We start from the raw sequence: 71,906 nt of genomic DNA, 5'->3' as shown, positions 1-71,906 counted from the left end.
AACACTTCCAAGGACTCGGGGGAAGGAGACTTGATGGCTGTGCTGGGCCCTGCCCATGACAGTAAGGCTTTCACCATAAACAGACAACACAAAATGAGAAAGTTGCAAGATTTTAACTTGAATGCTGTAAGACCAAAGACTTCAGAGTCGTTTTCTCACCACTGCATTCTGCTCCACGCTCTTAATAAAGGTGGGGTTAATGCTAGCTAGGAGGTCTTCAGCCCCTGTGTGCAGCAGAACCCTCCTGCCTCTCTCCCTCCAAGTGCCCTGGCAACACCTGCTTCTTGTTAGCAAAACAAATAAACAGTTTGTTTCTAACCACAAGTATAACTCTCTACCGCTGACATTTCTTTGCACGTCTCAGACCGCAGCTTCCTTTTGAAACCCTAAACTTACATGCTCCCTCAGTTCTTTAGTAAGACTGTAGAAAGATGAGAAAAACAAGCAGCCGTGCAGAGACAGAAGCGACAGTATCTACAGCAACAGCTGAAACAAAAACTAACGCAGGGGTTGTGAAATTCGCCATGCAGGGACACTCAAACAGGCTGAGTGGTACACACTGATGGTGAAATAAATCTCACGAGTGAGGCATCAGCTCCCAGGCAGGGCTCGTGCTCCCAGCCACCAATTCCCATGGCACTTCCCAGGCAGAGGCAAACCCTGGCAGCGGTGCTCTGCTCCTGACACCTCTGTCTCAGGAGGCCGTGGGAACAGCTGATAAGAGTTTTGAAGATGCAATACTGGCATTCATGCCCTGCTGTACAAGATCTGCAGGGCAGCGGGTGATGGCATCAGGATGGAGGTGGGCGAGCAGCGAAAGAGCCCTGCAGCAGGGTGCCAACAGCACGGCTGCTGAAGGAGAAGAAAGAAAAGTTTGGCTATTGGCTTCTGGGACTGCCCAGACCTGAGAGCTTTCAGCGTGGCACACCGCAGCTCACACCTGCGAGCTGGGCACAGCACAGAGGACACCTATCTGAGCTCCCCAGGTGCCCATGGCACTGGTGCAGTCCAAAAACCCGCCCAGTTTCACAGCCTGCGTTAGGTAAACTCTTCTTCTCTACATCTCCTCATCTTCCTCCGCTCCTTTCCGCTCACAGCCCCGCTGCACGCCGCGCTCCCCCCCCCCCCCCGCCGGCGTGCAGCTCGGAGCCGGGGCCGGGCGGCGCTGCGCAGCCCGCTGGCGCCCCCTGCTGGCCGCCTCCGCGGGGCTCCCGGATGGCAAAGCGGAGCCCGGCGTTGGGGGGAAGCCGGCACTCCAGCTGAGCTCTCAGCGATGCTTTCAGCTCTTCATACGGTATTTTTGAGGCTGAAGACACTGTGGGGTTGCTGCTGCCCTTACCCGCACACCCCGTCACCATGCAAATCTGATTGTTTGAGCGTGACGTGCCTAGCAAAGTCTGACGCTCGATAGCTTTATCGGGGAAGGGCCAAAGAGCGTAATTAGGACTGGCACAGTTCACTTACCAGGGAGCCCTGCTGTGATCAGCGGGCCAACCCACGCTCTGAACGTGGCACAGGTCACTGAAACTATCAGACTTACAGCTCATCTCTCACATGTCAGGAAGTTCTTAGCATGTAAAAAACACGCTGCTGTTTGTTAGGGACTCCCCTCTTGGTTTTATTTGCATATGACACTCAGCAGAAGAAAGGGGGTCTGAGCAGCACGGTTCCACCCAGAATTTAGCACCCGGCATTCCAGTTAAAATCGTTAGCACCACAGCAGAATCAGTGCCACTCGTGTGCCCTCCTTCTGAGAAGATTAGATAGCAATGAAGTGGAAATACATCCATCTTCTATCGCGTAGTCATAAAACAAACTAAAAAGCAGTAACCCTGCTCACCTTCCACCACTCTTCCACAGCAAACAGAATGTGATGATTTTGTATGATTAGCGCAGAACAGAACAAAACAATTCCATTGGAAGGGACCTCAAAGACCATCACGTTCAACTGAAGCTGACTGTTTCTGTTTTGAAAGTCATCTGAGTTTTCAAGGCACACAAAGTCATTGCTGTAAGACAACACAGTACCTTCTGTCACGGGAGTCTGTCCAAAGGAAATTCCAAGACTCAGCAGGATGGAGGTGTAGCACAGCTATCCTCACAAAAAGCATCTCCTGGTTTTTGTCCCCTGAGATAAACAAACGAATAAAGAACCATTGATGACAAGGCTATTTTCAGGAAACGAGTGGAAATACAGAGAAAAGGTGTGAACATGCAGGGTCATTTTTACTAAGGAAATGTTCAGTGTTGAGCAGGACAGCCTGGGCCTCCAGGCAAATTAGCCTAGGTGGTTTGGGTTGTTTTGTTTTCTTTTTTTTTTGGTTCACAGAAAGGACAGCAAGAAATGTAGATGCTTGAATCTGCTGCTGATTGCTGGGGGCAAAGTCGTCTTGGCCCTATGGATATTAGAATAGGCTCAGCAAAATACCTAATGAACTGCACCACAAGAAAAACACCAATATGGGCAAATAGCAAATTTTATTACTGTACTTGCCCTAATTGTTTTCTCAACTTACACTTGACAAGAACATAAATCCCACATTATTATGCTCAACAAAAGGCAAAACACCTCTCTGTCCACTGCAGTTATTGAGGGAGTTTATTTCTCATGCACAGTGGCTGACAGTATAGCCTTCACAGAGTAATTCCACCAGCTCCCGAAGCACCAGGCTGCTGCTCTCAGATCACCCTGCCATCTGCAATGGGACTGCTTCAATGAATAAAAGCTACAGAATCAGCTACAGGAGCTGGCATTTGGGCTTGCAAGATACTGACCTTTAAAGTGTCTTCACACCTGTTCTCTCCAGCACTAAGCACTGGGAACAGGCTTTTAACAGACATCTCCACCTTGATTACTGGCCAACAAAGAATCTCAAGTTCCCTCTGTTTATCACCTAACAGCATTAAGTACCTGAGTAAGTCTGCAGGCTCACAGTGTGCCCATTTACTTGAGAAGCACACGTTGTATCTGCAACTGGAATAGGCTCTGGGATCTGTACGGTCAGACCACAGCAAAAGGCTTCACGGTACTCCTTCAGCTATCTCCTATCATCCTCCAAACTGAGTTCTTGAACAGACCTGTACAAGGAATTCAAAATGGCACGAAGTTATTAAAATAACATCAAATTATTAATTACCTTGCGGCAGAATAAGCCAATCAACTCGCTTAACAGCTTTTCTCAGAGCTGCAATATTCCCACTTATTGTGATTTTTAATGAATTTCAGTCCGTTTCATGGCACAAAAATACACAGACCAGCTGCTGTGCAGCACTGTAACATGTAACACAACATAGAGGCTTCAAAGATCTTGTTGTGTTGATATCTCCCATCTTTACCAACCCTGCAGCAGCACTCTGCCCATCACAGAAGTATAAATGTTCACCAACGACGGCTGCAACGCTGCACACCGAGGCCACACAACAAGGGCTTGGCTATCTGCCATCACACCCAACTGGGCCACCAGCAGCATCACTCCCCTCAGCATGGGACAGAACCCCAACAGGACTACGCACATCTCAACATGACCATCCCATCCCACATCCCAACACATCCCACCCCACATCCCAACACAACCATCCCACATCCCAACACATCCCATCTCACATCCCAACACATCCCATCCCATATCCCAACACATCCCATCCCACATCCCAACAAATCCCACCCCACATCCCAACACAACATGACCATCCCACACCCCAACACATCCCATCTCACATCCCAACACATCCCACCCCACATCCCAACACATCCCACCCCACATCCCAACACATCCCACCCCACATCCCAACACATCCCACCCCACATCCCAACACATCCCATCCCATATCCCAACACGTCCCATCCCACATCCCAACACATCCCATTCCACATCCCAACACAACCATCCCATATCCCACTACATCCCACCCCACATCCCAACACGACCATCCCCCCCTCCCCCCCAGAGCTGTGCAGTAGCTGCCCTTACTGCACTTGGGATTTGTTTTCTAGCACTCACTGACGGCAGGAGCGCAATTACTCGCTTTACATGTCCGCGTGAGAGAGAGGAGCGTATTTTATTAACGCAATTCATTCCACAGCTAGGAAGACAACCAAGCAAACGCTAACGCGCATACACAGCAACTGATCGGCACCAGTGCAGGCGTCACACGGACCACTACTAAACGAAGAGCTGCGGATGGAGTACCCGAAACAGAATCGCTGTGTCCGTGCGGCGAGGAACGGACCTGCGGACGGGACCCACGCGGGACCCACACGGACACGGAGCCCCGCAGCCGGAAAAGGCCCCACCGCCCCGGAGCCGCCCCCGGCCCCGCCCGCCCCTCCGCCCCTTCCCCCGCACGGGCGGAGCCGGGCACGCCGACCTTCCGCCTCCGAGCCGGGCAGCGCGTTAAGGCTGCGGAGCTTAAGGCAGAAGGTGGTGATTCCTGCGCTGCCCTGGATAAGCGCGCCCATCGATGGGTTTCTTTCTCTACGCGGAGCAGCAGCTGCTTTGTGCGGAGCATCGCAGCTCCTGGATTCTGGGTTCTGTAGGTGTGTTGTCTGTGTTTCCCTGCCAGGAGCTGCACGGCCCCACAGCTTCTGTTTCTTTGGTGTTTGCATTAAAACAAGAAACAAAAGGCAGGTCTGAAGCCCCGTGATGTCTGTCTGCCTTTAGAGGCTTCTGCTAGCATCAGTAAGGCGTGCTGCACGATCAGGGAATCACGGACTGTCCCGAGGTGGAAGGGACCCATAAAAATCACTGAGAAAGAGGAAGAATTCAGCCCACAGATCCAAACTGTGTTCTGTTGTTTGTTTGTTTCTTGATGTTTTCATTCTCCCAGACATCTGAGAGACACAAACCAGAGAACAGACAGGATCCCAGCTCTCCCAGTGCCAAGATGGGGATTTAATTTCACACTTACAGCTCCGTCCCGGTGCGGGATGTTATCTGCTGTGCTGACTGAGCACAGCTGCTATATTTAGTGCTCAGATCTCCTGCACTTCAGTCCTGTGCTTGGACCACAGCACTGCTCCCTCTGCCCCTCTGACATGATTTTGTCTGAAGCAAACGGGTGGTTTGGATGCATGCAATGCCCCCAGCCCTCATCATTTCCAGGCACTCGGAGGCACGCTGCTGAGTGTACTTGCAAACATCAGCAGGCAGTTCTTTGGACAGGGTTGAGAGCAGAAAACAATCTCACCATTTACGTGTGCTATGGATCCGCTGTTTCTTGTGGTGATGATTTCAGCTCTGACCTGTTTGACAGACTTTGCATTTAGAGCTGGGTTTACCTGCGCCGAGTGAGACGTGGGAATGGGGAGACATCCAGGTCCGCAAGAAATGCAAGCAGAATGATGGAGAAAAAGTAGTCCACACTACAGAAATCCATGATCCAAAGAGCTGCAGCTAAGGAAATGGGAATTCAAATGAGGATTTTGTCAGTTTTTTGCTTGTAAGGAGCTGTAAAATGTGGGGTTATTTCCTACACCATTGCCAAGACCTGGAGCCATTCTGCAGTGGTCACTGCAAAAGTGAATGTGGAACAGGACTGATGAAACCCAGCCACAAAGAGCTGCTGGAGGACCTGCACAGAAAGCGATCCTTCACGAGAAGACAGAGCAGACCTTTTCTCCAGGAGTCTGAGTGCTCTGCAGAACTTATCTCAACGTGCTGCCCGTCCCTCAGTAAGGAAGGCGGCACGCAGACTGGAGGTGATTTCATTTCACTCCCAGGCAGTGACACAGCCTGGGAGAAAGCAGCCCGACCAAGGAGAGACTCACATGAGCAACCTGGGACACAGCTTCAGGCTGAGAACTGCTCTCTGCAGTGGTTTTTCTCTCCTTGATGATGGAAGCTGACCCTCGTTCAGTTAGCTGCTATAAACACTGCTTAAATTTGGGCAGTAGCTCTGATCCAAGGAAAGCTGCCCTGGGCTGCACAGGGCTGCTCCAACACCAAGGGCAGCCAAAGGTGTAAGCGAAGGTGTGATGCTGCACGTCCCCCTGTGCTTTGGTATAATCACAGACATTTGTCTTGCTGCAAGCAAATGATACAGGGCACAGAAAATAAAGCCTGGCTCCAGCTAAAGGCTCGGCTGTCAGCCAGATGCTTTCACATTCGATCCTTGCTTCTGTCAAGGGAAATATAAAACATTTTACCTTGCTAGTCTTAGTGAGGAGCTACTTTTGACAATTGATTTGCATATCACATGTATAAATACTCGCTGTGTGTTTATGCTACTCTTGCAGGAAAATGGGGTTTCCTTTCTGAAGGAGGAAATCTGTGTCAATCAGTGCTTTGTCTTGACAAAGAAACAGACAGGGTGACTTGCTGCTGACGTTCATCCATTGAAAAGATGTTCCCTGGCCTCGCTGGCATCCACAAATAAAAGATAGTAGGGATGATTATGCACCGATTTATTACACAATGAATGGCAACATTTCACTTGGAACAAAGGATCTGCTGCGTTCTGAAAAACGTGTTTCTCCCTCAGTACTGCAGTCACGTAGACAGAGCACCCTTTGCAGCAGAAGGCAGGTTTGTGGTGCCCAGGTGATAAAACTGGAAGCTCTGAGAGTTTTTTTTTAAAGGTGTAACTTAAATGCCAAGTTCACAGCTGCAGGTTGCAAGCGTGGATCCCCCCGTCAGCTCACAGCAGTGCTGTGCACACAGCTCCTGCGTCACACTGAAGACAGCAGCTCTGATGCCCATCGCTTTGCTGTGCCTGGTCTGAATCACCTCCCCTTTTCTCCTCAACGTTTTGTAAGAGGGGAAGGGAGAGAGGGTGAAAGGCAGTCTGCTTGGGTCATCTGCATGAAGAAGAGGAAGTTTTTCCCTTAATTCTAGACGGTTTTTTTAGCAAATGTCAGACATGAGCTAAAAAGGCTGCCACTGCTCAAGGCTTGCTCAGCTTGCTCAGCTTTCTCCCCTGCAAATCCTAACATTAACTCTTCGAAAATGCTGGTTGTTTTGGAGGTTTGCTGTTTGCCTGTTTTCTCTTTCTTCAGGAAAAAGAGAGGCTTCAATGGGAAATGGTCATCAATTGGTAGCTGCTTCTGTGACTAGACGTGGATTAATGTAGAAGAATCAAGCTCATACAGAAGACAGTGCAAAACATTACACCTAGGCAACCCCAGAAGGCCTGCATCATTTATAGATATTGCCTTTTCTTTCTATAGAAGCTTAAAAGCATTCTCAACCAAAGACTGCAGGTACACAGAGCACTCAAAGTCGAGCCTGCTGACATGCTGCTGAGCACACATACTAATTGTGGAAGTGCTGACTGACTTAACAGCCTGATGTGAGTTGCTGGCCATTAATGACACAGGGTTGGTGTCATCCCACAAATGTCATTTGCATGGTATATGATCAGTGTGGAAACAGTCATTCATCATCTCAAGTCTGCATGGGGCAGTTTCAGTGTTAAGATACATACCCTTTTTTTCCTCTACTGTTTCTCCTTTTGAATCTGAGAAAGAAGTAGCTTCCTTTAACAAAAGTTGACTGTCTTCCAGGCTTTGGCCAACAAGAACTAGAGAACACAGGGCAGAGCCTTTACCATGGCTCAGAGACATCACACCTCTGATCCTGGATAGGGGAAAGAAATGGAAACCTAGCAAGGCTGCAAGCATTTTGACTGTAAGTCTTGCTACCTGTCAATGGGGAGAGGCCTGGGAACACAGCACAGCATCTTCTACACTGGCAAGATACAGGATCCTTTACATTGAACACTGCATTCAAAGATAGCAGATACTGAGAGGCACAGAGTTTTATGCTTCCTCTGAAGTCCTAAATTAATCAATGCTAGCTTGCCTTGATCAGTGTCAATTCACTGATCCATATTACGTCATGTTTTAAACTCTCCAGACAGAGAAATTAGGTTTATGCACTTACTGTGTAAGCTGACAAACATGTCCCTACCTTATCCTCCCATGCCCTGCAGCCCTTGTTGCCTGCAGAACAAATGTACATCTTGCTAGTGACAGCCAGTAGCTTGGAAGACAAGCCCTTTGAATTTCACCCTTTGTATGAAGGCACAGGTTGGAAGTTGCTCTGAACCAGAGCCCTCCTCAAAGCAGCCTACATCAAATTCAGGCTTGTCAAATCGAGTGCTCAGCAATTAATCAAACTGTTCCACTTTCTCTGAGGAGCAAAGCAGACACAGCAATGTGGTCTCCAGTGCCCCTGAGTGCATGTGTGAGCGGTGACCATTTCTAACATCTCAAGTGTGCACTTCTGCTGGATGTTTTGATTCCTTATCTTCAAGTCATCACAGCTCGTTCACTGAATTCACATGCAAGGATTTTGACTGCCACAGCAGTTTTCACAAGCCAGACTGGGAAGCTCACAATAGAGCCTTCCAAGAGCTTTCCTTTTAGCAATAAGGAGCAAGAAGCACGGAGCCCAGACAGCTGCTAAAAATGGAAGTTGCACTCAACCAAGAAAAAACATTTTGTCCCTCAGTGAGCGTGCATAAAAGCACAAGGGAAGAACGCAGAATAATTTGCCACAATCCAATACTATCTAAATTAGACACAAAACGACCCACCCTACTGCAGGACCTTGTGGGACTCCTTGGACCGAGTTCATTGAGTAATTTCCATACAGTTGTAAAGAGCTTGTGTGCATTAGGCAAGACACTCAGAAGTAACTCGCAGCAGAGCAGACTCATCCCATTTCCACCCATATCCCCAAGATTGCTCCCACCTGGCAGCTGCTGCTCTAGCACTTTGCCATTCAGCCACTCCAGAGCAGACTGTCCATGTCAGCTCCTCACCAGGGCTTTGGATGTCAGCTCCAGGAGCAGCTCCTGCCTGCAGCCATGCTCGGCTCAAGCAGTGAGCAGGGCTGTTCCAGCACAGCTTCACTTGATTTTGGTTCCCTTGTCAGTTATTGTGTAATCACCAACTAACAGGAAGGAAGAGGCTCAAAAACCCAACCTACATGCAGTAGGCCGTGCAATTAGGTGTTCTGTTAAATAATTTATCAAATGCAACAAGACTTCTACTTGCTCACAGACCCAGTCACAGCCCTTCTCTGCCCACATGGCTCTCCCTGCTGCTGCCAGACACAGCACACAGCCACATTACCAGAGCCCACAGGTTACTGCTCAGTAGTCCATTACCAGCCCTGGCTCTGCTAACAGAGCTCACATCCCAGCAGCATGCATATTTCAGAAATAGTCACTCAGCGTTACCAGCACTTCTGTTACAACTCCAGTGTATCCTCAGGCAGGTCCTCCCAATAAGGAAAAGCTATTTCTATGACAGCTTTATTCAACAAGGCCATAACCAGAAGCCTGGGTGAACCTTGCTGCAGTTCCTCTGTGGCACTACCCTGCTCTCTGGATGTTGCTAGTTTTATTCCACACGCAACTGAGAGCATCTCAGAAAACAAGACGTACAAAAACAAGATCTCGACATCATTAAAAAGATTGAAAAGGGAAAACATCACTAAGGCTGTTCCAACTGTTCCAGTGCAAAAAAAGTGGTCAAGTGCTCAGTTTCTGAAGAAGCAGAAGCACCTGCTCTAGAAACATGGAAGACTCAGAAACAAAACTGCATTGCAAAGCAGAGCAACGCTTTGTGTTTCTCACTCCTGATTCCAGAGATCCATGAGATGCTCTTCACAATCAATGCAGAGGGCAGGGGAGAGGATGCAGGTCCCTATTAACCCGCAGCAGATTCATGGCAACCCAAGGATTTCTATGGCTTATTTATTAACGTTATTAAGACAAATACTCATGCTAAGAAGTGGCCATATATATCATTATTACTTGGTCTGAGTATTTTTCATGCTGTAGTGCCCACAGCATGCCAGCCATATCTGGGCTCTGAGGAGAAACTGAAGCTTCTCAGGCCTAAAAAGAAAAATTGCTAAGGAGAAATCAGTGTTTTGCTGCAGAACATTGTTTCACATTGCCAAACAGCCAGTGACCCATTTCTGGAGGAGGCAGAATTTGGCAGAAAACAGCCATAAATAATGAAAAAATCTAACTATACAGTACTGAGATACATAATTGATACAGAAGTTTGCCACTGACGCCAGCACACACAAGCATCATTAATACTTTAAATATCAAGTAACCAAACCGATTGCCAAATGCAACGACAGCAATTTCACTTACTGGAGAAAAAGGGAGCAGTGTGAACACAAGAATCAGGACGAGCCATTGAAGCAGAGTTTGCTTGAGCCTTGAGACTTCCAAATCACATTTGTGCAGTGCAGGCTGTGGCAGAGGCACAGCAGTTGGCCTGATAACCAAAAGACAAACGACCTGACTGCCATGTAAGTATGAAGCTGAAGAATGATTTCCTAACACCAATGTGAGGCTGTATATGTTTATTCATCGTCAGTAATTTTGTACACAAGGCAAATATTAATAGCTGAAAGGCAACGCTTTTGGAGAGTATGTACAGAGCGATGTACAAGCGAATGGAAGAGGTTTTAAACTATAAATTGATTTAACCATTTTATAAAAAGGAAGTGATGTTTTGTCTTCTAAGACCTCCCTTAGAAATAACTTATTGCCAATCTAAAGCAAGGAGAAAAAAAAAATTTACAATAAAAAGTAGTCCCTGGAAAGTTTATAAAAAGTTAAACATATAAAATCGTAAGCCACAAACATTTATACAAAGCTAATACAAATCTTGGTTCTGTTAAAGATCTATGAGATTGTTACAAAATATATTTTTACATAAAGGCTTCACTTAAGGTAAGCTCTCACTGCTACTGAAAGCGCAGGAAAGCGGTTTTAAATAGTCTGCAATTCAACTTATTTTCAAGTACAATGCAAAGAAATTGCAAAATGGCACTGTATTGCAATGCTGTATAATTAAAAAAAAACAACTACGTTAATGGTACCATCAAACAGACAAGACCTGTAAAGTTAATTTATGAGCATCTCAGTATGGCGTGAAAGTTCTGATCGTTTTGAAGCAGGAAATGCCGTTGGAAAAGGAACGGCCTGCAATTGACCTTGAAGAGAAATGAGCAGGGAAGTCTTCCGATGGCAACGGACCATTAAACATGCTTAGGTCTGCGGTTGAGCAGTGAGCTGCTCCTAAACATCACGAGATCAGTTGGATAAGCTGTCTGAAACCGACCGTAAATACGATTATTAGCCAAGTGTCACAAAGCTTGAAACACCTCATCTGAGCAGTTTGCTACTACAGTTCTGATGGGCAGAATATAAAGCCACTTACTAGACAAATGAGTCCAATATACAGCCGTCAAGATGAATGAACCCACCTGATTCTTTTTTTTTTTTTTATATTATTATTTTCTTTTCAGATGAGTGGGTATCCCAAAAGAAAGCTTTACATTTCACATAAGCTGATGGCTTACGCTCCCACATACAACACACAAAGAAAAAATTTTTAAAGCCTCGATGAACAGCCACAGTTTTAAGGTATCAATTGATGCAGTTGAACATACTGCAGCAGGGAACAGTCATTAAAACACTGATTTCACTTCCGAGTACAGTAAGCCTGTACAAGACAGTGGTATATCTCCTTATGGTCATTGAGCAGTCACCTTTTTTAGCAGGGCTTGCTAACTCTCTCACTAAGAGAGTTCTGGGAACCTTGCTTTGCCACCTGCTTTTCCACCTCTCCTGGAAATGCACCTTGACTGGAATGCAGGCTACCAGGCTGACCCTTCCTACCCAGCAGTGATTGCTTCAGGATAAGAACCAGTCTGTTCCACAACAGCAGACTTGTACCAAAATTAAATAATGCTGTACAGGAATTATATTCAGAAGAAAATCTAAAAAGCAATACAACAGTACATGATGTGCTCCTTTTCAGGTAGCTACTACGTTCAAAGATGGAAAAGCCCACTGTTGATTCAGTTTGTTTATCCAGTATGTTAACATAGGAACCATGTAAACAGTGACATCAAGGTTAGTTGCCTCCCTCCCTTTAAAGAAGCGGGAGTGGGAAATGCAAGTGATTTCACTTAGTAATTTCATTTAAATAATTCATTTTTGCCTGAGATTCATATAGTGCTCATCTCCCAGGGACTTCTACCTTGTCAGAAGTGCCCCAACACTTGGGTGCGCCTTGCTGCCTTATGGGCCCCCACATGCACAGAGAAAGTCTTCTGAAAGCACTGAAAACAGCGGCGCTTTGCTGTGTGTGTGTGTGCATTGGTTCATGGAGAAGCTTGCTGAATATTTTCCTACTTCAGCTCATGTCAGAAGTGCCTCGGTGAAACTGACTGCATCCTTAGGCTGACATCAGTTTGGAGGATTTTTTGTAAATTGACACCAACGTCCCTTGACACAGAAAATTATCAACACTTTACATTATTATTTTTTTAGACAAATTCCTGGTAATATTCTTCATCATCCAATATCCAGTCTTCAGTCTTCTCTGCAGCCACCCTGTCTGACATCCCACAGAACACTTACTACAGACCCTCTCCAAATTAATTATTTTAATCAGCACAGACACAGTCTCTTTTCAAAAGGAACTTGTTCAAACAACTGTCAGCAATGGAAAAAAGTCCCTTCTTCCTCCTGTCGGTTTGTTCCAATGGTTAATTGCCCTCCCTACAAGGGTGTGGATTTGTTCAAACTTCTGCTTGCAAACAATGGACTTTGTTATGCACTTAGAGGCCAAAAGGCAGAGGTTTGTCATCTGCTCACACAGCATTTATAGCCTGACCAAACCAACCTGCCATCCTCCCAAGAGGAAAGTGGAGAACTTCTGGACTGACACTAGAGGCATGTTGGCCAACCCTTTAAATACCCCCAACCAGCCTTTTTTGAGGTGTCCCGTTCACCATCCTTGAGTTGCTTACACATGAACTGAAGACAAAAGTAACCGTATCCATGCCTGCAACAGAGGCAAAGTCTAAATATCCCCATCTAACGATTGTATTAACCCTCTCGACAGCGTTGCACTGTGTTGATAACACACTGCGACTCCTTCCAACATCTTTTCAGAACTCCTTCCTCCAAAACAGTGCCTCATTGCAGCAAACAGACTAATCTATGACTATTCACTGGATGATATAAAAAACAGAGGTCTTTCAAAGCACTTAACTAAATAAAAATACACTATTCTCCATCTGTGAACAGGAGAATGAGGTACAGATGGTAACACAACTTACAATCACAGTAAGTAAGGTTTAAGTTCAGAAGACAGGCAATTTTCCTATGTTCCAGCAACATGATCCCACCTGCAGGGACGCTGCTCCAAGCAGTGAGAACGTGACATCACACCTCTTGCCACATATGTGCTATGCTGATAAAGATTCATTGTAAGAAAACATTGGCCAGCATCACGATCCACAGGGATGTGCAGGTTCCACGGGGCACAGTGGCAAGGTGGGCAGAGTTGTGGATCTACAGCCTGGGGAAAGACTTGGAGCAGCTCTACTTTTTAAAAACCCATGTTGGCAAGCTCACTCTTACTTAGTAGCACGCTGCACGGTGTATGAGGATTTCTAGGCAAGAAGCATTTTGTTTTTCTTATTTTGTAATCACACGGCAACAGTAATACCTCCCCCTACCCTTTTAAAAAAAAAACTGCAATGGAACTTTTGGTAAAATATTATTAGTCACAAGCAGCACTCTAAAGTACGCTATGCAACATGTTTGGCTCAAGTACACTTAGGATTGCTAGACCCAACTGGGAAGTCTCAGAAAGAACCTCATCAGCTGAAGCATATTCTGCTGTGACGCCCTTTTTTCAGAAAACACATTCATCTTCACGGTGTCAGCTACACAAGGCCTCTGCTGGGAACACACATTTGCATAAGGCCACTGAAAATACTGTAGGACAGAACACAAGGAGGCACTTAGGTCTGCGAGTACTTCTATCCATCCAAACCCTTACTGATCACGAGGAGGCACACTGCAGGAACTCATAAACCAGCCATATATCGAAGCGCTTCTAGAAAAGGCAAGGTACCTGCATGTCACATCTGGTTTGTGAAGATAAGTTCAGCTTGCTCCCCTTCCCACATCAGAACTTCAAGAGGACCGTATCATCGTGCTCTGTGTTTGCCATGGCTCCAAGGCAGGGCTTACAATGCAAGAGAGTGGAAGCCTGCTCTGTGCCGTTCACTGCGCCCCGCTGCACTTGGGCCTGCGCCGCTACCTCCTGCCACGCGACTGAAGCCCCCAATCCAAGGATTTTTAAAGCACATCCTGGTCAAAACCCACGCAAAGGTTTATGCTTAACAGGAAGAACGTTACACCCAGGAATCCTAGCTTCAGATGCACAATTCCAGTGAGAGATTTAAGGGTTTTCTATCCAACAATAGACCTGAGAAATTGTAAGTCAGCTACAGTATCACAGTCTTCATTACAAAGTCAGATGTGAAAGGTTTGCCCCCCTAAAATTACTGCCAAAGCTCAACAATTGCAACAATTTCAATGAAGTTTGGACTTGGAATTCTGAATATAGAATGATTTTCTAAGATAATATACGTGTTCTTAAAAGGTCAAATTTAATCACTTTACAGGTAACTTAGACATAGGTCTGCTATAAAATTACAACTTGAGTCAACTTGAAGCTACACTGGGAGAGATTAAGCCTGAAATTCTGCAGAAATTGGCAATAATGTTTTCAGCAGCAGCTTTTAGCCACATATCAAGAAGTCTGACAGGATCTGGATTTCTCTACTCCTGCTGTAAACTTCTAGTTAAAAAAAAAACAACACACAAGAGTTACTCAAATAAAAATGTCTTTTTGCACATCACTGTAGCATAAGCTGCTTGAGGTTGTCATGAAGGATGGTATCCTTGACATCACGGAAAACTAGCCGGATGTTTTCTGTGTTAATAGCAGTGGTGAAGTGGTGGTAGAGGGGCTTCTGCTGCTGGTCCCGGCGTTTGGTACGAAAACAATCCACCAGGAATTTTTGGACATCCGTTAAGCAGTGGGGATCCCCTTCAAATTCTGGAAAATAGTCTTTGATGCTCACTTTTTGTACTTTTTCCTCAAGCAAGTCCGTCTTATTCAAGAAGAGAATGATGGAGACGTTGCTGAAAACCCGGTTATTGACTATTGTTTCAAAAATGTTCAGGGACTCCGTCAGGCGATTCGTCTGCCGATCCTCCATGAGCACTTGGTCGAATTCACTTGAGGAAACAAGGAAGAGTATTGATGTGACACTGTCGAAGCATTCGAACCAACGTTTCCGTTCTGACCTTTGGCCACCTACATCAACCATTTTGAAAGGAACATTCTTTATTTCAAAGTTGTACTCATGAATCCCTTTTGTGGGTCTTCTTGCCAGCAGTATATCTTGCTGTGAGGGAAGATAATCCTAAAAAATAAAGCAGTTTGATGATTAGGACAAGTCACAGGCACGATGATGGCAGCTGACTTGCAATTGAGAGAAAGCTTGCAGAGGAACAGCACGAGGCTTTGAACAAACATGCACACGTATGTACATTCATATTCCAACACTGAAGCATTTTGCAAAGATCTGGAGTCAAATCAGGAAACACACCCAAGGTTAAATCAAAACATTTATTGCCCTGCAGAGAACTGAAGCTTTCCATTTGCCACATGACAAGCATTCACAAACAACCCTGAAAGGTGCACCATCAGCTCCTCATGCCAATTTCCCTTATTCTGAACTATTTTCCGTTTCATTCATCATCTTCCCACAAAGCTAGGAAACACATCTGACAGCTACACAGGAATGCAGCAGATGGGCTCTAAAATGGGTCTCTCAAACCAATATTCATGGTAGTATTCCATTCTACCTATGGGCAGTGAGCTTGCCCCATGTTCTCATGCATTCTGCACAGCTGCCTCTAGGGCAAAAAAAAAAGAGCTGCTTCAGTTAGTAATTAAAGGCAATCAATTAATTATGCCAGAAAAGTCAAACCTAAGCAACTTGCCGTATTTGTACCATGGATCTTTTGGATCCAGCTGAATCTGTCCAAAACAAACCCAAAAAGCACTCCTATTAATTAGCTGTGTCCCTCCTCTGAGCTCCCACAGCTTGGCTTTGTCCAAACATCCTGTGCAATTGCAATTAGCAGAACAGAAGGAGAAACAAGTAGTTGATGACAGCAGTGCTTTTGCAGTAGCGCAGCCTAGGGAAGCACCTGAGCCAGCTGTCCCTGTGGTTCTCCAGCCTGCCTTTCTTCCCAGAATTTCACAGGCAGCATTAAGTTTCTGCACTTCTTACATGATCGTTGCAGATGCTTATGGAAAGAGGAATTCTTATGAGTCAGCTTTCGATGGTACGAAATTCAAGATGCATCATATTGGGTATTTCTTCATTCTAAGAATTACGTTTAAGTCTTCTCCCGTTTAAAAACTGCACCTAAACCAGATGGCTGATGCTGATGTTTACAGCTTTTTTGTTCACTTCTTACTGAAACTCTTCCATACATTTTTCCAGCATTTCTCCTAACTTCAGAAAGAATGATTTAGGTTTCAGAGCTGGAACTTTAGCCTCTTCTAAGTGATCTACGTCTTCCTTTGACACTGCCAGTTACCAAACTGAAAGCTTTTATAAGGATGTCTAAGATCATAGTCCAGAAAGTCTGATTCAGCTAATAAGCTGTGAGTTAGGAGCGGGAGAGAAAATATATGGCAATTCAAATACTGGCATTTCCAAGTTTGAGAGAGCTAGAAAAATCTGAACCACAGCAAAAATTGCAAGGGAAGTGTAACGCTCCAGACATTTGATTTGCTTTACTTTGTAAGCTCAAAAGTGAAACTAGCTAGACTGTTTTGTTTGAACTCCTTGCTCTCTTCATTCGAGCCGCCCAGGACTAAGGCACTGATTTTTATCATGGCTTGCAATCTCAAAGCAGTTCTCTGAAGCAAAAGATCCCCACCCTGCACGGCTAATACAAATCCCAAGCCTGTACTACTTCAGTCTGCAGGACAGTTCAACAGCTCTAACAGTCCCATGTTCTCTTCCAGCCGTGCACCATCTGTGCTTCCAGGCCCTTCTGATGAAAGAGAAGGGAATATAAAAACTAATGGGATGTTTGTATTAGTCACATTTATCTTGGATTTTTTCTACCAAATGCTGTTAAGAGAAGGAGGACAACAGAAATACAGTGATATCAAATGGCAGTGGGTACACATGAAGGCATTTTGAGTAATGTTGACTGTTAGCTTTTTAGCAAGAGAGCTTAACACATATTCCATCTGACAAACAGCCACCTATAGGGTTTCTTATTTGGGAATTCAGTCACAAGTTCTCAGAGCAAAACCAGGAAGTCTTAGAGAAGCTCAGGAGTGACTGATATTCTTAAAAGTGCATAAATGAATAAGATCAAATAATAGGAAAGGCCTTATATGCTTTGCATATTGCTTTCCACATTGAAACAAGAGGACAAAGCAAACTCCTCTGGAAGCCAGCCCTGACTGTTTATTCAGTAAAGCTTTCAAGCAAAGGGCTTCATCCTAGAATTCCTGACAGATTCCCTGCACACTGCAACCACAGATAAAACACTTTCAAGTGCTTTCAAGTTCCACATACGTGGAGAAGACCTACCACATGTTGTCCCACGTCGTTGGCTACTCCTATGCAACAGTTGTGTGCACTGGAAGTCAAGTGCTTGCTACAGAGACATCATTTGCTTACCAGAGACTAAATACAACTCCAAAGTAATCTCCCAGTATTTTAATGCTCTTTTTGAAGGACAATTCAGTTCTCTTCATAGAGAGCTTTGGGATACCAGCAGCTTGCTACTGTAATAATTCTAAAGCAGCCCCCTCCTCACTACTGATCCCACTCCCTGCTGCACCACTGCACTTGTCCTGTACCCACTCTTCTTCACTTTGTCCACTCTTTCATGGGGATTGACTTCTTCGCTACCTTCCTTTTTTCCCCTTTTTCCTCCAGGCAGCTCTATTTGTCTGTAAGCACTGGCTCTTCCCAAGGACACACATCAGCAATGATTCCTAAAATCCAATTTAACTTTTTCCTACCTCCTGCTTTCTTCCTGAATTGTCATCCTCCTCAATTTCATACAGTCTACCTTTTTCAACAGCACAACTTTATGTTATCAGGTAGCTATTTTGCCTATCGCATCACTGTTTGCTTACTTACAATTGGAATTCAAGGTATGAATAAGAGCCAACCACACCATGGAAACCAACGTCTCTATGAGCTTTTCTGAATCCATACAGTCTGCACTGGCAGCAGAAGTAACAAGCAGTTGCAAGGAATGCAGCCGATCCCAGCCTCTCTTATTTTGCTGCGCTGATTAAATCTGAACAGCAAGTTCTTTTCCCTACATGCTGTTATCAGCAGCTCCCTTTTTGGCAACAGGCAAAAGAGCTCCCTTTTGGCAAGGGGCACACAAGCCAGAGGTCTATCTGTTTATACACAATTCAGTTGCAGGCCAGCCTCACTGTATCAGATTATCAGATAAAAGCAGTAAAATACTTACATTAATACAGTTTGTTGAAACAATCATTAGATAAATCTTCTATACAGATAAGAACAAACCAGAAGAACCTATCAAATCTTTCACTCTTAGTAACACAGCTAAGAAGTTTTTTCCACCAAGATTAAATATTTTCTGTGACTGCAGATCTTGAAGAATCCTTTGTATCTCATAGTATTTGGTCTGACCTTAAGCAGGAAATGCTGTCATTTGGAGTTCAGCACTCCCACAGCAACAGCAGAAATACAATTGGAGTGTGCATGCATACAGGTCTATATAGACACACAAATTTTTTTGCTTTTGGGTTTGTTTTTTTGTGTGAGTTTTGGTCTCACACAAATTTAACTGATTTAACACAGTTTTCCTAAGTGTGCATCTATACATATTCTGGAGTCATTTTTGGATAACAGTTGATCTTAACGTGCTACTTTAACAACCTTTGAGTGGGCAGCCATTTGTAATTTGCTTCTTGCTCAATTTCCACACAAGAGCTTTATTTCCCAAATCTCCTGGGAGTTTTTGTAGTGAGTTTTGGTCTCACGCTGTAATCAAAGGTTGGCAGAAGGTTTCTCATAAAGACCTTTGAAAGAGAAGCTGCAATAATTTGCACCCAAGTACACAAAAATAAGTGCAAAAAATCCCTTGAAATTCAAGTAGCATTGGATTTAGAGTATGAGAAATCCACCACTTGCAACAAGCTTAGTAGTTCATTGAAGAGAATTAAAGCAGTTTTGTATTCCCTCATAACGCAAGGCCAATAAAAATTGAGAGCGAGTGCTGGGCTTGCAGCAAGATACCTGGAAGCACACACGTTCCACAAGGCATCACTGGTGCTCTACTTAGAGAAAAGAGCACAAAAAGGCTGGCTCCACTTTTTTTCTTTTCTTTCCCAATCTGTTACAAAGTCAAATGAAATTAAGCACGATGTAACAGCATTCATCTGAAGCGGCTCAGATTCCTTCAGTATTTGTTACCCATCTGCTGGAAATGACCATGGAGCAACATGGAGCTGAAGCTAGCATTCTATTTTAAAAGCAATTTTCACATGCTGTTTCTGCAATACAAGGCTAACGAGCATAACTTCATCACTGAAATAGAAACCAGCATCGTATCAAAAATATTCTACAGAAATTTCAGCTTTTTCCCCAGAGAAAACACATTCTATTCTGTACCAAATTCGTCCACTTAAAAATAGATACTAAGTCAGTTACTTCTGGTTTATATATTGATTTAACTCAGTTTTCCTAAGTGTGCATCTATACATATTCTGGAGTCATTTTTGGATAACAGTTGATCTTAACGTGCTACTTTAACAACCTTTGCGTGGGCAGCCATTTGTAACTTGCTTCTTGCTCAATTTCCACACAAGAGTTTTATTTCCCAAATCTCTTGGCCCTCGCTTTGCCCTGTGCTGCTGACACACCAATGATGAACTGCTGAGGTAATGAAGTAGGCAAAGGTAACTAAAGTTATTTTGATAGACACTAATTACATTTGACCAGCTTAAAATCCAGTGATCAAAGAATCCTTTGAGGAGAGGAAAGACGAGAGGAAAAACAAAAAGCTTACCTGTTCTCCAAGTTTATCCAAGTTGTCCAAGAAATATTTTACGGATTCCCCCTAGAAATGAAAGCAAACAATTCCTTAGCAAGTGGCTCACTCCATCTCCATGGCTTATACTCTCAAGTCCAGTTAATCTAAATCTAAACTGAATTGCTGTAAGCTTTCTTTCCTTACTATCTTTTTCCCCCCTAAATCAGCAATCCTAAGAACACAATTGAAGTTTTATTTAGGCCAGTTAATATTTAAGCTTCAAAAGCACAGTCAGCCACGTTTAGGGGAAAATCCTTTCCAATTTTAGGATTGCTAGATAAATCCTACAGTGTTATCCACAGGAACAAGCAAGGAAACAACCACGCCTTCAGTATGAAAAGATGCATTCAATTCTCCCAGTCCTTTGAAGGTTCTGGGCACATGCATTCAGATGCAAGGGCTGAGCACTGGAGGCAGATGAATTTATAGCTGTACTGCCATAGGATCCACTCGTGTGCTGCCCCTGAGCACAACAAACAGTGAGCAGAGGAGGAGAAACAGAGGAAGCATTTTACTAGGCAGGCTTTCCTGTCAAAGATCAAGTTGGAGAAGAACTCCTTAGTCAGGGATTAATACACTGAGTCTGTGCTGCAATGACGTGCGATGCTGCATCTACTGTATGGGCAACCTTCCAATTCAAGCTATCACTATCACAGTAACAACAGTTCTTAACCGCTCCACTAACACAAAATTGAAGATCCTTTCTGTAACTACAGTCAGCATCCCAGGACTCTGGGGGGGCCCTAGAACCTAGGAAGGAACCCCTCTCACAAGGACACTGCTGGACCCAGAATTACTCAGTGTACCAATAGAGCTCACTGAAAAGGAAAGGACTTAGGACTCCCAGCATCACAACAAAAACATAACATGCTTCCCTCTGACAGCTCTTGATTAGCAAGCTGTAACATAACTTACTTTATTATAAATACACAAAGAAAAGCATCTGTGTTCCCACTCCGATGATGGGAGAACAGGAATTCTGACTGCATTTTCTTGAAGAGAAAACCACAAAGCATCCAAGACTGGAACAGCTACATCCAAGCCAGACAAGTGAGTCAGGACAGCAGTTACACAGCAGTAGTGATGACTTCTCACTTGAATTGGGCTCGATAAATTTTTCTAGGAATTACATCAAATCTCAGTGTGAACCTGTGTCCTCAAAGCAGCAGCACCACACTAGGGTAAAGAAACAGAGCAATAAAGGGTTCCAGCAGATACGTGTGCAAGGTTAGTAGATCCTATAAGTCACTTAATAGAAGTAGATGCTGCACCTTTAATTGGGCAATTTGAACATCAACTTCTAATTAGGCAAGAGTGAAACTTCAGTTGAAACATGCTTTGTGCTTGACACACCTGCAGAACAGAGTCCAGCACAGATCTACCACTCTACCTGTTCTGTCAGTGGGGACAAAGTACGGCAGTGACACCATTCTAAAGCCTGCTGGTGCACAGCACCAAGTGCCTGCAGTAACTGCAGGAAGTACTGTATTATATTTTTCAGCATTTCAGAGATCTGTTCTAAACACAGCCCTGCAAGGAACGTGTAGGTGGAAGAGCATTCTTATTTCGCAGGCAATAAAAACACAACTGCTGTACACAAACCTACCAGGAATACTTCAGCCTCAAGCTTCCCAAACAGGAGTAACAGGAACAGAACTCAGCCTTCCAAGAGCTAAACCCACTGCCTTTAGCTGAATGGTATGGCAAAATAAAGTCAGACTCAATTTCTCGTTTAGGTTCTAGCAGGAGCTGAGAACCTTCCTCCCCCACAGGGTTATTTAAAAAAATAAAAAAAAACTGGCTAGACATCAGATTCATTAAGAGGATATTTATTCTAGAATACCTGGGCCTCAGGAGCTGTAGGTATATGTGTGTGTGCATATATGTATTTTAATGCCAGCTCTTTTATATACTACTTATGGCAGCTCTTGTTCCCTGAAGCATTAACTCCACAGTTCAGGAATGCATGAGTTACTGCCTCTCCTTCAAATCCTGCGGCTTACTGCAGACCCGGCAGCTCACGCACACAAGCAAACCACAGCCTTCAGAGGTCATCAAACAGCACCAGAGGCAGCTTCCCAAGGAGGGGATTTCCAGAAAGCACAAATGCAAAACGCATTGTCCTGCAGCCGTGGTAATGCTCTACAGTCACATGTCCAGGAACAGCAAAGAAATGCAGAGAAAGCTGCTTAGGTTTTTAGGCTGCCATGCAACGAAAGTCAGTGGCAGATAAATATCAAGGTGGCCGTACTGAAATTCAAGTAATTAATCTATAGAAGTAATCAGATGTAAGAACAGTGAAAGTTAAAAAGCAGAGATGTACTGAGCTTCCCTCCTCATTGCCGTTGGATCAGTCACCAGGCTCCTTCCTCATGAAAATCTTTTCAGACAACCAATAAGACACCATTCTGAGCAACTGCCAATGGGACTCACCCCTGCAGTGTCTTTAAGCCATTCACTCATTGGCTTTTATTCATTTGGATGTCACCGAGAATTTCCAATGTCTCCAAATACAACCCGTTTTTTCCTTCATATTCCAGACACCCCCCCTAGATCATACAGCTACAAGCCAGAAAACTAACTCATACAAAGCCACTCCGACCTTGACTTTCTCCTAGTAGCAGGAAAAGCACCACTAATTTCAGATACCTTTGAACAGCAAACTATCATGATTACCAGATTGTTATCAGAGTGCAGTACTGCAGAACTGAGGAGTTTTAACACATTTAAAATAAGCTTCAAAAAGCAGCATCGCAAAGCACCCAAGCAAGACTGATGCCTTGGGAAGGTGCCAGTCTCTATTTTTTTTTTTACAATAATGGAGAGCAATCCATAGAAAGGAGAAAACAAAACAAACCGATGGAAAGACTTCATCCCAGTAATTGCTAAAACCGAGTAAGCAGATGATCTGTCTGCAATCTTGTCTCACAACAGGTCCAAAGACGCCTTTCACATCAGGCTATTTCCTGCTACCAGACACAGAACTGGATCTCACACTGTAAACTGATGGCAGTGGCTATATTTAAACAGTCGGACTCAACAAACATCCGTCACGTTCTGAAGTTTTCTCTCAGACAAACTGTAAACTACCTGCTTACCTGAGATGACTAGAAAAAAGAAGCTGGGTTTCCCTGTGCTGCCCTGGCTGGTCATGCCCCTCCTGTCCCACATGGCTGCTGCAGCCACTCATCTGCACTAACACTGCCAGCTGTGAAACAGAGGCCACCAATGACCAACCAACAGCAGCTTGGGAAACAGCAGGATTTCTGTTAAAAAAGGCAACTTTTCCATTACACTGCTGTTGCCTTCCAGCCCTCATTCTGTGAGCATGTATCACGGAAAGTCCAGCTGAAGATCTAGTTAAAGCACGGTGATGCAGTGAGCTCACGTCAGTTGCCTCATGCTCCAACAGAGATCCCTGAACAAGTCACAGAGCCAGGAATAACACATCTCTGATGCTATTTTAATGGTTAAGGAGATGTCACAATGCTCTCATCAGAGAGACTGGAGAGGAGGGGGAAAAAGAAAAAAAAATAAGAGTACACCACACATACTGTGTTTGATACCAATTACATAAAAATGAGGTTACAATCAATTGCTGTCAGGCAACATCAGCACGTTCACAAGTGAGCTTGTTACACAGTACAGCATGGTTCTGCTTGTACTCTGTGAAGGTCCCAGGTGTTGGTTTTTATGTTTGTTTGTTTTTAAATGCAAGTACAACTTTCAAAGCGATTTCTGCAGCTCAGCAGTTCTGCACAGCAAACTTGTGAAGTGTGTGAAAGGCCCCCAATGACCCCACCTGGTGCTGCTCAGTTCCTTCTGCTCAGCCTGCAGCATGGCCCTGAAGGCACCAACACGAGCACTGAAGTCAAACACAGGCCTCAGCACATTTCTTGCACTCACACTGACAAGCAGCAGCTTTACCCAACAGCCACTGCAGTCAGCGCAGCAAAAATGAACGGCCTACATCAGCTGTAAAGATCCTCCAGCGTTAGATGACTGTGCTCTTACACCTTCCATACAGGACTAAAACAACATATTCGAATCTCAGATTTGAAGCAATCTCTTTCACTGCTTGTAGAAGATGCCCTTTTGACTTCAAACAAGGCGCATGCGTTTCAGCTGCAGCCCTTCAGCCTCCTCCTGATTCAGAAAAGCATGTAAACCACAGGAAGTTGACTGTTAAGTAACTTTACTCATAATCGTCAAGTATTCCATTTTCAGAAAGGTTTGATTCAGAACAGCCTGTGTGCCTCCTGGAGCCTTGTGATCCCTACGCTGAAGTCAAGCCAAGTCATTTTATTGTGAACTCAGGAGTAATTCACAAAGCACAACTAAATCATATTCTTATCGAGGTGTCCCATGTTAGAACAACAGCTTCCCTCACAAAACTGCAATCCTGCTTGTGTCAGTACAATGAAGGACCTCAAGCTCTGTGCAATGCACTCTTTCTGCAGCAGTGATTTACCTATAGGACACCAGTGCATTTTATCTGCTGTTCTAATTCAGAAGACCAGAAGATTAAGAATCTTTCATAACAAAACATGGTACAGAGACAGATTACTGTCTAATACGTTACCAGTGAGTACCTACAACAAAGCAGCCACAAATATTTTGTGGGAAAGAAAACTACATGAAATGCACAGCAGATGAACACATCTTTTAAACTCAGGAAGTGACATCAGCTTACTCGGTTTCCATGAAAACAGTATCAGCCATCACATATGATTTACTGATACCTTAAGATAGCTAAATGAATTGTAGCTGCTTTAGGGGAACACAGATGCTATAATTCTTCTTAAAGCTATAAATTAAAAAAGGCCTGAGAATCTGAAAGAGTAAATCAGGTATTTAATGAGAACAGGAGATACAGCTTGGTAACTAGAGCAGGATGATAGCAAACACCAATCATTCTCTCTTCCTGACCCGACTTGAATTTCTGGGAAAAGAGAAACCAACATTTCCCCATCTATTAAAAACAAACAAACAGAAACCCAAACAACCAAAAAAACACGCTTTTTTAAAGCTTAGTTTAAAGGAAGAACAGGTAACTACAATGTTTTTGGGTTGCTATGCGTATGCCTAAGTTGACATAGAGAGCAAGCTGCCTAAAGCAGGGAAATGCAGCCTGAAGAAGGAAAGATGTAGGAGGAACCAGTGTGTTAAATAAGATTCTGCATCTTACCACACCCATACAATCAAGGACTTACAGCTTCTGCTATTACAGGCTTAATACAGATAAAATCATATCTGAAGATTTTTACAAATAATCCAACCAAAAGAACCCCTAACCTTTATTTTCTTGATCTCCCTCAGCCTCAAAGGAATTCAAAGCAATTCTGACTACAGCTCAGCGGTGCTGCTGATGACCCACCACAAGTCTTCTGAAATTTCAGTGGTAAGCACAGGAGCAATCCTCAGAGGTGTCTGAGTCAAGCCAATGACATTTCCTAGTGAGACGAGCAGGTGGGAGCAGCACAGCTCACCCTTCACCCCAATCCCCGAGCCTCAAAATGCTGCAATAAAGAGTCAGATGATCAAGATGACATTTATGCCATTAACACACCTACCCCTAATTAAGGTAACCATCTCCAATCTCAAATTATTCTGATAGAACGGTGAAAGCTGAGGCAAGCCCTACATCCAGACATGAAGTCTGCTCCATTTCTCTCACTAGCCTCAGAGTGAGGAACACTCCTGGGCCCTTCTCACCTTTGATGTTTCTACAGATTAACTTCTCTCATTGTTCACTCCTCTTGGGCCTTTTAAATGGGGGTTCCTCTTCCAAACACATCTCAGTTAAGAGAAAAGGATGGAAATTCTGGACATCCATACGTGTAACTTCATTATTCTGATCAGAAAAAAAAACCTCAGACACCCACCTTACTTCACAGTGACTTCAGTTACTTGCTTGGTATCTGCTATGCCTGGGGAAAATTATTTATTTCCCTATTGCCATTCATCTGCTCTAACTATAATAACTTTACGTATTGCTTTCTGTTTAAAGAGAAACTTTATTGGCAGTGTCTCGGGAGTTTACAACAAGAATATCCAATAATTCCTTTTTAATAAAGCACTTTGAGAAAAGTTCAGTGTAAGCAACTGTCCATTCACTTACTGAACTGAAAGCTTTAACTAACACAGAAAACAGCTCCCCAGCAGAAATACATTTCCTTTAACTACGGACAGTGTTATGATAAAACCAGCACGAACTGACACCAGAGCAAACCACCCCATTTATGCCCACAGAAGCATTATCACACCTTTGTGGCACAAACAGATCCAACATCTGATCCATTTATACTCATTTGTTCCTAAGAAGTGATGGCAAACTGCTTTAAAGCAGTGTTAAAAGAACAGTCTCGGGAGGGCTGAAGCACAGACCTTATGTTATGATCAGACCTTTAAGGATCTATCTTCTTTCTCTCCAGTACAACCATTTGAATAGTCAGCTTAAGTCTGTTCTGCCTGTTTTCAAGATAAAATTTAAGTACACTGGAATTAGCGACAGGTTTTTGCAAAAGTGCAGAGCCTCAGATACAAAGCACATCTGCTTTCACAGGGGTACAAAACAATGCCTTCCTCCACCAATGCACGTCACAAATGCGTCACAGCTCGTCCTACCTCTGCTCAGCACCATCCTATTTCCTCTTTTCAGCACTTCCTGTGTGCAGCTCACATTGTATTTGACTTTTCTTCAGAGCAAGAAGAAACGCATCACGCAGCGCACAGGTGAGACCTCATTCGGGCACATAACTGAGGATCTGGCCTCAAACAAGAAAGGTTTAGGTCCTGATTCATAAAAAGTAATCTTCTGTAAAACCTTTTGGTAGTAGAGCAGAATTTGGAACAGCTGGGTGCAATTTGGTGGAGGGCGCTCAATAGCACGAAGCTAAAAATGAATCAAGAAAGGGAGGAGTTCCACTGAGTTCATTGCATGCCTGACGTTTTTATCTCATACAACAGCACTAACAGCAAAAGGTGAAGGAGTTTAAGAAGGGTTTTTAACCCAATTATATCCCTTTAATCTATTATTCCCTATTTACCAAGTAATCCAATTAAACCATAATTCTCAAACTGGTTAAGAAATGGAGGTAGACAGAGCACGTCAACCTGAGCACACGCACTGCAGTCAATGGCAGCACCTGGGGGTGCTGGAAACCCTGCTGGAAACCCGGGGACGCCTGCATGGCTGCTGTGTCCCACAGGAAGGAGCAGAACGCCAGGCCATGAGCACTCAGCCTAGAACACAGTATTCCAAACAAGGCTCTAACATCTGTTTTCTTCTTGCACTGAACGTGGCTTTGAATCATCCTTCAAAGCGCTTCGTTGACTTAAACCTCCGATTTCATTTGTTAGCTAGGTATCCCTCCCATCTCCTGATGAAGTGATTTAATTGCCAGCTTCCTCATAAAATTTGCTTAAAGATATGAAAATACACTACAGCTTTTAGGCTAGAACAGAGATGGCTTTCCATTAAAGCCTACAAAACTACAGTTTCTTCCATGCACGTCGCTCAGTTATGACATTTCCAAGTAATCCTGAAAGCCTACTTGGAAAGCAAGATGTGCCATATTCCATTAGCAGCTGAGAATTTTAAGAAATGGAACAATTTTGAGCTGTATGAAGTGATATTCTGTTTGTACAACTCAAGAGCAAAACCCAAGAGCCTGCTGAAAAGCTTTCCCACAGCTAAAAGCCCAAGCAAAACACAGCATTTACGCTGGCATGCCACGCATCCCTAGGACTGCTCTCAACGATGCAAACAGAGATCTCTCCTGCAGCCTCCTGCAGAGGTCAGAGCCAAGTTAGCAAACACCACAAACAGAATTTAGGACACAACAACTGCAAAAGCAATACATCGAACAAATAACACTCAGGTTTGCCAGAACCTGAAGTCAACCCATGACTGCAATTTAGGATATACTGTTCAGAAGATCAAATACAAGAGACCATTCAAAGACCATTTTCACTTGCTCCCTCAGCATTTACAACCAACACTTGTCTTCCAGAACGTTTCCTTTAGGAAAGGCACTCAATATTTTGCAAATATTTTTCACAGTTTCATTGATGAAATGATCTTTCAAGTCAAAACACACAGGGACCTAGCAAGAAGCCATATGAAAACAGACACTGATGGAGATGAAACAGCCACCTCCCAACGCCTATTTACACTCTGGGAAGCATCTATGTAAACTTTAGATGTTTTGCACACAAAATAGACTGGAACAAGACTGTAAACATTTGTTCCTCTTCCAGTGCGCTGACCCACTGGCTCCATGACTTCATGTGTTTGCAACTCAAACTGCATTTAATCTAACACTGAAGCAGCAGTGAGTCTACAAATCCAATATCCATCATTTAGAGCTTTGCTTGCTTCCAAGTTGTATAAGACTGGCAAAGGCTCCAAAAAAATGAGAAGTATTTGGCATGTGGGAACACATCAGCACTAAAACTGGTCATGTTGAACTTTAAGATGCTTGAAAATTCCATTATTGCACATTCAGTAAACCAAATCATAACATCCTAAAAGCAGAACCCTAAACTAGATACTGATGCATGCACTGAAGTATCCCTAGGATTCAGTTTTATAACACACATTTGGTTTCTATTTCAGCCTCGTGAGAAATCCAGGCGACCAAATGCTTTTCAGTCCTTCCTCTGCCTCCATTAGCAGAATCCATTTCAATTAAGTTCTGATATTTTTGTTTGCAAACAGCACTAAACCAAGCATTAGAACTAAGCATTAGTACCGTACTAGTGTATCAGAGCTTGTAACAAGATATTTGATGAGATTTAGTGATAAATTTACTACCTTTTTGAAAGACCTACAAGTACCGTTAGATGAATGTTAATTTAAGATGCAGTAAAAGTTGTGTCTAAAGCACTCAAGACAGTAGAATCTCGGAAACTTCCTAAATAGAAGCAATATCCAAACATTTCACATCACTTGTAGAATTCCACACTAGAAGATAACCTTCTAAAAGAAATACATAACTGTTGTACACACTTCTACAGAGATGCCCTGGATTACAGAAGTACCTGCATGCTGTATTCCCTTTCCTGCAACATCCCTGTCCTCTTTATTCAGTCACTACTGGTGACCAAACGCCATAGCACAGCCGGTGAGAAGTGCTTCCAGCTGTCTGCCGAGCCCCCAGTCCAGCAGGTTGCTTAAAGCCATTTCTCTGACATCATCAAACAAAGAAGGAAGATACAGAAACTCACCTCTAACAAAAAAAAAAGGATGCAGGATCTTTTCAGTTCCCTGATTAAACGAAAGAAAAGGTGCACATACTACAGTAGCCAGTATAGTTACTCTATGTAACTATGTGTGTTTTCTTATGTATTAAGGTCAGCTGCACTTTTCTTTTCTCACATTTTCTTAAGCAACTTCCTCAGCTACCACAAGTTAAAGTTTCCTACCATTTTGCTGCTTCTGCATAAGAGTTACAGCATGAGCAGGGCACATTTAAGCAGCACTCATCACAAACTGAAACTCATACCAATAAAGACAGCCTACGCACACATCCAAATACAACCAGAGTATGTGAATATGTGCTCAGCAACAGCAGACTGGAACCAGGCTGAAATTGAGGGAATAGCAGCATGAGACAGTGCTGCCCCTGGCACTACATCTTAATCCTAAAAGATCCCACGTTCACATATGAGAAAGCTCACTCTATTCTTTGCCTCAAGTGTAAAAATTAATTTAATGTATATAAATGGAACATCACTGCTGCTTCCACACGTTATGCCAGCACGGAGATTCGCAGACTGCTGTGAATATTGGGATTCTGCAGCCTAGATTGGCTTTATACAAAGTAACTTCCAAATGGATAAAGTCGGAGCCACTGCCACATCGAAATTGTGTGAAGTAACAGTGCTACAGGTACTGACATGCAGGTTAGTAACTGGGAAGGAAATTGGCTCCTAGCCTGTGTTTGTACCAAGGTCTCATATTAAACTTCAGGCAGCAGAAGCACCAAAAACATCTAACACTTTTGCACAGATTTCAAAGAATCTGAGAGAAAAAGGTTCATCCACTTAAATCTCTTCGTCTGAACTCTTGGTTGGAAGTCAACTCAGCACGCTGCCATCTGATGCAGGCACTGACATAACACATCCACATCGAAACAGCCTCCACTGAAACGATCCCAATCCAGTCACATCTGTACACAGAAATAATGTACAAGATATATACACACTCATTTGGAGTGGTTGTGAAAAGGAGCCACTCATACAGCCACTGGCTGCACCAAATACATCAGCAGTACGCCGCACAGCAACCACATTCACCACTCAACTCTGCCAGTGGAGACAAAGCCCATACCAAAATTACTTTCAAACTTGAAAAAAAAAAAAAAACAAACTATTGTGAATAACAAAAAATCTACTTCCTAGGTGTTCAGAAAAATACATGACACAGATGTCCATCCTTGTATTGGTAAAACCAGGCCAGCTTATGCTACGAAGCCAGCAGGCAATACATGGCCACTGCTCTTCAGATATTCCGAACCTTCCTGCTGAACTGCTGGCAGGCAGACAAGGTAGAATGGCAGAAGAATCCAGAAGCAGCCTTTCGAGGCACAGGAAATCAAAGAGATTGAAACAGAAATCCTAATCTGAATTTGGAAAAGGATGAAAGTTGGCATTTTGTGTAAAATTAGTATTAAGAGTTCATTCAAAGGTAATTCAGCTCGGTCACAATATTATGATCAATCCCCATTACCCAAAGCACCCGTAGACATGTCGGGAGGGTTTTCAGCCAAAAAAATAAGCCTCCTTAATGTTTGGCTCTAGTGTTAATCTCTGTACAAAACCTTATTAATATAGATCCACATAATCTTGTCACTGGAACAGGAAAAACAGCAGAACAACAGAGACTCCCAGTCTTCTCTGAGGATTTGAATGATTCACTTTATAGAAATGAGTTTTGAGGAAATTTGTGTTAGCAACAAGCTTTGATAAATCCTTTTAATACAAAGTAAGGACAGAAGATGGCAAGCAGCTCTAACCTTTCCAATGGTTTTAAGGAGTCGTGCTCACTGTACACATGCCATCTTGTCATGTGCTGTTTAGCAGACCTATGGATCAGGGAAAAAGGGGAAAAACAATTCATATTTCAACACTGACAAAGCAGCAGCAGTTCGTTATTTTTTATCTACAAAAATTCAAGCAACATGCAGTGTAATCACCATGTTTTATTCAAACACACTAACTGAACTAAGTCAATGCATGTTTATAGAAACACTGTGTGACTGGATCACAAGAAGATTCTCACATAGAAGCACAGAATTGCTCAGGTTGGAAAAGACCTTAAAGATCTTTGAGCCAACCACAACCTAACCATGCTACCAATTCTGACAACCCTCCATGAGTCCATACAACTTTCTGACAGTCTGTGCACTGAAGCTTGCCCTCCAGTTCAGGGAGAATGCAGAGGATGAATAGTGAAAGGAGTACTGGCACATTCCAGAGGGTACAAGCTGTTGAAAGCCATCTGAAATTCAGTGTCACAAGTGTAGAAGACACTTCTGATGAGGCGTGGGCAAGATGCTCTCTCTTTTTCCAGGTTCAGAGTTGCTGAAGCACTGAGTTCTGAACTGCCTCTAAGACACAACTTCCTCTTTCTTGCATGTGGATGCATCTGCTTTGTCACGCAGCCCAGTCTACCCTCAAAGCATTGGCCTCCTCAGGATCACTACTCTATACGTGTATTTCAAAGATATGTTGCCTTTGGACCTGAAAGAACATAAATTTTGCTAGTACTTTGCAAAGGCCATCTGAGGACTGATTCTCTCCCTAAGAGCTAATTTAATGTTCTCTTGCATACAATAGCCCCATCAATATTCAGAGGCAGAAGCTAGAAAAGCTCCAAAAGAAGATGAAATACAATCTTTCAGAAAGCTGTACAACACTCTCCAGAAGTGCCACTCTGCATGACAAAAAAATACTACAGAGAAGCTGCAGCAAAAAGAACTTCACTCTGAACACACCTTTTCCTGTCTTCTATAATCTGATCGAGCACTTGCAGGCATGTCACAAAAGTAAACAGGACCCAGAGGTAAACACATACCCATCGTCTTTATGTGCCAGCCGTGTCTGCAGCTCCGGATGAATGCTGACAGAATGAAATGTCATCACTGCCTCCTCACACTGAAGGGTCATGGCATTAAAAAAACATCTGTGTAATGTGCAAGTAGGGCAAGAAGCACATACCTGAAGATCAACAAACACCGGTAACAAATGCTGAAACCCACCCAAAAGGTATCTTTACCAAGAAGAAACCTTTAGCACGTTCAAAGCTCGTCACGCAGATGAGGAACCCAGCTCTCATCCCACTTTTCCACTCTCAGAGAGAAGCAGACTGTTTCAGAAGCAGCACTTGCACAGAAGTGCTCTCCTCAGTTACTGGATGCACAGCACCAGGATGAGATGCTTTCTCAGCTGCCAGTGCCTGAAAGCAAAACTCAATGAGAGCAGCAAACCTTTACAACTACGGAACGAAGGATCCCACGGGTATAAACATAAAAGCAAGGAAGTCTCTACTTAAGCACTCAGACATCCCTCACAATCTGTTAAAAATACCTCTGCTTCCCTCCTCCTCCAAGCAATACAAACTTCACTCCAGTGCTCAAGCAGCAGCTTTCCAACCGAATGGAAAACCAGCCTGCTTTTGTATTTAAACAAACCACTGGTCTGTGAGTCACACAATTAAGAGAAGGTAGATTTATCCAAGTCACTTCAGGAGATTACATTTACTGGAAATCAACTTGTAATGGGAAACCCAAAGTGTGAATGAGATGACAAAGCATTGGGGGGAACAGACTAACTCCATAGCTAATCCATGCTTGCTGTCGGACACAGGGCCAAAGGAGGAAAGCTCCATAGACAAAGCTTGTGGATGACCAAAACCCCAAGAGCAAATTACAGGGACTATGCTATGGAGCCAAAGTAACCTGTAGCTAACCGTGTTAGAACCTAAGTGGTTTTGGTCTGTAATAAAATTTGAGGGATTATAATATTAACCATCAGAGAACTACTGAAGTTGCACATACTGCACTGTAAGCTGTCATTAGTTCTTCTCAGTTTTAAAGCATTACACAAGGATGCACTAATGAATTTTCTTAAGTACTGCTGTGTTACTGGCCAGAAGGCCCCTATTTTTATACAGAGGGAACTAAAAGATATTAACTATCCTCATGACCACTTAAATTAACAAAATGAGGAAGGACACCAGTGAACTAGGCTTGGAAATGCTGATTTCTAACTCTATTAAAATACAACCGCATTCCCCCCACACTGCTATAAAAAGACAACGCTGTTTCTTTAGGCTCCCAGCATCATTTGGTGCTGCAAATGAAAGATGGAGAAAAACAAAACAAACAGCTCAATGACCTCTCACAATACACAGCCATCTTCAAATTTTAACTACACACGTGCGTAAGCCTTTCATCTTAATCTCTCTTGTTCTACACTTATCTGCTCAGGCTATAAATGGCATCCAGAATCACACTCCTGCATCCTTCCCCTCCAAAATTTCAATGCAAATGTTTGTTTCGCTCCTTATCCATCATTGCTCTATTCTTCATTTGCTCACTTCTGCCTTTGCCTTACTCCCACCATAAGCTGTACTTTCCCTGCATCCCTGTCTGTGCCATTATAATACCAGCCATGTTTTTCAGTGCAGTCCCAAACTCAGCACAGCCTCAAACTCGCTCATCACTCTGAAGTTAGAGCACACACACACAAATAACACTCCTTTCTAATTCCTCTAGTGCTGATTTCTGGTTACATTTTTTCATTACATCTCATTTTTTGCTACACGCAGGTGAACTGCACGCAGAACAGTATTTTTTCTTTTATCCCCCACGCTGCAACACAATTTTCAGTTTTTAAGCCTCATTTGAAGAGTCAGTACTCAATACAACTGAGCCACCTGCACGTGCCCTCCAGCTCCCCTGCCCTCCCTCAGGTACACCCTCAGCTCCCACTTTAGCTATCTGTCTTCATTCCACACCACAGCACACGTCTGGACTCCCTGACCACACTCCTGCAAAGCCTGCCAGTGGCTATGTCAGAAGTACACACTGCTTTCAGGAGTTCTTTGTCACTCTGTTGACCATGTGTACCTGTCATAACTTAATGCTGAAATGTACCAGGGTAAAATTGACACTTGATATTTGGGTATGCTGCTTGCAATCCATGCAATGACATCATTCAGCTTTTTTTTTTTTTCCATGTTTATATCATGTGATAAAGAAATCCTTTCAAAATCTCAGCAGTGTAAGTATAAATAAAGCAGTTACCTGATCTGCAAAACCTATCACTAGGGCAGCACTCAACTGTGAATAGCACATTAAGAAATACTTTAAATTCTGCCTAAAGCCCAAATGGTAACGTGTTTTTTGCAGAGCCCATTACACAGCTTTAGGAACCTCCAAAACAAAACTTTCTTTTCCCCCCTCCCTTCACAGATTCAGTAGAAAACGTTTTCAGCTCCTACTCAAAGTGAAACTCTGCACATGGTTCAGTTATGGAAAGAACCTACTTGTCAGAAACCCAAGGTGGCAGAAGTACAAGAAGGAAAAGGGAGCTACTTAGCCTCAAGTTATTAAGCGTATCTAATAAAAGATGAAACGTTTTTACTCAATGGATTTTAAAACAGATCACTCCAGCATAGCAATTACGACAACAAGGAGTCACATTTGCAGCAGAGCAATTATGAGGAGAAGTCACATTTGCAGCAGATAAAAATCTTGAACGCAGTTGTGCAATTACCCCTTTGTGATAATTTCCAATGCAAAATGTAAGATGCAACAGGCCTCATTAAAAACATACTGAAATAGCACAAACGGGTCGGGCAGGCGATAAGCAAGTGGGGCACCTCTCTGAGACATTCCAGGATCTGGGCAATACATATTTATAAAGAATATTTATACAACCTATTTAAGCCAGCCTGTGATTATACAATCGTTCATAATAGCTCAACAGGAGACATCATCAGCCATTGTTCAGATTCACATTAAGACAAAGGTTATTTTTAAGACATAAAAGCACAAAGCCAGTTAGCTTTAAGAGACCAACAAGAACAGATTTAATCTATTTTAAGGTTGTCAAACCCCACCCTCACCCCTAAACAAGCCTATGCCACTGGCATTTACTACACAAGCCTACAAAACAATAAACAGCAAACTAAGTCTTCATTTCCTCTTGCATTATCAGCATGGAAACGGAACGAAGGGGCTTTAGCTGTCACAGTTAATGTTTCAGCTCGAGAATCAAGGCAATCCTTTTTCCTTTCCAATCCCACTACTGAACTATATGTTCCAGCCTTAGCTGAGGACTTCCATCTAACAAAAACCTCATTACATGAGAATTAACATAGACATCCGAAATTAAACAGGAAGTATACAGAGGGAATGTTTGCTAGATTGCTCAAATTGGAATCGAGAAGGGAGTGGTTTTTAAATTCTTCTCATTAACCCATGCATATCTTTTGTTAAAGATCATTGCAAGTCGTCCCTCCAAATGATGGTTGGTGTTTTTTTTTTAAAGTAGGAAAACATAAAAATAATCATTTCTTACAAACACTATGCAGTTCCAAGCTTTGTTGCTGAACATAAAAGGTAATTGATACGTCAGCTTTCTCACATGTTAAAGGAGGACAATTACATCGGGTGCTCCATGTAAATCTTCATTTTGAAAGAAAAAAGGAGGAAAAAAATGGAGCTAAATGCGTGAGTTTAAAGTAACACAACAACAGACTACCATCCAAAACGCTGAGCATCCATAAGGAGGTCGCTTAGCAGAAAGCATTTCACCAAGAAGCGACATAGGAACCAGGCAGCCCGCACACCCCAGACTCACAACACTGAAAAACAAAGCTTACCAACTGGAATTCTCTGCGCCTGTCGTACGCATGCTGGATCCCACTGTCTGCCCACAGAGCTCTTATGGCAGGGAGGTACTGTAAAAAAACTGCTGTCTCCACCATTCCTTGCACCACCGTGACTGAGCGGGTATCGAAAGCCATCATGGTATCTCCGTTACTCTGGTTAACAGGATCTCCCCAGGGGATATGAAGTTTCTCTCTGGCATCCACAAGGACTCTGACACCTTTAACAACATGAAAGAGCGCTGCAATTAGAATTTGTCTGCACCTATTATCTTTCTAGCCTATAACTCTGCAGAGTCCAACAATACGTTTACTCTGCACAATCAAAGCTCAGTGAGACTCTGAAGCCAGGAGAAAATCAGAACGGTTCAGAAATATTGAATTAAAATGGGAGTAACAAAACTCAGAGAAGAGCCGCTATCAAGAAAACACAGCCTTGAGAAACAGGGTAATACCTGAAATACAACACTTCCAAAAGTGCCATCTTTAAACCACTAAATCCCCAATCTATGGTATTATGTAAATATATTTCACATATATTTATACTTTCCACTGATCTCCTGAATCATTTTACAGCTGTTATATTTACTTGGCAGGAACACAAACAAATGAAGTATATTTAAAAGTTTAGTTCAGAATATGTTAAACCACTTGATGGCTTAATTTTAAGGCTCCCCAGTGCCCACAGGGAGCACATCTTACTACTTTGTTACAGTGTTGTATTGAATTGTAGAGGGTTGACAGTTCTTTAACATCTTCATGATGCGCAGACTAAACACAGTAAAAACACAGAGCTTTCTGAACTGTGTGGTTTTACTGCTTAAGAGCAGCTGGAATTGCATTTACATGAAGACTTTCCCACACTTACTATAATTAAAAAAAAAAAGTAAATAACCTCTAGGAGAAACTGAGCGTCTTGGAACTGTCTCACATAGATCTTAAAGGGAAAAAAAAAAAAGAAATAAAATTGTGTTGATACCAATCACATAAACAAAGGGAAATAAATTCTAGTATTATGTTTGCTGGTGGCAAAGAAATAAAATCTGGTAAGAAACAAGCAACTGTAAAGGCACAGAGAAAGATGATGTGTACTAATGGAGGAATAATGACCCCCCCACGGCAGCGGGGTGAAACCTTTTGAGATCCTTTTCAACCCTGGCCATTCTATGATTCATCAGTACCAAAGTATCCTTCCAAAATCCATTCTCTTTCTGTCACTGCTGTATCTGTCAAAGCCATGCTGCTGCAGCAGACCCGCACTTGCTCCGAGTATACTTTTACAGTACGAATCACCCGGCTTTATTAACAGACTATCACCTCAACATTTCTGCTCGTGATTTCTACTTCCTCGCTACGTTTTTCAGCCTTCATTTGAAGTACTGTTATAAAACAGCTCCTTAAGAACAGCTGGAATCCCTGAGCCCCATTTAGAAAGGCTAACGTCTGCCCACAATTCAGCCTCAAGAAACACACTGAAGACGGTACCAAAGCGTTACAGCACCCAAACTCGGAACGGGACGGGTGAGAAGGCAGGGCCGACAACGCGCGGCCGGCTGACAGCGGTGAGGCGAGGCGCCCAGCCCGGCTGCGGCCGCTCGGAGCGCGCAGCTCTGCCCGCCGCTGTCAGCCCGCCGCCGCCGCTCCTCGCACGGAAGCAGAACGCGCGCCGAGCTTCCTGCCCGGCACGGGGCACGGCCCGGATTCAGGTGCGGCTCTTCCCCACCCAGCACTCCGCGTCCCGACCCCGCCGGCAGGAGGAAGGCCGCCGATGAGGACCCCGAGCGGAACGGAGGCTGAGGACCCCCGCCCGGCCCCCGGCCCCGGGCCCCGCCGCCCTCAGGCCACCCCCGGCCGACGCACCCTTGATAACGTTGCTGTAGATGGTGGCCCGGAACTCCTCGCGGGCCGCCCGGTCCCAGTCCTGCCCGTGGATGATCCGCATCTGCTTGAGGAAGGTGGACTTGCCGCTCTCGCCCGCTCCCAGCAGCAGGATCTTGACGAGGCGCTTCACGTAGGTTTTCTCCCGGTTGAGGCACTTATCGATCTCCTTAGACTTGCGCTGCTGTTCGGCCTCGCCGCTGGTCAGCAGGCAGCCGGGGAAGCAGCCCGACAGCACGGAGCGCGACGGCAGGAAGTCCGCCATCTTAGCGAGCACTGCCAGCGAGGGGAGCGGCCGCCCGGCCCGGCCCGCACCAGCCCGCTCTCTGCCCGCGCATGCGCATCCGCAGCCCCACCCTCGGCGTAGGACGCGCCCTCGCGCCTCGCACGCGCGTTCACGTGACCGCCTGCGTCACGTGACGGTTCCAGCGCGCTCGGGAGCGTCACGTGGCCGCGAGTCGCGCCCGCTCTGGGCGGGAGTCCCGCGCGGCAGCGGCTCCTGACAGGAAATGGCGGGGGGGAGGCGGCGAGCTCTGAGGGAAAACGAAGCCTGGGCTGGCTGGGTTGGGCACCTTTACCACGGTCTGGCACGGTGCTGGGAAGCTGGCCGCGGGAGGTCAGCCCTCGGTCAGAAGAGCAGGATGGAGCTTTGCCAGCTCAGCGGTTTTTGTTCTCGGTACGAGAAGCAAACGGTTTTGTGAAAACGCTCAGAACGGTTTGGCACGCATTTCCTCTTCGGTGCTCTGAGAGCTTTCCAGTAGTGCTGCGCTGTGGCACAGACTGAGAAAACCACAGAGCACACACCTCACAGTGATAAAAAGTGAGCGGGGTGTTTATTTACCAACATTAAATGAGCAAATCCAGCGTTCTGGTGTGTCTTGTAGTGAAGTTTTCCTGAAATTTGGCTGCTCTTAGTGGGGTGGGCAGAGCAAGTGATGCCAGTGAGGTGGAAGTTGAAACTGCTTTCCTTCAAAATGTTCGATGTTCTTGATAAGGGAAAATGAACGTTTGTTGCATCCCAGTGATGGAGACAGTTAAAGCTGAGGGCAAAGCATAGAGACCATACAGGTTGTCTTCTTTTTGGAAGTGAGTTAATGCCCACTAGGGAAGCATAACAAAAAGAGATGTAATTAGCCATAGAAACAGGTTAAAAGTCAAAGCTGTGCAGCAGAAAAGATAGCTAACAGTCGAGGTTGTGCATGGATATCGTAGTGAGTCTTTGCCTTCCGTGCCAGCAGAGAAATGCACATAAAACCTGTGCTGCAACAACGAGGGAAAGAATAAAGAAAGAAGCTATTTACTGATGTCTCCGCATGGTAATATCACCTTCATCCAGAATATCCCTCACAAGAAGTATTTGCTGCTTCAGGACAGAGAAGTATCTCCTAGAGCTACCTACACTTTGTTTCAAAGGCTACTTCCATCTCCTGTTGGCTCTCCTTGGCAGTCTTAGTTTTGCCCTTTTCCTTCCTCATTTTCCTCCTTTCACTTCACTTTTCCCCATCCGCTTGCCCGCCCGGTTACTTTGCTCAAGCCCCTCCCTGCAGCTGCCCCTGCAGCCATCACTATCAGCTGCTTCCTGCTGCCCCTCCCTGTGCAGGTCCCTGTCTCAAATTTGTCACCCAATTTTCCAATACTTGTATTTCCAGCTATTCAAGTCACCAAGTTGCAGGGTCACCCTTGGCCTCCTCCCAGCACTGTCCTCTCCTCTCACTCCCAACAGCTGCCAAGCTTTCCAAAGCTTCTTAGGTGCACCATTCCCCTCCCTTGGCAAAGCAGCATGGCCCTCAGCTGCAGCAAGAGGAGGGTATTTGTGCCCCAAGGATGATGGATTTGCCTCAGTACTGCATCAGCTGTGAGCCCGGCTGCGTTCTCTCTCCTCAGCAGCAGCCTGGTTTCATCTCTGAGGCATGGGGCATGGAGTATTTCTCCGTTTCCCTTTTTTCCTTCTTCTCTGCCACTTCTTTGCCACTCCCTGGAAAGTTCAGCAGTGATGGGAGACCAGTGCTTGCTGTCTGTTCCTGCTCACTACTGTTTTTTGGCAATTAAGGATCCCTCTTGTTTTCAGTGCTTGTGCTCTACCAGCTGGGACAGTGGACTCCGGAAACAGTGCTTCCACTGTTGCCTTACTGGGAGACCTGAGATTAAGTCATGTCTCTGTCTGTGCCAAGTTTACGCTATTTTCTGATAAACTACTTTGAAATCTTCCTGGAAGGAACTGCGTACTGAAATTCAGCCTGAGCCTGACACTCAGAGTGCCATTCATTTACGTTGATTCATTGATTCTTTTACCTACCTCTTCCTTCCCCTCGCTGCTGTCCCCAGTTTCCTCAGATAGAAACGTAGTCACCACACGTCTTTTGTGTTGCATGATTCAACTTCTGATGTGTGAAGAAGGGGCAACCACCTAGGAAATGTGATCTTCAAAAAAGGGGGGATTCCACTTGCAGTGCTTTCCACAACAGAAAGTAACAAGAATTGTTGCCTTCACAGTGAACCTGCCTGGTGAGATCAAGCATTACTGAAAGGGACTTCACAAGGACATCAGTCTGTAACGGGGGAGCTGGAAATAAGCAGGAAGACAGTGTGCATGGCTTCTGCTGGCACTCTTCTGCTCTGCCCTGTTGCACAAGCTTTTTGGACTGACAAATTCACCTATAAGTCTGCCAGATTGTATCAGGGATGGAAAAAGTCTGTTTGCTCTCCACAGGTGAGGGTTTTGTCATTGGAAGCTGAGGACTGTCTGCGCTTTGTGAACTTGTATAATCTGATTGAAGTGCCTCGTGCTTCACATGGCAAAGCTGCCATCACACATTAACTGCTGGTGCAATTCACCTGGGCAGCAGGTGAAACACAGTTCATCTCTGATCTCTCTTTGGTGGTTTGCGTCATTTTGAAATAGTATCACTGTTGAGCTTATGTTTGACGTTTTTATAACAATGACATGAAACAGATTTATAATACACAGAGAAACGCTCTCACATTTTATTTTAGCTTCTCAGAGAAGACTAGAAACTGAAAAAAAATCCAAACCTGAGCTATGAGGGAGGTGTTAGGGTGGAACAGCAGGGTTTAAAATTACCAAGAGTGTTGGAGCTCAGCAAGGTCAGAGCTCACACCACAGCTTGAGTGCTTTCAAAGCTATTTCTCCTGGCTCTCCTGCAAGGAAATTTTGTTTTTCTGAATTCATTTATAGACCACGTTTTCAAGTGTCTCTCCTAAATGAGACACCTGTATGGCTCAGTGGAACATTTAGAGTGAGAGCTGTGGTGTGAAATGGCCATTTTTGCTCCTCTAACTGACTGAGGCCCTTGTGGTTGGTGGTGACTGATCCTGTTTTTAGGCCAGTTGTCTGCATGTCATCTGGAGAACTTCTGGAACCTTCTACAACACAGCAGGGGCAACGCCAACAGCCAGTTAGAGAAACCTTTTGCAATTTACTGTGATTTTTTTCAGTTTGCTTACAAAGCCAAGACACTGAACTGCATCTTTTTTCAGGGCCTCCTTCCCTGATATCATGTCCAAAAGAGTTACTTACATTATCTCTCCTTCTCAGAAATGGAATCACTTGTCTTACTTAACACCTTCAAAATGCTTGCATGTTTTCACTGTTATTTCCCTTACCTCATCTCACCCCACTTTTAATTCCCTCTCTCCTGCTGTTTGCCTGCAGAACAGTCTGTGCTGCTACAGTTTGTCACCTTGGCAGTATCAGAGGGCCACCAGGATCTGAGCTTGTTTTGAAAAACCAAACAGCAACACAACACTGGAACTACGAGCACTGCAAATGCATGAAGAACTTCTCCTTCTGGCAGTCAGCTGATGCCGTGAAGCATGAGGTGTGATAACTTTGGTATTAATGGAATGACAGGTTACTCATTGTCATTATGCTAGCTAGCAGCACAGAGCAGAAAATGGTGGAAAAGCCTTTGGAAAGTAAGAAGTGTCTGCGATTCAGCGGCTGCTGTGACTCACAGGGGGATTTCACATGGGAATGACTGAAAGCAGACACAGAAGAAAGGCCTTCCAAAGCACTGGCTTGTTCAGATAGTATGAAAGAGCAGAGATAAAGATAAAACCCTTCCATGAGGGCAGCAGAGCAACTGGGAAAGCAGCCCATGCCCTCAGGGTGTTATATGAATGGAAAAGAACTTGGCTCTGTATTCAGAGCCAACATGCTTTCCTCCAGCGCAGGGATTGTAATGTCAGAGCAGTAGCACTGGCTGTGCTGGGGAAGGCAGTGCCTCAAGAAGCAGCAAAGCACGTGCATGGGAGGTGCAGACGCTCCAATGCATGACTTCAAAACAGCAGTGCTGCGTGTGAACGTGTGGGCTATCAGTGTGCCTGGATGATCTCTGTGCGTGTCTGTGGATGTGTGACAACACCGGCCATGCTGGGCAGGTGAGTGAGGGCCGCCTCTCCTCCTGGCTGTGCTGTCTGGCCGCACCTTGGCAGCAGGAGGAAATCCCACCACTGAAGAAATCAGAGACACGAAGCTCTTGGTTTTTAGTGCTGCCAGTCAGGTTTCTGTTCCCCCACCCACTGGCACGAGGCAGCTCTGTGGTGAGGAAGCACGCTGTAACCCTGTGCTGTTCCTCTGGTCACCGTTAGTCATAATTTCCCCCCATGACAAATCCGCTGAGTTCCCAAACCGCCCTGCTGGCTGACAGGCAGCGGCGTTGCAGTTACAGGTGCAGCTGCCCGAATGCCGCCCGCCTCTCGCGTTGCTCCATCCCAGCAGCTGCACGCTGGGAGCGTTTTGGGAAGACTCTCCTCTTCTCCCCAGGGCAGCGCAGTGTTGGGGGGCTCTGCCAGCTGCCCTCCCAAACACCAGCGCACTCTGTGCGAGCACAGCTCCCTACGTGCGCTGTCACCCACCCGCAGCCCGCGCTCCCTGCAGCTCCCGCTCTCGGCCCCGCCCGGCTCTCACTGGCGCCCCGAGGCGGGAGCCGTGCCGCCCCGCGCCTGCATGTAAATGTGAGTGGAACGGCGGGTGCTCATTGGCTGCGGCGCACAGCGGCGGCGCCACCCTCGGCGAGGACGGGAGCCGGTGGCGGGGGGCTGCAGCCAGGTGCGCTGCTGGAGCTGCCGCTCTGCCCGTTCGCTCGCCGCGCTTTCCGCCCATCGGCAGCACCATGACCGTCGCACGGCTGGACCAGGGGCAGCGCTACCGGCCGCGGATGGCCTTCCTGAAAAAGGTGAGGGCTGAGGAGCTCCGGGTGACGGGCAGCGGCCGCTCTGGGCGTCAGCAGCGGGGGCGCAGATCGCACCCTGCCTGATGGCGCTCCGGGTAGCAGTCCCCGCGGCCGTATGAGCCGTCCGAGCATCCTACTGGGCGCTGCTCCCCGGAGCCCCCCGGCAGCGTGCTGTCCGCCGGGGAGAGCATCGTCCCCAGGGCTGTGCCGTGTGGCCACGTGGAGCGCCCGGCACCGGGGCTTCGGCTGGTGGCTGAGAAGCAGCGTGTGCAGAAGTCGCGGGGACGAGAAAGCTGTAATTTGAAAGTTATTTATATTATCATTATTAGCTTAGCTGAATTACTCGGGCGGTTTTCTTCCCTCTCTTGTCTTTTCCCCTAAATCCCTGCAACCCAGTCGTTCCCTGGGGGAAAACTCCGTGCCATGGCCGAGGCTGTATCCCCTGCTGCTTTCCCACCCGCTCCGCTGCTGTCTGCTTTATGAGCGTGTGTCATGGCCAGCTCTTGCTTCCTGCCTCCTTCCACATTTTCAGAGACGAGCGTCTTTGTGACCACAAACAGTTGAAAGAGTGGGAAGATGCATGCCTACGCTTTTGGATGTGATGCGTAATGTTGCATTCAGTGTTGGGTTGGTTTTTTTTTTTTCTTCCTTGTAGCATTCATTCAAAAGTGTAACTGGGTTTTAGCTCAACCAATATCTGCAGAGATTTTTAAAAGCAGAGTGTTAAGCTGGCTGTTCTTCCACCCACCTCTCCTGCCTGTGGCTTATCTTGCTGAGTGGAATTAGCTGAATTTCCAGTGACAGCCAGCCAGTTGCTATTCGAGTCAGCTCTCCTGCAATGCCTATGGCCTACAGAGACACGAAGGTTCCAGGGATACAAGTGAGGAAATCAGGGGCTATTCAGTGCTCAGGTGTGAGCCTGGCAGTGCTTTACACAAGGAAGGAAGCAGGAATTATACATTTGTGTCTTTCAAGGTACACTTGGCAGGGAAACCCTGCAGAGGAAATACACAGGGCCACATTCTGCACTAAGTAATACTTTGTGGGGTTTCATGCAGAGGTGTAGGGGAGAGGCTGCATGCTTTGAGAAAACAGCCTCCCACAGCTGTGCTTCAGCTGCTCCGTGGGTGTTAGCAGTCTTTGCAAAGTGCTCTGAGCTCCTCAGGTGGGAAGATCTTTTAAAATATAGCACTGCTTATGGAGCACGCACAATTCACTCTGCAAGAAGCAGGGGGGTTGAGTAGTTACAGTGCTTTGGGAGCGGCGCTGTGAAAGGACACCCCTGGATGGTCCACGAGCAGGCTTTGGCTCTTCTCTCTGCTTTTTCAGTCCTTGGGGAAGCCATGGACAGAGCCTCAGCTGTTATACTGCAGTGTGTACATGGTGATGGTCACATCCCCTGATACACTGAGTCCTTCAGTGTTGTCCCGGAGGGGAGCTGAAGATGCTTGGCGCGCATCCAGCGAGCGCTTTGGAGGCTTAGAGCCTCGAGGAGCTAAAATCGTAGAGAGAAGCTTTGTTAACTGCTTAAGTCTGTGCTGAGGCTTTGCCACGGGCTGACACGTCTGCTGTAGCCATGGGTTTGTGCTGCCCCAGCAGTGAGGATCTGGCCTCGCAGGGTGGCAGGCAGCAAGGCACACAGCAGCATGGGCTGTGCTCCCAGCGCCTGGTGGGCTCTGTGTTTTCCTCTGCTGTGCTTCATGAGCTGCATCGTGACTCAGACCTCGTGGGCTGGGCTGATGGATGCCTCTTGCCTTTTTCTCTGCCTCTTCCTTATTCAGTTCCTTGATGTCCAGGCAGGCAGAGATGAACCGGATCCACAGCACTGGTTGGGGTTTCCCAGCCCAGCTCCATCTTGGCTTGAATTCTCCCATCTGATACTATTCAGCTGCTTCTTGTCTTTCCAGATGTTTTTAAAGATGTCTTAGTGCTGGAATTGTGTCGTGGCTGGAAGGGGCTTCTCTGCAGGTTCCTGCTCTCCATTTAAATGAGGTTCAGAACGTTGCCAGAGTTGAGCTGTCAGCCTCTTGGCTTCTTTGATGCCATGTGTTTTGTCCCATGGATGAGTTAGTCTGAGTGCACAGGCAGGGGCTGTGCTGGCAAAGGGCAGGTGATTCCCTTCCTCATTCCCTGTGCTGTCTCCTAGGTACAAGAAGTTCATCACCAAGGCATCTCAGAGGGTTGGGGCCCTTCCCATCTAGAAGTGGAAATGCCAGTGCTGTTTGAGTAAAGTGCTGCACGAAGTGTGAAATGCTGTGAGCATCCCTGGTGAGAAGCTGTATGTGCAGCTAGGCAGGGCTGTCTTTTGGTTTGGTTTTGTTTCCTTGTGGGTTTAATTTGGAATGGAGATGGTGGTCCAGTGAGAAAAGACAATGCATGGCACAAGAGACAGCTGCAGCTCCTTTTCCCCATTTGTGGATTTACTTCTCTTTGATGTTGGATTGCTTTGCTGTGGTGGGGTGGGAAAATCTTCCTCCTCTTCTCAGTCTTGCTTAAGGAAAAGCAGGGAGTTTTAGCTGGTTAACAAATGACTCATGTCTTTTTTTTTTTTTCCCCTCATCATCTATGAATGTGCAAAGCAGGACTGTTAATTGCAGACCTAGAAAACTGGTTGAGTTCATCTTTTGAGCCCAGAGTAGCAGTGAAATACTGCGTTGCTATCTGGGAAGTCAGAATGGAGAGGGATGATCTTTAGTAGGCGGTGAGTGGGACCATAACTGCGCAAGCATTCCTGCTGGAGAAGGCAGCAGATGTTTAACTATAGCACCAGGAGTGGGCACTGCACGAAGCTGGATCCTGCTGGGAAAATGTGTCTGACATCATGAATGGAGATGCCTGTGCCTTCATGAGGGGGCTGAACTCCTCCCTTTGGCGTTTTGCTGTTGTGTTCAGACCCTGCACCCAGCACACCCTGACCCTGGTGGGTGCCCAGAGGATAAAGCCAGGAGAAACAGGCATGGGAAGTGTGACCAGGCAGCTCACCCAGCTGCCACCTGTCCCCACTGCTCCTGCCCAGGAGAAAGCCTTCACCAGGGTTGTGTTGCCCCAGCAGTCACTGGTTGTCTGCCAGCGTCCCCAAAATACAGCGATCCTTTTTCTTATGGTTCGTGAATGTAAGAGGTTTGCTTGTCACGTAACTGTCCCTCTGACTTGCAGTTAGGAGACAGTTTTCCTGTTGTATTTGTGCTTTTGGGGTGAAGGCACTTCTGTGCAGAGATTCCTGTTGATCTGATGGGAGACCTCAGTGGGGTTCATGGTTTTCTGTGGCTCTGTGCTAGAAGTGAGCTCACCCCATTGCCTGGCTCCGTTAGCAGTTTTCCTGCTGATGTTTACCTCTGCATATCTCCACCCATCATCAAAGGCAGGAAGTGGCTTCTAGCTGTACAAAATTAAAGCCATCCAATGCTTCTCTGGCTGAAAGTGTGATAAAATGTGTGAAAGTCCTTAGCAAAGCAAGCAAATGTTCTTGCTGTATTTTAAGCAGCCCTTCTGGCCTCCCGCTGGCTGGCTCCTGCCTCCAGCAACCTGCCATAAAGCAGAGTGTTCCCTTGGGAGGAGAGGAACAGGCAGGCAGAGTATTGATCAGCAAAGTGCCTGGTTTGCAGCCAGAGCAGCAGGCACCCCCTGGCAGCAGCAGCTCCCTGGCTCCTCTCGCTTGTTTCTTTTTGGTATACATTATTTTTCCATTGATAAGAGGGAGCCCAAAACAGAATGAATGCGACGACAGTCAGGAGCTCTTTGCTCATTAGTGAAGAACGTGCTGTGCTGGGAGGTGTGGGGGGGCTTCCAGGCCAGTTCCACACTCTTGGCTGCTAAAGACCTGTCTGGAACTCACTGAGGAAGGGAAGGCAGCCCTGAGGTGCTCCAGCCATGCAGACTGGGGCAGAAGATGCTGTGCTCTACTGCAGGCAACAAGTGCAGAGTCCAGTGGTGATGGGCACTGCTGTCTCTGCATCCCAATATCCCTTGGAGTAAGGGAATGCTGAGCCTGGCAGAGATGGTGCTATTGCTGCAGGGGCAGAGTGCTGGGTAAGGGCACTCTTGTGTCCTTTGGCCCCATCTCTGGTGCCACAGCCCAGGGTTCAGTTAAAATATCACACACACAGAGAAAGAATATTATGTTCCATTGTTTTGGGCCTGGTTTTGCTGTCTCAAAGTATTTATATACAAGTATTTGTGTGAATTTTTACCAGATTTTTCTGTTTTAGTATTAATTTGACACTGGCTTAAAGGACAGCTGAAAATTCATTTTTGCTGTTAAGCCTAGATTGCATCCTGTCACTATGGGCTTAAATCCTCACTGAATTTGGCAAGACTCAGGGCCAAAGTCACTGTGGTGCCTGTGAAAACAATGCCCTTCATTGTGCATAAGTGTCATCAAGTCACACTTGTTAAATCCACAAATCCTAGTTAAAAGGCTACAGCTTCTCCTGAAATGGATGTGCAGAGAGACTAAATTGGTCTTGTTGGACCAGTTCTGATTTAATGTCTCTGGAAGCAGAAGCAAACATCAGAGCATCTCACAGTGCCAAGGCTCTCATAGCCCTCAGCTGAGCATCACATGGAAGGAGGAGGTGAGCACATCCCAGGCCCACCATCCTGAGCATACTGTGACACTCTTGCACTTTTAGGATGCTGTTATCAGGAAGTCAAGGGTAAGAGAAGGATGTAAATGTAACATGTGAACGCTGGTCTCTGTTGTAATCGATCCTTTGCTTGCTTCAGAGGCTTGGTTCAACGTGGCTGTACTTTCTCAAAGGATGGGTCCTTCTCATCTCCCTGGTGTTTGCACCTCTTGCTCAGCCCTGCAGCAAAGCAGTGTGCTTTTCCTGCTGCCCTCCTGAAGTCCTGTCTGGTTATTATCTGCAGACCAGAAACAGAACCTTTGCTGTTTGGTCGCCAGCCAAAATACTGCCTTTTTTTTTTTTTTTTTCTTTTTTTCCTTGGTGAATGATACAGTAGCTGTGAGTCTGTGCACAGCTGGGCTATTTGTACAATAAAAGCAACTTTCCATGCTTTGCAGATTGAAGCGCTTATAATGGAGATGCAGAATCCAGACATGGGCATCAAGACACAGACTCAGAGGGTGATGATCACAAACATCCCGCATGCCGTGGCAGGTAAGAACTTCTCCAAGGGAAGAGTTGTGGCCAAATTCGGCAGAGGAAAGCTGTGTGAAGACCCCCTGCCTATCCCCAGGTTATTGCTGCATGGATGCCTGGAGAGGCTGTGGATTCCCCGTCCCTGGAGGTGTTTAAGGCCAGGTTGGATGGAGTCCTGGGATATCCAACCTAGCACTTGATCCAGTGATTGGCAACCCTGCTTGTGGTGGGGAGTTGGAACTTGATGATCCTTGAGGTCCCTTCCAACCCAAGCTATTTTACGATGGAGCCCATGCTCCTGATAAACATTTGCTGTATGTCCTTTGGGGCATGCCTGTTCCCTTTATCTCAGTCTCACTTGTCTCATTTTATTCCTAGCTCTTGGAATAAGAGACAAAGATTTCTAATCATGCACTTACAGCTCTCTCATGTGAGTTTCACTCAACTTGTGCTTTTTCTTGGAGTAGAGATGAGAAGGTGTTCTGGGCTCCAGACCCATTGTGTTCCTGGTGTTGCTGGATCATAAATAAGGATAAATATTAGATTGTGATTACAAGAGGCAGAGTGGAATCAAAATGACATATCCTGCATCAGAAATGAACAACAAACAATTAGTCTTCCTTTTAACGTTTTCTGATAGTAATTGTTCTTTTCCTGCAGGTTGAAGAAAAAAAATATATATATTCAGCCCACTTCTCTACCTTTAAATGACAGCTTTGCCTCCTTCAAGCAGGCTGGAGGAGAAGCAGATGCGTAGCTGGACTTGATGTGTCACGTCTAGCATTACAGGCAGCTCTTATCACAGCCCTTCTTTATGACTGCTCGCTCCTTGCCCAGGGCAGCAGAATGCTCTATCAGTAGCTCTGCTGCCTGTTCTCCAAGCCTCCACAGCAGCACTTGTGAGGGATCCTCTGCTATAAATATTCACACGTACTTGTACCAGTATTTTCTCCTGCTTCATTTTTTCTGCAGCACTTTGAAATTCAGAACCAAAACTCCTGCTCAGACCCGTGAGCTTGCTCTGGGCGACTCAGGAAGAAGTTTAGCCCCCCAAAATTAATTCATCCTGACTGTATTTGTGGAGCCCTGCAGGCCCTGCGTATTTCTTGCCTCCCTTTTTTTTTTTTTCCTTTGGTACAGAAGCAGAGGCATGCAGATTAAGCCATTTGCCCATGGTTCCAGTCAGAGTCAGTGTAAGGAGATGTCTGAAGCTTGTTCTGAGGAGCACCTCAGTGTCTTATGGCGCATCCTGTTCCTGCCTTACAAAGCAGCCATGAATGACATTTGGTGGACTGTTTTGCATCTGCAAAAGATCTGGCCTTGCCTCTGCTAGTTCTTATTGAATGTTAAGGCAGTGCTGTAGGAAAGTTGCCCCGTTGCTGTAGATGGTGTGCCAACTGGACTAAGTGCTTCTCCTGATGTCTGCCCAATAGAAAACACCACTTCCTAAAAGTCTGTGGCTAGATAATGTGGGGGGAAGATGCCCGTTGGTGCTCGTTGTCTTTGCATGCTGTCTGCTTTATTCTGGTTCCTTAACCAGAATTGTTACGAGTTTTTTCCTGCATAAACTGTCACCAACTTCTGATGGCCATGTGAGTTGCGTGGCAGTCATCACGCTCTAAACTGCGATATATTTAGGGCTGCAGAAATTGCATATTTACTGATTGGTTTCTGGGTATTGCTTGAGAAATTAATTTTTAATGATGGAATGGGAAAGACAGTAGAACAGATCAATCTGTGGACGCACATTCACTGCAAAGAACTTTGCTGTTTGCTTGCAGGGGGTGAATTAGGTAAATTCTGTATTAGTAAAATGGCTTACATCAGAAAAGGCAAAGAAACATCCATGCTAAACATGTACCTGTGGGAGATAATACAGAGAGAACTGTCTAAAAATGATTGATGAGATAATCCTTTAATTTCATCTATTTCAGGAAGCAGGCAGTAGGATAAGAGCTCTGAGCCCTTATTAGAAAGTTAAGTCATCACTGCAATGTCGAGAAAGGTTAGCATCACAATCTACAATCCTAGGGGACTGGGGAGAAGAGACCAATAACTGATCAGGGGTTGAGTGCATTTCTGCTTGGCCCTATTGAAGCAGAAGGAGATTCTGCCTCCCAGAATGTGAAAATAAAACCACTGGAGATCTGTGCTGACTTTGGGTATGACTGACCACATCCCAAGAGAAGAACTGGGAGAGCTGCAGTGTTTGCAAATGAAGAGAACTCATTTGCCTTTAATATATCCTGTTATCACTGCAACCTGGATCTGAGACTCAGACATCCCTTCTGCTCTGAAGGTCGCATTCCATAAAGCACCAGAGCAGACTGCTCACTGGTCTCTAACTCAAACTGAGACAGAACCATGCTCTGTGAATCTGGAGATACTATGCAGTGAAACTTCCAAGACAAGATAGTGCAGAACAAGGGACGCTTACTCTTCCTTGGGGGTGTAAGCTGTTCTATTGCTTAAGTCCTTTCTAAGCCAGTGATTAGGGTTTAAATGTTGCTTAGGCCACGTGGGTCTTCTGCACGCTCATAGCGTGTCATCCTGAGCTCATTGCTGCCCTGTGCTCCCACTCCCACAGACTGGCTCCTGCTTGGTCAGAAGAAAGCCAGAGTAACAGCATGGCCAGTGAGATGCTGGTTGTGCATTTTATCTGTGTGCTCTCAAATGTGTCATGCAAGAGAAACATTTGCAGGGAGGAATCTACAGTTGCTTGAGCTCCCAGGCTGTGTTAGGGGTGAGGACTGGAAAGCTATCATTTTGACCCACAAATTGTACACTTCTGGTTTCAAGTGCCCAGTATTTTCTTTGCTTTGCAGGTAATGATATATTTCAGTGGATTCTCCAGCGTTTACAGATCACTAATGAAGGTGGGTAGAAATGTAAGGTAATGATGCCTTTCCGGATTAGGGTTGTAAGACTTTAAGATCTCCATAGACAAATCTCCTAGATGAATCCTCTCCTGACTAGCAGCTCACTGCTAAATTCCAGTGCAGTGTTCCCATGCAATCAAAACTTCTACCTTCCCTATTTTCAGAGGCATTGCACCTGGGGGACCTGTTTGTCAAATATGGCTACATCTACCCTCTTCAGGAGCCAAAGAATCTCACCCTCAGGACAGATGGCAGCCTGTACAGGTTTCAAGTGAGTTGCACTTTGTCTAATGCCACTGTGAGGGAGTTCAACACAAGTTTTGAATACAGGCACCTAGGGCAATTCCCCAGGAGTTGGAGCCATGAGTCCCTGCTGTGCAGCCATGCTGATCATCCAGTGTAGAGGAGGAAAAGGGATCCACAGAGCAGCTTGATGCTGGTTCACCCAGTCAGATGTCATTCCTGTGTATCAGAGCACAGATTACAGTCAAACTATGATATTCCTCTAAGTTAAAGTTACTGCTCCAGCTCAACTAAAATAGCTGAGAGTTCTTCCAGATATGTTTCCTTCCAGGTTTGTCATAGCAAATGGAATATTTGCTATGTTTGATGTATATATCAAACATGGTTGACTGTAGAATGATCTGGGGAGAATGAATAACGGATACACAAAAACCCACAGTGATAATGAGATTTTTTTCAAGGTTCTCAGTTGGAGAATTTCTGCTGTGATGGGAAATTAGCCTGCTCTCATTAGTACTTTAAATGAGAAAGTACTAATGAGCCGTATCATGCTCCAGCATCTCAGTCTAAATGATCATGCGGCAGGGAAAGCTTGGACACACTGACTGTAGAGCAGAAGTGGATTTGAAATTGTCAGTCTGACTTAAATTCTCATGCTGTAGCTGGCGTGCACCACTGTGCGTACTGAGACACTGCTGAGGAGCTGAGGTCTGGGTATGGCAGAGAAAAGCTGTTCTCTGCTTCCAGTCGGGCAGTGCTGTGTGCCACTTGGCATGAGCTCACGGCTGCTCTGCACTAACAAAAGACTTGTTCTCCTGCAGACCCCGTATTTCTGGCCCGCACAAAGCTGGCCTGCTGATGACACCGACTATGGTAAGTGATAGCTTTGTATTTAGGAGAGGTAATTCTGGTACAAGTGTTTGTGTAGGCAGTCCTGCATTGTGCTTGCTCTTTGTCTTTTCTTGCTGCCTTTCCGCATGGTGTGACCAGCCCTTGTGCTTATTTTATCTTGTGAATGACTCTGAGTGATGCTGAGCTGAGGGAATGCTCTGGATGCGTGCACCTCGTGTGCCTTTGATGTAAGGGCTTATCCTTCTCTTGCGTTCCAACCAGAGACGTAGGACTGGAAAGTGTCTAAAATACTCTGCTGGGTTGGGAAGACTTTAAACGCAAGGTTAGGTTTCCCTGAGTAGTTAAGTATATTCCTGGATGTGAGCCCAAAGCTGTCTTCTGTAGGTTTGGATCAAGCCCTGCATTCAGAGATGATTCTTTCTTTACATAATGTGCACTGACTGCCAATATCTCTTGACACCTCTTCCCTTCACTCTTTTGCTGCCGTTGTAATGCCTTTTATCATAGGGCTGGTCATGAACCTTGGGCTGATCAGCTTAATTACTCCTTTAGGCTGTGCAGTTCGCAGATGGGTTTGTTTATACCAAGGTTGTCCTCTGTGGTTTTTATCTACATTATGCTGTAGATCTGAAAAAGAGCACATTCTACACGGGAATGTTTTTAATAGAAGTTGAAACAAAACATTGGCCTGCTTTTGGAAAACGTGGAGGACGAGCTCTGACAACCTCAGTATCTTAAAGATTTGGCTCAACATACTGTGGCCTATGAAATCCTGGCCGAGTTCCCAAAGGAGGAGCAGCTGCTGGTGGAAGGCACACAGCACCAGTTGCACGTGGCTGCTCCCACCCATACCATGGTTTGTGTGGTACTGATGGCAAAGCACAAAGTTTGTTTCTCTTCGGTGAGCTTTTGTGAGCCTGGAGCTCGTGCTCAGAAGGATTCTGTAATGAAGACTCCTGTATTTGCAGTGTAGGCAATTTATTAATTATTCTTGGAGTTGTTTGCCTAAGTAGAACTGACTGCTTACTTGTTTCTCCCTCCACAGCAATTTACCTAGCAAAGAAGAACATCAAGAGGAAAGGGATTTTAGAAGAGTATGAAAAGGTGAGGAGGTTCTGTACTTGTTCCATGGCAAGCTCCTTATTTGCTAGAGCTTAAGCCCTCTGTTGCTATGAATGAAGCGTAGCAAAAAGTCGCCTCTTTTCAATGAGGTGTTACTCCAGTGGTATCAAAAGCCAAAACTGTGGAAGTGAAAAATTGGCTGGTGCAGAAAAATACTCTGAAGTCAGTGATAATTTTAGCAGGAGTAATTGCTTTCCTTGCTGTGGTATTTTTAAACTGTTGCAATTCATATAATTACATTCAGAACAATCCAGATTTCTTGGCTCAGTTAGAGCTGAGCTACGGAGAGTCAAGAAAACCCTAGCATGGGAGTGCCTTGTCCAGAATATTCACACTAACTGCTTTTTTGTTTTTATTCCAGGAACATTACAACATGCTCAATAAAAAAATAAACTACAAGTGGGATTTTGTTATTATGCAGGCCAAAGAGCAGTATAAGTGAGTTGACTTGTGTTCTGTTATTTGCATCAGAGGGGTGGGTATGAGAAAGCAGAGCTTCGCTGTCCTGCTACACAGTTAAATTACAGTTTAAAGCATAAGCTGCAGTTTTAAAATAACTTGCAAGGACCCCTTGAAATTGTGAGACAAACCTGCCTTTCATATCAGGCTGCAGGTTTTTCCGTTTAACGTGGGAACTTTGTTCAGTTTGCACTTCACACGTGAAGGATTGCAGCTGTTTTCAAATGAGTGGACATCGGACTTGCAGAGTCTCACTCTCTCCTTCTGCATCTGTGTTTCTCTCCCTGCCTATCCTTTGACCACCAATAATGTGAAATCGGTGGTTTGTCAGAGTGAGAGCAGGGGTTGGGGTGGGTGACTCAAAGGCATGCCTCTTTGTGAGTGGCTTTTGCTACAGGAGGCTTAGGTTTTGCATTTGATGAGATTGAGGTTTCCCTGCAGAAGCTAAGGCTTGATGCTGCAGCATGCAAGCCCTCATGAGCTATAGCTTCTTTTAGTTCAGGCATCAGAGATGGCCATGTGTCATTATGGGTCAGCCCGCTGGATGTAGGAGCTGTTACTGGTCTGGTTTGATTATTGTTTGCCCAAATCTCACAGCAGAACTTCAGTCCTGGAATCAAGAAGTGGTAGGAGTTCCCAGCAGAGACTCCTGGAGAAAACTGAAGTGCTTTCTTAGGTACCCAGACAAAATGGCTTGATGTGGGGGGCTGAATCCCTTAAATTCCCATGAAAATCAGTGAACTGAGATGGGGTTACTCCTTTGAAGATAAGGTATTTCCTAGTTCTCTGGGTTCCTTCTACTTTTTTTCACCTTCTGCTTCAACAAGCACCACCTCTACTGTTCAGCAGCCATTTCTGTCCTCACTGGGATGGTAGCCAAGTTGTCAGAATACAGCTCATCTGATAACCGTCTCATTAAGCACAAGATTGTTGTGCTTGTAAACTGAGGTCAGACTCAGGCTTAGAGGTTCCAAATGCAGTTTTAAAGGTGGGTACTGAGGCACTATCTGAAGAAGCAGATGAAATGCTTCTGGGGCTGTTTGGGGCTGCTGCAGCTGGTGGTGCAGGCAGCCAGCACCCACTAGCCACTGCTTATGGCCGCAGCAGATGGCCTGTTGGGAATGCTCCCGTGTCCATGCTCGGAGCTGATGTGTACCCAGGACGTGTCTGGGAGAAAAATTACTTGGTTCGAGCCTAAATCATGCAAGTCCCTCTTCTATTTAATTGTGGAGGTGATTGAAATGTAGTGCCTGGGAACTGGTGCTGTTTCCACGTTGTTTCTGTGAGAAATGCTGAACTGAGATATGGGTCAGAATGTGTATGGGCAGGACCTCTGTGTAGTGGCCCTTACATACTGCCTGGTAATGTCTGAGATGGGTAAACATCAGGCAGCGAGACTGACTGCAAGGAGAGGGTTGTTAGTATGGGACTCTCTGAAAGGGCTGTCCGTCGGCTCAAAAGAGGATGTGTCTGCTCCCAGCTGAGCTCAGGAAGATGATGATTTCTCAAAAGCTAGAAGCAGGGAGGAGTAGCAGTCACGTGTGACCATGTGAACTGTGTGATCCGCAGCCCAGAATTGTCTGGGATAAGATGTGGTCAGGAGCCTGCATCAGAGCTTTGGCAGGCAGACTGGAACCCAGTGGGGCAGGGAGGCTGGGGATGTGTCCACTTTGTCATCCTACTGGTTTTTGAAGAAGAAATCATGATTTCTTCCAGTAGAGTGAAATCCTTTTCTTGGCTTTGCAGGGCAGGAAAGGAGCGGAAGAAGGCGGACAGGTACGCTCTGGATTGCCAGGAGAGAGCCTACTGGCTTGTGAACAGAACTCCTGTAAGTTGCAGATGATAGTGTGTGGCTTTTGTGTCTCAGCAGGGCCCTTCCTTAGAGCCCCTGGGATAAGTCCCTGCCCAGCTGGGGATCAGCTGTGGGCATGAGCCTGGGTGTGCATCCTGTTGCTTCACCACAGGGAACGCTTGAAAAGGGTGAAAAAGGGCCACAGGGTTGAGGAATCAACTGACTCAGTGACAGTCCTGGAGAAGAGGCTTGAAGGGATGTTGTACATACAGAAGAGGGAACGTCCCACAGCTCTCCCAGCCACAACCAGACTGGGCTGCAAAAGAAAGCCCTGCATCCACACCACCTTCACTGTGATGGTGTTCAAAGCTGCAGGGGAGGGAGGTTCAGCTGCAGCAGCCATGTGGAGAGTAGTGCATTCCTAGGGAGGGTGTCATGCACGGCAGTGCCAGGCCAAGCTGTGCTGCTCACAGCCTAACTGTGGCTGTGCTGAGATGTGCTCCCTGCCCTCCAGTCAAAAGCATTCATCTCATGCACTGGGTAAGGTCACAGTGGAGAGCAATGAGTGACAGCCCTCAGGCTTTGGGAATTCCCTCATGTGTTAGTACGTCCAACAGACTTTAAAACAAATGAGTGGCAAAGCTTTTGATGTTTCCTGTTCATAACAGCCCGGCATGCTGGATGTCCTAGAGTATGGAATAGACCGTGTAACAGATCCCAATGAAGATAAGGTAAACCAGGTGAGGAAGCATTTCTTCACATCTGTTGAATCTGTCTGGGAGGATCCAGGCAGTGTTGCTGGCACTGTGGTGTTTTTGGAGAATGCAGGCAGAGCAAGTCAGCTCAGCCATGAGAGCCAAGAGGCCAGAAGCTGAAGCTGTCTCGTTGTCCACAGGGTGTGGAGCCCTCAAAATAGCTTTGGCAGCTTCTTTTGGCTTTGTCAAAAAAGTACTTTGTCAACTTTCTTGCCACATCCATTAGTGAGAGTGTATAGCTACAGGAGATGCTTTCTCTGCTGGTGAAGCTGAATGAAGCAATCTTCTACCTGCAAATGCTTGTAGCTGCCTTCTTGTTAGTGCTGAATGAGCTCAGAATGGGCTTGAGCAGTAAGAAGAATCAGAGGATAGATCCAGTTTTAAAATACGTAAAACAGAATACCTCCAGAAAGGTAATATGTGGTGAGAGGCGAAGTTGCTGTGATGGACAGAGGGACAAAATGTTCTCTAAGAATACATATTGTGGTGCTAGACCATAAACAGAACTAATGAACTGAGACTGTGGAGGCTGTAACTGGGTGGGACTGGTTTGGAGTTCACAGTAAGATGAAAGCTGTGGATGAGGAGCTGAAGCCTGTCTTCTCTTCCATCAGTCCTTTAAAGGGAGTCTGCATTTGTGCTCATTTGAAAGTGAAGGCAAAGTGTGGCTCAGCAATGAAGTGCAAATGTTATTGCCATCACACTCACTGTATTCCCACAACTTCTCATTTTCATAACAGCCTTTAAACATCTCAACGGGCAGAGGCAGGATAATTGCTTTGGCCAACTCTGTTCTGTTACCATAGATACTGAAAATGAGCAAAATGTAGGCTTGGGGTTGGTTTTTTTTTTTTCATGCCATAACTAGCAGCTGCTAAGAGCAGGAGAGGAGGAAAGAGAAAGGGGGAAAAAAGCAGTAAGCCAACATCTCGCCCACAGTTTTACAGCTGACACGGAAGGAGATTTTCAGTTTGCAAACAGTCTGAAAGCCTGTAGCTCTCTGCCAGCTGTTTGGTAACAGGGAAGTGAGCTGAGGGATCTCAGTTCAGCTCACACCCTGGGCACAGGAGGAACAGACAGTTCCCCATCTCGTAAGGGACTGAGCCAAAGGACACCAACTTCGGGGTGATTCACTGCCTTTCTGCTTCAAACTGATCTCTGAGCTGCCTGTCCTCTCTGTAGCTTGAGCTGGAGAGGATGAGTTGTTCTCGTTCTTCCTTTTGGTTTTGGAAGAGCAGTTGGCAGTACACGGAGCAGCCAAAGGCTGACATACATCCACTGTTGGAATTGCAGCTTTTTTTTTTTTTTCTTCAAGCAAAAAAGCACCTGTGGCTCAACAGCCACAGCTGGAAGGATGGCCCAAGGTCTCTGAATGCAGAGACTGGGCCGTGCTTTGTTGGACATGCCTTACCCCTGCTAAAGGCAGCATGGGTTGTATCTATTGATGTTTTCTGTGAGCCCAGCCCCTCTGGTTCTGACAGAGGTGAAAGAATGGAAGCAGAAAATAAGTGCATGAATCCAGCACCCATTTATTTGATTTGTGACTCTGTTCCTTCTCAGTCTAGTTTGGCGATACTGGCCAATTAGTTTACTTTTATCTTGACAGCTGAGTAATTCAGCTGATAATTCATTTCTGACATCAGAATGAGTTCTTTGAAGCTGATATTGGCACACACATCTCTTTTCAATCGCCTCAGACCCTTTGGTGGGAGGCTCCCTCCCTAATTGATAGATAAACAGGTGCTCAGCCAAACGCTGCACAATTTGAAGGGGACTTTTATCACTGACCCGTGGGCATACTGCTACAATGAGTTAGGAGCTATAGTTGGACGGGGAGTAAGGCAGCAGTAGCTGGCCATTGATCAGCTAATTAAGGGCTGCTTTAGCCTTTTGTTACCCAGGTCTCGGGCTCATGATCAAGCATCGCTGCTTAGTGAGTTACCAAGCAACTGCAGAGCCCACTGTCTCCTCTGCAGTTACTGCTTCTGCATCCTTCTATAAGCAGAAAGCCTTTCTAAATGGTGCTTAGGTGGGCCAGAATCACCGTGCTAGATCTGGGGACTTCTGAGTGAAATACTCTCTGTTGCATGCAGCAATGAGCTACGTGCAGCAGTTCCTTGCAGTCTTTTTGTTGTAGGACTTTAATTTTTTTCTTAGGCCTCTGTCTGTTGGCTGCCTGATAAACACACAACTTCCGCTGCAACCCTCACTCTTTTTGAAACAACAGGATCAGAAGCAAATAAACAAGATAGAGGAAACCCAGCTATTTGAAGGAAACCAGACATCTGGACATCTAAAAATCTGATTTCCAGCTGTGGGGGTGGAAACATGAATGCAGCAGAGGTGCATGCTTGGATGTCTTGTGTTAGATGCAGACAGGATTGGCCTCTGGAGTGCATTCTCATGGTGTTTATCTGTATGGTGGATGGAGGGCACTCCCAGCATTCAGGAGAGGCAAACTGCAAGGCGCTTTTGCAGTGACCAGGTCTAAAAATGAACTCTGGATAACCATGGTCTGTGCTCGTTCTTTGCTCCAAGCTCTGGCTGGGCGTACGCACAAAAGCTGTTGTCCAGCTGTTCCTGGCCTCTGTAGATGCTGGATAGTGGCCAGACAGGCAAAAACACAGTCACCATGGTCTCCACAGTGTGCTCAGAAAGACCCACGCTGGGAGCAGATGAGGTCTGTCCAGTTGGAAGAAAAGAAAAAAAAAAGCAGGAGAAATCCCAGCTTTTGTAGGAGCTCTTGGCTTCAGCCACGTGGATCAGCTCTGGGCTCAGAGCCTGGGCTGGCTCCCAGCTCTGCCTCAATGGTTGCTTTGAGCAAGGGGTGACAAGGCCATACAGGGGTTGAGGTGCTGCTGTGCCTCTCAGGGAGGAGCACGTGTAGCACTCAACCTGAGAGAATGAGGTTTTATCACTAATTGCCATTTTGATTTGAAGCCTGAAGGGCTGCAGAGCTTATCCACAATAATTGCAATAAGTCACTCGTTAAGAGCATTGCAAAATTAATCTCATTATAAGAAATGACTCTTTTGTTCCAAATGTTATTTCCAGTCAAATGATGGAGGGTGGATGGGTGCTGTGGTGTGCTTTGGCATCGCTGTCAGTAGCTGGAGATCAGGATGGGGAAACTGGTGCAGACCACTGGCAGTGTTCAAAAGGACACAGAATATTCAGGGTTTCTTGTAGCAGCAGTAAAGCTATAAACACTGGTGATAGGAGAAAGGATGGGATATTTGGGAGGAAGGGAAATGAAATGATGTGCAGCTCTGGGGTGAAACAGCTGAGATCCTTCCCAGTTACAGAGCTGGAAAGGGCTGAGCACAGCCAGCACCTGTAACCCTCAGCGGGCTGATGGATACTGTGCTCAGTGCTGGGCTGGTTTGATTCCTCTCCAGTTCAGTGTTGGCCTTCTTGTGCCATAGCCCCCTTTCTGTGCAATCCCTTCCCCTTGTGGTACCCCACCAAAGCCCCCAAGTTTCCCAGGACCTGTGCAGAGAGCTGACCTGCCTGCTCAGGCTGTGACAGGATCCTTAGAATAGGATGCACTTTCAAAATAATTTGTTTGCAGATGTGGCAGATGTTTTAATTTACATACACAACTTCTCTGCAGTAAGGACAGCTTAATTTATTTTTTTACTCCATGTAACATTTAACTTACTGAGTTCCTCTTCTCTTTCCCAGCAGCTGTTTGTCTTGTGTGTGTGTGGTGTGCTGCCTGCCTCGCTAAGATCCTTCTAGAAGACTAATACAACTTTACCATGTGAGCTGCCTTCAAGCTGTTATGCCAGCATCCACCTTCTCTTCACCCCAGTGCACTGCACCTGGTCAAGGAACCCACCTGACAAAACAGAAGAAGACATCAGAGTCCTTTTAAAATCATCTAGGAATTTTAACCTGTTGATTTTCCTTAAGTAAAAGCCCTGGCCACTCTTCAGTTTCATCAAATGGAACAGTTCAGCTGGCACGCTGTAAACCTAATGGGGCCTGATTTGTATCTCAGGTTCCCTAAGGAGATAGTGAACTCCTATTGTGCAGGAATTAGGTTGCCTGAAACAGAATCAAAGTTTTCTGATGCGGGCATTTCTAGGTCAGTAAATGAAGCTAGATTCTCTGTGCAAGCAGGTGACTTTTTTTCTGCCTTCCATTTCTACAATGTATATGGAATAGTATTAATACTGTAAAAAAAGAGGGGAAGCAGTGATGCCTACGTGAAAGTTTGCCATCAGGGGTATGGCCAAGAGCCAGGGAGGGTGAAAAGCTGATACTCAATGTTTATCTTCAAATTATTCATAAGATGTCCCAGGAACCTTTGCATCAGCAAGGGAAGCTGCACAACCCTGTGGCCAATGATCCTATTGTCTGGCAGCTTTGTACTCCTGCTGCCATGTCAGCCCTCAACCCCTCACGTGCAGTTCCTTGTGTGCAGTCAGCAGGGCATCTCTGCTGGTGCAACTAGTGTTTGCTGTCCTGTTTGTCCCAGCTGAGATTATCCATCATTCAGAGTTGGTCATGGTATTTCCAGCAACAAAAGCTTCCTCCCATTGCAATGCCAACGCAGTCAGGATTCCTGTTAGTACTACACCAGCCAGGCTGGGTTGTGTTAAGATCACTGCTGTACATATTGGCTGATCTGCTTCTACTTCTGAGATGGTGAGTGTGCCCTCTTAAAAACAACCAGGTTACAACAAGATGTACACATTTTTCTTCCAATTATAGAACAGTTTATTCCTTCTGAGTAGGGCTGCTGATCATGGTTAAAATACAAAATCAGGTCTGTATCAGTGCCTCTCCAAAAGCAGCCTGGGAGAGCATCCTGCCTTCCCCAGAACAGGGGCACAGGGGCAGCGCTCTGCAGGTTCTTTGGTGAGAGGAGAGAAGCAGGCTGTGTTGCTTGTGTTGTTTGGCAGCAGATGTTCTGTTCCTGATGGCTGACAGACACTGTGCTTCCACAAGGCACTCTGCAGGCCACTGTCTGCTGCAGGGTTAATTAGGATAATTCTGGTCTGCAGATTATCTGTGTGGCTCTTGTTAGCTAGAACAGGAAACGCAGAACTGAAAGCTTGCAAAAGCCTTTAAAGGCTTGCTGGGAGCATCTCTGATTTAGCCTGTGTTTTCCTTTCCTTCTTCGAGTTTACTTCACAAAGTAACTGTGCTTCAAAGAAAGATGTGTGCATAAACACCCTGCAGTTAATTTCTTGCCTTCAATTGCTTGCTCATTTGTGGATGACATGTAACATAGTCTGAGTTACTCAAATCACAATGTAAGCACCCTTTGCACAGCAGATACATCTTCTGAGGCTTTTAATTGTGGTGTTTATATTTTGCAATGTGTTGGTTCCTGTCTCCTTTACCTAATACTGAATGATCTAATCTGTGTCTCCTAAATGAATCTATTTTAGCTCCATTAGAATGCCCCTTTAATTGAAGGCATACAGGCAGGCTGTGATGGAAGAAGCAGTGCTAACAGTAAATACAGCTAATGGAACAATTTACGGTGTGTGGATGCTCTTAGCTTTGATGATACCCTGATTAGCTGCGCTGCTGTGTTTGATTTTACTTGTAATGAGAATTAATTGGAGAGCACTGCACGACAGCAGCAGTGCAATGATGTTTTCATGTCTCAAAGAGGATGAGTGAAAGCACCCGCCCCAATTTCTTTATTTTTGTTTCTTTATTTTACAGAAGAAAACAATGGATGTTTATAGGAGAGAGGTAACTGGTCATTCCTTGATTTCTACTTGTCCAACGTGTGTATATTACTTTTATCACTGTTACTTGAGGGATCAGAGCCCCCTTTGCAGGGGATAGTCTGTGTTAAGAGTGCTTTGGTTTGGCTGGCAGAGTCTCTGCCCCACAGAGCTTTTGGTCGGTGTGATTTTAGCACATTTCCTCCCACTGCAGCAGGCAGGCAGTAGCTCTCGTGGTGATGTGAGGAAACACTGAAGGCTTAGGAAGGGCAGACAGATCCAACAGATCAAAATTAGTGGTGGGGAAATCACAGGAGATGCATCCAATGGCGCCAGTGTAGAGACAGCCAAGGATCAATGATAATTACATGCTAAATCATCCGGAGCGTTTCTAGGTGCCAAGAACGGTAGCTACTATGCAGTTCTTTTATAGCATGGAGGCTGTTTTTGCATTACTTTCACACTGAAAAATGCTTGGCTGGTATTTTCAGTGAGCTCAGTGAAAATGGCCATTTTTCCCTGACAGTTCAGGGATGTTGTGGTTCCTCGGACATCCAATAAAGCGCTGGGAGGAGGAGCTCTTAGTTGTAGGTACTGCAGGTACTGCCCCCCTCCTGCCTGGGAGAGGGCATGCCTGCTGTTCAGATAGAGTTGGCCTGGTCTGCGTATCTCATTTCTCCTAACCATGGGCATGTCTGATCCCTTTCAGATTATGTACTATCAGCAGGCCATCATGAAATCCAGAGTGAAATCTTCTGTCTCCCTTGGAGGGTAAGTCCCAATTTCCTTCTGTCCACACATTAATTAGTCTTTGGTGCTCATCTCTTAGCGAGATGATGAAGCTGTCTGTTCTTGCAGCTGGTGACTCAGTCTGGGGAATGGCTACGGTGGCCACATGGCCTGTTTGTACATTGGTGGCTGGGCTGTGTGCTCCTGTGCTAGAAGGCACAAAGCAGAGGAGGTGGCAGAGTCCTCATCTTCAGGGAAAGTAAGCAGCTAAGGGGGGCTTTGCTATAAACGTCTGCAGAGCAGTGTCAGCCTCTCAGTCAAGATTCCCTTTGAAATAAAGAGATATTCAGGCTGGGCTGTGGCTGTTGGATCAGCACAGCTCTGCAGTTTGGAGGAGTTTCTCACCTGGAGTCCTGTGTTGGCAGCTCCCACGCCACCAGTCCATGTTGGATACGTGTTATTGCCATCCAGCAACTCCTCTCAAATCCAAGATAAACGTGGAGCTTGGGCCTGTTCCCTCATAGAAAGACATTCATGGATGAATGAAATAGGCTGGGAGATCTAGGAAGTTGTACCACAACTTGAGAACCACAGCTTGTAAGGCACAAGCAGTTTTGCTCCTTTGTCTGTCACATACGCCCAGGTCACGTAAAACTCTCCTTGCCTCAATTATGTGAACTGTGAGGTGGAGCTGGGGACACCTGTCTATCTTCCAGGAATTTGGGGTACTTAAAATAAAGTTATACATTGGTACTAGTCATATAAAGGAGTATGGCCAATACTTGGAGCAAGAAACGCTTGGGAAAGTTGGATCTCCATCTTCAGCTGTGGGATTGGCTCCAAATCAAATTATTGTTGACAAGGATAAGATCAGTAACTTGATAGTATGCATGCAGCAGGGCACCACATTGATTTAGGAGGAGCTGCAAAGCATTAATCATTAAAAGAACAGAACGATGTTACCTGAGTTGACAGGTTTAGATTTGCAGCTTAATTAGAATGTATGGAGTGGAGAGAATTATGTAGGTGCTGAATGCCTTGGCATTTCCAGTGAAAAGATAGGATCAAGCACTTCTGTGCCAAACCTGTGCTATACTTTGTGCAGAAGCATTGTATAATCACAGGATCTATGCCAGGGTGCCTGTTAGCAACAGGCCCTTGGACAGTGCACTCCCTGCTTTGAGCACATAAAAGCAGTTTTGCCCGGAGGGAATTTTAAACAGAGAAACCAGATAATTTTTTTCAAGAATGAAAAAGGGAGGAGAGAATTAAAATTCCAGGACATTAGTGAAATTGGTTGTAATTACAAGTCTCACCAACTCAGAAGGTAGAAGGGTTTGTCTGGTTCCTGCTAGGATAGGGAGATTTTTGCATTGTGCTGAGCCCTCACCCTCGTGTATGGGAATGGGCTTTATAGCATGTCAGTGGAGAGAGAAGTCAGGAGGTGCCTTGAGCACTGCCTTACCTCTTCCAGAGCTTGCTAAGATCTCTTGCACCTTGTGAGGAAGCTGCAGAGGATCCAATCTGAGCAAATGCAGTGCTTGCTTTCCTTTTCTCTGCAATGTGTGGCACAAAACAGCACGGGGGCAGGTATTTCTCTATCTGACCTATTGGCTGCAGGAGACAGCTGTCTTTTGGGGGCTTAGTCCCACTTCCTTGAAGTGAAGAGGCGAAAGGTGGTGATGAAGGAGCCTTGGATTTCCCAGAAGTTGAGCTGACGAAACCAGTGCTTTGAACGATGCTTGGGAGATTTCTGTTTGCGAAGCACAAAAGATTAACTGTGCTACTGAATCAGTTTTTGTAGTTAGGCAGGGGCCACATTCCAGATCTCCATGGTAAGGCAGCTGCTCTGAGCGTACCCACAGTCTGTACGTTCGTTTGGTTGTAATGGGTCTGATTGCAATTCTGTTGCAAGTTATGATTTTGATTTTGTTGAATTTACTTGCAGGCTTGTGAAGTACTCTGAGCAGTTTCTCTCCAATGATCCTATCCTGTCTGGATGTCTCCCTAGCAACCCCTGGATAACAGATGACCCTGATTTCTGGGATCTCAATGCAAAGCTGTACGTAGCTTTTTTGCCAGCTTGTGGTTTACAGTGACCTTTATGCTGATAGAAATCAGAAAGGGGAACTGCTGATCTCATCACGACATCCAGTCTGTGATCATGAGCAGGGCAACAATTCCCCTTCTGACATGGCTGAAGTGGGGAATATCCATGCTGAACCTTCCTTAACATGGTGGAAATTCCTAAAATGTTGGGAGTACGCACTTAAAAGCTGCTTAGTTGTCCAAATCCTCTCTTGAATTACCTCAGTTTTACTAGCAAAAGAGTAGAATATGACAAGTTATGCTCAGGTGTAGCACTTGATTTAGGATTAACCTTGCTAATATAGCTCCTGCCAATGGTATAGCAATTCGGCATTCACCTGCTTGGCTTCTTAGTAGGGAGTTTGGACTGGGGACATGTACTGATGGTCCATCCCTTCTCTGAGGTCTCCCTTGGTTCCTATTCAGATAGCATTTGCTAATTATGTATTAGCAACTCTGGGATTGAAGCATACAGCATATTAGTGGTTCTCATTTAAGACCGGCAATCCTGTTACAGTGATAATACCCCATTAAGGCAGCCCCAGAAGATACCTTCACAGAATGGAAGCTTTGAGCAGCGATATCCTCCTCCAGGATGGGACTGAGTCAGACCTCCAGCAAAGCTGGGCCAGCATTGTGAGAGCAGAACAATCCAAGACAAATCCTCATCCCATTGTGTACCAAGTTGTTTAATTACCGCTTCCTTAGCGGGCTGACTTGGGGAGCTCATTACAGCATTCTGGAAAACAGAAAGCACTGAGTCTCCTGACATTCCAACATTTTGGTTTTCATTAATCTGCCATTTAGATGGGCCTCGTGAAACTGGCAGTACTGCTTGTATTCAACCTTTGCAGGGTGGAAATCCCCACCAGGATGCGTGTGGAGCGATGGGCTTTTAATTTCAGCGAGCTGATACGGGACCCAAAAGGTCGGCAGAACTTCCAGCTCTTCCTGAAGAAGGAGTTCAGCGGTGCGTTCCTTGTCTCTCTTTCCCTGGGGCGCACAGCTGAGCCTGGGCACCAGGAGAGATCCGCGCCTTTGCAGTGCCGTGCGCTGTCACGGTGATGAAGCCATGAAGCGGAGCCGCTGTGCAGGCAGTGCGTGCAGCGCCACCTAGTGGCACGGGGCGCACAGTGCAGCTGCGCAGGCCGCTCGTGTGAGGGCACCGCTGCCACGGGCTGAATTCACGTGCTCCTGCGGGTCTGTCACTGGGCAGGGGGCAGTGGGAAGCTGCGTCCTCCTTCAGCCTGCAGGAGATTTTTAGGGTGGCTGTAAGAATTAGAGAGATTCTGAATTGGGACGGTGTTGTATGGAATCAAACAAATTCAGTTTAGGGGTTCATAAATGGGATTTCCTTGGTCTTGCTGTGTACTCAACGAATCCTTCTTGTGCAGGAGAGAACCTGAGTTTCTGGGAAGCCTGTGAGGATCTCAAATATGGAGACCAGTCCAAGGTCAAAGAAAAAGCAGAAGAGATTTACAAGTGAGTGTGATGATCTTACGTTCTTACACTCTCCACATGAGTCTCGTATCCTCCCTGACACGTTGCCATTCCCCTTGTGATTTATTCCTACAGGCTTTGCCCGTGTAGGAATGGAGATTGTGAAGGTGAAAGCTTAAAAATTGTTGCACGGCTGCTTTTCCCCTCTGCTCTCCAGTATAATGTTTAAGAGAAATCTTAGCTTGTAGTTTAAATACCAGAATAGCAGATGTCTTGGGGTTGCCACAAGGTGAGTGGAGAGACCCTTTTTCCTTCCAGAGGGCTAAAATTTGGTTTATATTGTGTGTTACATTGCAAGAGGAAGTGACTGAATGTCACAGCTCACTTTGCTGGAGAGAAGATTAATTGCTCGAGATCATTTACAGCAAATTGTAGTGGGAAGTTGAAGGGACTTTTCCTTTCGTCCACAGACAGAGGAATCTGGGGGAATTCACTTGTTAATGACGCTGTTGGTCCACCTCTCCTCTTAGGCTGTTCCTCGCTCCAGGAGCTAGGCGCTGGATTAACATCGATGGCACAACAATGGGCATCACGGTGAAAGGCCTCAAGCACCCTCATCGCTATGTTTTAGATGCTGCTCAGACCCACATTTACATGCTGATGAAAAAGGTTTGTTATTTGTTTCCAAGCCTCAGGGGGATTCCAGGTCTCGGGGCCTTTCCTTGTCTTTGACTGTTACCAGCTGTCGCTGTCGAGTGGCCTCTGTTTGAAAATCCCTCAGATTTGCTGATTTAAGCAAGCACTGGGTCAGCTCTTTGTATTTTGCTGCTGCTTTTTCCCCCAAGGTGGCTGAGGTTAGGTGTCTGCTACGAGTCTTGCTTTCTAAATATTCCCTTGGTCAAACTGCACTCAGCAAGGAGGAGTGCTGTTGGCCAAATCAGCAGCTAATGCAAATGGACAATGACAGAAAAAGTTGATTTTAAGCCAGCTGCTGAAATGTTTGGCTTCTGAAACATACATTCTTCACCCTGCAATGATTGTGGGACCCCTGGATTGTACCTGGGAAGCTTTACTAGGAGATGAAAATTCTTGGGAATTTTACAAGATGAAAGGGTGCTGGTTTAAGTACCGCATTTGCCTGAAAATGCAAAGTCACTTGGGCTGCTGGGTGAGGTATCCAGTTCCCAGCCTCCTTGGCTCCCGAGCAGATATATTTGGTGGTGATTTTAATAAGCCCATAACTACCAGCTTCCCTTTTTTCTCCTAGTAGGACTCCTATGGCCGCTATTTGAAGTCTCCAGTATACAAGGAAATGCTGGCCAAGGCTGTTGTGCCACAAGAAACTGTCAAAAAAAGGCAAGTGAAACTAAACACAGTTGTGGGCTTTGCTTTTCTTGTAGCAAGGGTTGAAAAAGCCTGAGTTACAGCAAAATTACTATAATTTAGATATTTGCTTAATTAAATACATTTTTTCACTGAGAAGATGCCTTTCTTTGAGATTCATTATGCTGTTTATTTGTGAGCCCTTTGGAAATGCCTCATGTGCAATCAGAATCTGCTTGATGATAACTCAGCTGCCTTGCCTGTTGGGTCTTTTCAGAAATGCTGTGATTGTTGCATTAATCATGGCATTTCTCTTGGAAGGAGAGAGCACTGTGTACTGGGCATGAGAACTCTCAGCCATGAAACACTGGCTGCCAGAGGAGATGCAGAGCTGCTGCAGGATCCTCCATGGGTTCTGCTCTGCTCTGCCTGAACAAAGCTAGTTGCACCCTGCACAGTGAAGGTGAAAGGCATCTTACCTGTGGGTGATACAAGGTAGGCAGCCTGAGAAGGGGAAGGCTTGAAATGGCTTTTTTCTGACCAAGGTGGGAGTTGCACAGCAAATGCAGGCAATCTGAACTGCAGTAGCTTCTTAAAACAAAATGTGCACTGTCAAAGCCGGACCGGGTGATGTGCTTTTCTCTCTGTTCCTCTTCCACTCGTCAGCCTCGCAAACAAAAAGAGGAATAATGGACTTTCACACTATTGTTTCTTCTAAAGCCCAAGTCAGTGGAAAGGAAAAAAAAGCAACAAAACACCAAACCAACAAACCCTCCTGTTTGGGGCTGGGTTAGTTTTTCCCTGAGCCACACAAAGTCCCTGGCAGATGCTGGATTACCCCTGGTGATTGCCATCATATCTTTCAGCGCCTGTTCTGGATGCACAACACACAGACAGCATCCTGTATAACCAGAGAGCTGCTACACCAGAAGTGGTTTAACGTTTGTTTTCACTGCTGCTGGTCACGATTCTGCTTTGGGAACCACCTGTACTGGTCTCAGTTTGATGGCCGTTGTTTGGATTCATGCTGAAAGTTAGTTATTATGGAATCACAGAACTGTAGGGGTTGGAAGGGACCTCTAGAAATCAAATCCGACTTCCTTGCTTAAGCAGTAGTGAACTTCTTGTGCTCCAGTTTCTGCCTGTTGCCCCTTTCTGTCACCATGTGCCACCATTGACTGGACGCCCTCACTTTAGATATTTATAAAGAGCTTTCAGATCACCTCTCAGCCTTTCCTTCTCCAGACTGCAGAGTCAGAAGTCTCTCAGCTTTTCCTTGTACAGAATATGCTCCAGGCCCTTTCAGATGCTTAAAACAAGAAGAGTAATGTTTTAGACATCTTCTGGTTTTGGTGTCTCTCATTAAGACCAGGAACAAAGCTGCCTTTACTCTTTTAGTAGTTCTGCTGCTATATGACAGAATCACCAAGCCCTGCTTTAAACCACTTAGTCTGTGTTTGCACTTCATGTATGCTTCTTTATCTACGCTGCCCTCCTCATTAAATGATCTCATGGAATATTCACTGGCTTCTCTTTGGGAGAGATTTTAAGAGACAAAAGTGCTTAAGAGGAAAGTCAGCCAAAATACTAAGGTGCACCTCTGTATTTAATGTATGAGGTGCCTTTCTTTTGCCTGGTCAGGTAGCAGCAGGCACTGTGACAAGTGCCTTTCTCCCCATGCATAGCCTCAGAGCCCAAGGAGGTTTATCTGATTGGTGACTCTGCTCTATCTGGGGTCATCCAGCTATGCAGAGTTTCTACCTCTCAGTAACATTCTGTTTCTTTCTCCTTCTGCCCAGTTCCAGTTTCCCATTCGGACGCCGTCATCTCCGCTCCAGCCCCAGCCCCATCATCCTGAGGCAGCAGGAGGAAGAAGCCAAAGCCAAAGAAGCTGCTGCCACCGTGGACATCACGCAGGTCATGAGCAAGCTGGATCGGAGGAGCCAGCTCAAGCAGGAACCTCCTAAGTAGGCTCTGAGCCCTGCAGGGCACAGCGCAGGGAAAATACAAGCTGAGGACAGTGTTGAGCTTCGTCTCCCTTTCCTGAAGGTGTCAGTGCTGCTTTAGGTTTCCCAGGCCAGCTCTGCCAGCAGCCTGCTTCCTGCATGTTGCCATGGCTTCTGCAGCAGCAGATGTCACTTCCCAGGCACATGAGGCATGGGAATGCTCCTGGAGCCAGGCTGCTGGCTGTGCTGGATGCACAGCATGAGGCCAGAAATCCCTCTGTGCACACCATGACGGGGGATGCTTCTGGCTGTCCCAAGCCCCAGGAGTCTGGGCAGCCTGTGTGCCTCTCCCTGTCTTCTGCTCCTCCAGCAGCTGGGATGGCACAAGGTAGAGTGAAGCTGTGCTGTCTCAGTCCTTTGGGTTCATACTGGCCGCCTTTGGAGCAGCAGCTGAGGACTCTCCAGGGAGCAGAGCAAGGCACCCTACCTCAGAATGTGTCCGTGCTGATGTCCATCCTCTGAGCAGGATGTGCACCCTCCTGTGGTGTGCGTCCACTGAGAGCAGTGGTCACATAAATTCTGCATCTGCTCTAAGGCACTTCAAGTATCCTGCGCCTCCAAATCAGTGCAGAGGGGCTGCAGGCAGAAGAACAGGATAGGCTTCTTGTGAGAACAGTGCAAGGAGCGTTTCCGAAGGTTTGGGTGCCCCTTTGAATTTTAATGACAATCCCAAGTCCCCCTGGTACACTGGAGATGAGTGGAAAGCTCTGCTCTCTCCCTGTTACCCTGCACTCAGTGAGCCAGGTGTGCAGGCTTAGAGCTGTCTCTCACAGGAGCTTGCAGGAGTGCTTGAGAGATGCTGCCATATCTGTGTCTCTTTTATCAAGTCCTTTTTGCCTCTTGTCTTGTCTTTTTCCTGCTATTCTATTTTCTGTAAAATAAAAAACAAAAAAATAACAGGAGGTAGTTCCAGTTGTCACTGGTTTGTAGCCCAGAGGCAAAGAAGAGCCAGGGCAGAGGTGTTAAGAGCTGATTTCAAGTTTAAGAGGTGATCTTTGTTTTTTGGTTTTTTTTTTTTTTCAATTTCTACTGTCTCTCTTGCTCCTTCGAATAGGAAATCTAACCAACTATGTTAGCACTAAAGAGCTTGGGGAGATTCCAGACTTTTCTGGGAAACCCCAGGCTGTCTGGGTTAGGCTGATGACTATCAGAACTGGGAAGATTCCTGCAAAGCTCAGTAAAGGCAGTGGGGTGGGGGTGGGGAGGCAGAAAATCTTGTTTGTTAGAAGCTAGGGGAAGCAGAGGAACTGGATGGGAAGAGCTGAAGTACAGGAAACTTCTTAACTCCTCTTGGTATCGTGAATCCATTTTTACAACTGGAATGAAATTGCAGAAAACCAAAAGTAGAGAAACGTGGGTGTGAGGGGGGACTCAGGTGCATATGGACCAGCTGCTCACTGAGAGGGAGACAGCCAGGCCTTAGGCCCAGGCAGCTTTGAACAGAATTCTTGCTTCCCCTGTGCATCAGGTACAGAATCAGGGCTACATGATCTGATGTGATGTCCTTGCAGAACCAGCTTCCTTCGTTTTGCAGCTGAGCTATGGGAGATCTTCATGACCTTGTTAACCTAATGGGGATATAATGTTTTTAGAGGAATTGAAATCAAGTTGCATGAGTCTTTTGCTCTGATGTCAAGGCCTGCTTGCTAAATCTCTGTTCAAGTTCCCAAAGGAATCAATGGTAAATTTTGCAGTACCATAAAGGGGGAGCAGACTCAGATGTAAATGCTTAAAACCACAAGGCTTGTTCACACGAGGTACTGAGCACCATCAGCTTACCTTGACAAGAGAGCACTGAAGAGCTTGGCAGGGTTGGTTTGAAGCTGTTAGGGTGTGATGAGCTCTACACTCTTCAGAGCTTGTGTAACATGGAGCACTGAACGTGTTGGGATTGCCAGTAGTAGTAACATATGGAAGATCAAGTCAGGATATAAATAATAAATAACAAATCTGTGTGTTCCAGTCAGTCCCTCTGATTCTACTTCTGTTTTGTTTGTAGCTGTGCTTTTTATGTTACCTCTCTCCATTCCTTTCTCTGATTTTATTTTTTTAACATCTCAGCTTTACCTTGCTGTCCCACTGGCAAGAGTTAATGCTGCTGCTGGCTTAATGCTGCTCTGGAGTCCCCATGCTTGTGAAACTCCAGTCCCACACTTGCAGGTAGAAGCTGGCTCTGTTCTGCTTCTAGGTTGAGTAAGCTGGCGTGACGCAGTGTGCCATTCCTTGGTCCCTTGCTGCTCAGTCCCTAAAGAGGAAGGTTGCGTGGTATAAAGTGTGACCGTGGTACAAGCTGAACTTTGCTTTATGTCAGCCAAGAAATTGTTTCCATTGGAAATCAGAGCAGTAGGCTGTTTGTTTCTTGGCCGTTGCTTTCACGCATTCATTTATCTAATAAAAATAAATGTAGAAAATGAAAAAAAAACCAAAAACTGTTCATCCTTCTCTGTCATGTCTCAGTGTGTTCATCCTTCATCCTTCACTGCCATC

At 45.6% G+C, this 71,906-nt stretch overlaps 2 protein-coding genes across 2 annotated transcripts; one reads left to right on the top strand and one right to left on the bottom strand.

Annotated features, from left to right (window-relative positions):
- Positions 1–14,696: 14,696 nt before the first annotated feature.
- On the bottom strand, positions 14,697–38,009 carry GNA13 (G protein subunit alpha 13; the record flags this gene model as incomplete). The annotated part of the gene is made up of 4 exons (XM_079544509.1): positions 14,697–15,269; positions 19,939–19,989; positions 35,861–36,087; positions 37,727–38,009. The coding sequence occupies 4 exons, from the start codon at positions 38,007–38,009 to the stop codon at positions 14,697–14,699; spliced, it is 1,134 nt and encodes a 377-aa protein (XP_079400635.1).
- Positions 38,010–42,879: 4,870 nt separating this feature from the next.
- RGS9 (regulator of G protein signaling 9) lies at positions 42,880–69,384 on the top strand (the record flags this gene model as incomplete). Its single annotated transcript, XM_079544401.1, has 17 exons — positions 42,880–42,942; positions 47,963–48,059; positions 50,867–50,917; positions 51,085–51,191; positions 51,985–52,036; positions 53,061–53,119; positions 53,499–53,575; positions 55,343–55,424; positions 56,057–56,128; positions 61,829–61,858; positions 62,543–62,604; positions 64,511–64,624; positions 65,505–65,620; positions 66,045–66,132; positions 66,621–66,759; positions 67,361–67,446; positions 69,213–69,384. 17 exons carry the CDS (start codon positions 42,880–42,882, stop codon positions 69,382–69,384), a joined length of 1,467 nt encoding a protein of 488 aa, XP_079400527.1.
- Positions 69,385–71,906: the final 2,522 nt, after the last annotated feature.

This window comes from Tetrao urogallus (assembly GCF_951394365.1).
Source record: "Tetrao urogallus genome assembly, chromosome: 18".
NCBI classification, from domain to species: Eukaryota; Metazoa; Chordata; class Aves; order Galliformes; family Phasianidae; genus Tetrao; species Tetrao urogallus.
The sequence above is the reverse complement of the archived record's forward strand: the minus strand, read 5'-3'. Positions and strand labels throughout refer to the sequence as shown.